Source organism: Vigna umbellata, chromosome 4, assembly GCF_029865625.1.
Source record: "Vigna umbellata cultivar VRB3 chromosome 4, Vumbellata_1.0, whole genome shotgun sequence".
NCBI lineage: Eukaryota > Viridiplantae > Streptophyta > Magnoliopsida > Fabales > Fabaceae > Vigna > Vigna umbellata.
In genome coordinates this window covers 50654102-50718260 of record NC_142168.1, presented here as the reverse complement: position 1 = coordinate 50718260, position 64159 = coordinate 50654102, and the positions used below count along the sequence as shown (strand labels likewise).

At 36.2% G+C, this 64159-nt stretch overlaps 2 protein-coding genes and 1 pseudogene across 5 annotated transcripts in view; all 3 read left to right on the top strand.

The window, feature by feature from the left end:
* Window positions 1-23198: 23198 nt before the first annotated feature.
* Window positions 23199-23642, top strand: LOC148200512 (uncharacterized). Its single transcript, XM_088112971.1, has one exon. The coding sequence runs from the start codon at window positions 23199-23201 to the stop codon at window positions 23640-23642; it is 444 nt and encodes a 147-aa protein (XP_087969097.1).
* A 20302-nt stretch (window positions 23643-43944) lies between these two features.
* Window positions 43945-47230, top strand: LOC148200511 (uncharacterized; annotated as a pseudogene).
* An 11303-nt stretch (window positions 47231-58533) lies between these two features.
* The window catches only part of LOC148200510 (uncharacterized), an 8596-nt gene continuing 2970 nt past the window's right edge, over window positions 58534-64159 (top strand). For 3 of the 4 annotated variants that reach the window (XR_015786320.1, XM_088114502.1, XM_088114501.1), the window contains exons 1-7: window positions 58534-58590; window positions 60791-60874; window positions 61410-61493; window positions 62632-62833; window positions 63001-63098; window positions 63866-63952; window positions 64040-64159. The exon at window positions 64040-64159 is cut by the window's right edge and continues 19 nt beyond it. Coding sequence is in view for 3 of the 4 variants with exons in the window: in XM_088114502.1 (XP_087970628.1) it covers window positions 61438-61493; window positions 62632-62833; window positions 63001-63098; window positions 63866-63952; window positions 64040-64159 (563 nt within the window). In the remaining variant the exon portion in view is untranslated. Of the gene's footprint in view, window positions 58591-60790; window positions 60875-61409; window positions 61494-62415; window positions 62477-62631; window positions 62834-63000; window positions 63099-63865; window positions 63953-64039 lie in introns of those variants that run through there. The other variant, XM_088114503.1, reaches the window with a different exon arrangement.

Sequence of the window (64159 nt, the reverse complement as noted above, 5' to 3'; positions counted from 1 at the left end):
TGAGATACCATGTTGCAATTTCTAAAGAACATAGGGCAAAGTTAATGGCATCAAGTCAACTTGAAGGTGATTTTAAGAACATTTTAGAAGGATTTATGACTATGCGCATAGGTTGTTGAGGTGTAACCCATGATCAATAAATAAGGTTAAAGTACACACTGATAATAGTGACCCAATGTTCCATAGATTTTATGTTTGTCTGAAAGCTTGTAAGGATAGTTTTGTGTTGTAGACCCATTACTAGTTTAGATGAGTGTTTTTTGAAAGGTCAATTTAAAGGAGAGTTGGTTACTACTGTTGCTAGGGATCCAAATGACTAGATGTTACCACTAGTGTATGCAGTAGTTGAAGTGAAGAACAAAGACACATGAATGTGGTTTTTAGAGTTATTTGTAGAAGACCTTGGAGTTAATGAAGTTTCTGGGTCATGCACGCGGATGTTTGACTAGCAAAAGGTACGTGTATTACTTAGATTAGTTTTACTTTATTTTTTGTAATTGATGTAGGACTGATTAGGAAATTGATGTGGACAGGAATTGTTGCCAGCTATCCAAAAAATTTTCTTGGAGTAGAACAAAGATTATGCATGAGGCACTTGTATGCAAACTTCAAAAAAAGGTTTTTTGGAAAAATATTGAAGAATCTAATGTGAAGGGCTGCCACAAGCACGTACCCCCAAGCTTGTGAGAGAGAAATGCTAAATATTAAAGAAGTGAATGTAGAAGCATATAAATACCTTATAGCTATTTTCCCGAAGTACACTTTTTTCCTTACATGCATATTAACGAAGCTTTCAAATACCTTATAAATACCTTTTATTATTTTTGTACAACACGTATTGGTAAAGTCTTGGTTCACAAGTAAAGCAATGTCTGAGATAACAACATGAGTGAAGCTTTCAAAGTGTTATTGTTAATGCTAGAGGAAAACCAATTATCACCATGCTAGAAGAGATTAGACTTTATCTCATGAAACGGTAGGCCTCCAACAGAACCAAGGTGACATCTATGGAATTTTCTATCTGCCCAAAGATTAAAAAAGACTTGTCAAGGAATTTAATTTATCAAGATATTAGATCCCAAGGTAATAATCTATTGATACTCTTCATTTATGTTCGTGTTCATTTATGTATGATCATATTTAGATTATTTTTCATTTATTTCTTAAAATCGGTCTGCACAAAAGATGTTTGAAATTAGACATGTTTGTGTCATTAGGAACAAGTTCACAGTGGACCTAGACAACAAAGAATGTAGCTACAGGAAGTGGTTGATAAGTGGGATCCCTTGTTGTCATGCTATTGTAGCAATGAACTTCTAAAATGTAGACCTAGAAAAATATATTCCAAGTTGGTTAAGAAGATCCACGTGTGAAGAGACATATGCCTCCATCATTTATCCTGTGAATAGGCACCTGCTATGGGAAACAACAAGCTTCCCATATGTACTCCCACCAATTAACAGAAAGTTTCCTTGGAGGCTAAAGAAAAAACGAAGGTTGGAGCAATGGGAGCTAACGAGAGATGAGACCCAAATGAGTCAAGGTGGCCATAGAAAAAAAATGTAGCATCTGCCGTAAAGTTGGACACAACAAAAATCATTGACCCTTACGTCCTAACGTAACAAAACCATCACAACCACCAATAACAGTAAGTCTTCAATCCCCTCTACCATCATACCCACCAATAAAGCCAAGTCCCCATCCCCATTACCAACACAAGCACTACAACCGACTCCCCCATCCCCTCCACCATCACAGCTACTAATAGCACCAACTCCTCCATCCCCTCAACCATACTTGAAGCACCCCATCCAATGTAAGAATCCATACCATAGTTAACTCAACTAATGAAAAAGGAATATTAGATGTTAGGATAAAAGTTGTTTAGTAGTAATTTCATGTACTTTGATTGGGAACATTATTAGGAAAATTTTGATGTAATTTAATTTTGTACTTTGATTTTGTACTTTAATTTTGTACTTTGATTATGCACTTTGATTATGTAATTTGTAACATTTGACTGAGAATTAACTCATTAATGTTATTATATTATAATGTTATTAAGTGAATTATATTACTACTTCTGTTACTATATTCTCTCAAGTATCCTTGGTATGTATCATGTTGATATACATTAGGGAGCACATTGCGATTTTTTTAAATAAAAGGGGGTAAATGGAACAATCCATAACCCAAATCAAATTTCTTTGATTCTTCATTTCTACTTATTAAAACAGACAATGATACATCATGCACTACATCAACCTACAAACACCATCCTAAATGCATGAACCTAAACATTAACCTTAACATTACATCAACAAAAAATAAAACCAAATTGCCCACCTAAACCCATCAACCTAAGCACAACCACAATATTAAAATTTTAGCATACTACCAACACACACAACTACAACTAAAAATTTTATCCTTTTATTCAAAACTTGCACTAAATTTTTCAGATCATAAATCCCTTTCCTTTGCCTGGTAATTGTAGCATCTCTTTCATCAACGTTTTCTTTATAACACCACTTGAAAAAGTTACAGGACATTCCATTTGAAGATCCACCTTGTTACTCACCAAAATAACTTCAAAGTCAATATTAATTGTCAACACATAAATCCAATAGATATAACGTGAAAAGAGGTATTCATAAAACCTTGTAGTGACGACATCCCCAAAATTGTCTGTCATCATTCTTTGCAGTTTTGGCCATTTTTGTCTCCTCCAACCACCACCATGTGAAGAATGAGAATCTCCTTGCCCCATGTATTGGAACAAGAAGAAGAACATCGAGAAGAAGTCATACGTCTTTCGACACAAGGGCTTTGCTCAATTGAGGGAAAAAATACAATGAACTCTATAACCCTCTTCATATACGAACCCTAACAGTCCTCAACTAAACTTTAACTTTAAATTTTAACATTGTCACGTTACTTGGGTTGATCTTGCCACTTATTTTACAACTAGACAATTCATTATTGGTGAAGGTGGATATTACGCCGTTAGTGATTTAAACGTCGTCAGCGAAAATGATCAAATTGAACAATTTTACAAAATAAGAGACCACTTTGAACATCTAAAAAAAAGGTGAGGACCATCTTGAACAAAACTAACTAATACAGAGACCAAAATAGATATTAAGTCTAATTTTTTTTTGATAAATTATGGACCAAAAACATATTCAACTCATTCTAATTTCATATATAAGCTAAGGAATTAAAAATATATTTAACAAAAACAAAAATACAAATTTTTCTTATTTTCATGATGATAGATTGAATTTTCTAAATCCACCTACATATAAAGGGAACACTTTCTCCACCTGCGATATTGTCTATCTTGCCCACCTAAGATTTGGCGACACTTGTCGTCGAACAATGTAGTCCTTGCTACATCAACCATTTCATGATATTTTTACGAGGATGAAGATTGTAAATATGGAAAAATGGTCTATGTTTTTGTTGAAGTTGAATGAAAAAAGAAGGGAAAATCCAAAAAAATAGAGAAGATGATGGAGTGGTTGTGTATTCTCTATTGTATGAAAAATGGATAGGTTGATAATTGAGTTGAAAATTAAGGAGTTGTGATGAGTGTGTCTAAGTGATTGATGAGAAAAAATATCAATGATAATAGAATATGGAGGAAGAAGAATAATACTTTTATATATATTTTTAATTTAATTCTAAGTTCAACATCATCTATTCAAAAATTGAAATTTTATAAATGACGCATAATTTCCATTATTTTTTATATCTATCATCAACCAAATTGAGATGGGCCATTTCTTCTTGTACCTACCTTGTTTTTCTTCATGGAGACCTATAAAACTCTAAATTTCTAAAATATCTTTCATTACATTGAGTTTCTATTGTTCCCCGCGCACCTCCACATTCCAGGTTTTTCTTTCCCATCTCACATTCAAGTTTTCTTATTCCCTTCTCACTAGAAATGCAACACTCCAACTTCTCATCCTTTCACCCGTTGAGGGATGCTTTTTGTACCAGTAGGGACCGGGCATCAAACAGACCGGACGTCCGCATAACCATAATGGTCCAATCACGCTACCTTGCCGCTCGTCATTAGGAGGGGTTGGGCGTGATAGGCCGGACGTCCGTATGTCCATGATTATCCAATTACGCAACCTTGCAGCTTGCCATCCGGATGAACAACAACTCATATGAGGCCGACCGGTCGTATGAGCAAAATTCGGGAGACCGGCCGACCACATCGCTAATTAACCAGGTTAGGATTTAGATTAAGGTAAGTAGTTGCTAAAAGCTATTGGGCTGAATTTGGGCCGTGATTAACTTTTCACTAATCCCAAGCCCATAGCAAAAACTATAAATACAGATCCAGGGTGAGTGGTAGATAGGTTGCATTTACTGCACATTTATTACTGTTCTATCGAAAAACGCCATTGCTCTCAAACTGACTTTGGCATCAGAGAATCTTTCGCAGGTCTCCCACCCGCTCGCAGAGAAGGAAATCGAGAAGTAAGGAGTGAGAACCGAACGACCGAGAGACGAGAAGAGGAGGACGTGGAGGCATTGGATGACTCAGCCCATACAACCGAAACATTTGGCGCCTACCGTGGGGCCGAGTTGTTTTTTAAACCCAATGCTGACCACGAGCAACATGAGCATGGACGATCCAGTTGAGATGATCAGAATGTTACAGTAGAAGATCGATGAGATGCAGCAGCGCCATGAGGACGAGCTCGCGGCCGTTAAGGCCGAGTGTAAGGCGCGAATAGCCCGAGAGATTGCTGGAAAGGGAGGTGAGGAGGAACAGGCACATGAGAAGGGAAAGGCCGCCGTGGAGGATCAGACCGAGCACAATAGCGGACGCGATAAAACTTGGAAGTTGACGCAGTCCGAGGCCGAAGGAAGTAAGGCCAAATCAATACACGCAGAGAGCGCCGCGGGGGAAGCTAACGGATGATGGTGAAGCCTGAGCCCTCGTCCACACTATTACTCCCCTTTCTCCAAACAATCATGGACGTTCAGATATCGGAACAATTTGTTGCGCCACAATTTAAAATGTATGACGGGACCACGGATCCCGAGGCCCACATCAAGGCTTTCTCGAACGCGATGGCGTTCAGGACAGGCAATGACGCCATCTGGTGTCGGGCATTTTCGTTATCATTGGAAGAAGAAGAATTGAATGGTTCAACTCTCTTCCCCTCAATTCTATAGAGAATTTTGTCGGCTTAAAACGCCTGTTCAATCGGCAGTTTGCCGCCAACAACACTCAAGACCTAACCGTTTTCGAGCTGGTCACCCTGAAGCAGGGCAAGGAAGAAACGCTGGGAGCGTTTATGGATCGCTACCAAAAGACCGTGTGACGAGTGAAGGCATTGAGCCCAAAGCTTGCCCTACATTACATCCTCCCCGCCCTCAAGCTAGGACCGTTTAAGGACAGCGTCTGTCGACGTGCCCCCAAAACTATGGAAGAGTTGAGGGAGCGGGCGGCGGACGGAATTAGGGTGGAAGAGATGAAGTTGTCATACAAGAAGAAAAGTTAGGAGCAAAGGGGGGAAAGGGCAAACGGGGGAAAATCGGGCGCCTCGACAGGAAAACCGGGCGGGCTTAGATAGAAGGAACCGCGACGAGGACCCCGCTTCCAGCAATACACTCCCTTAAACGCCCCCAAGAGAAGATCCTCCGGGAGGCGCTAAGCACGGATTTGCTCTCGGAACCCATGAAGCGGCCTACTCCGTCAGGCGCAACAAACACTGCGCATACCAAGAGAACATGGGTCATACTACTGAAGAGTGTGTGACTCTAAAAGACAAAATTGAAGACCTAATCCGGGCGGGGCAACTCAAAATATACGTTTGAGTTGACCGTCCTCAGGCACCCGTAGAGCGACCCAGTCCGCGGCAAGCATACAGACTCGACAGGTCTAGGAACGATCGGACCGATCGCTTGCGCTCAGAGCGGCGACGAAGTAGAAGCCGCAGTAGAAGCCGCAGAGAAGCCGCGATTGTCTTTTGCGATCCTCCGTGCACTCGATGGACAAGCCCCATCGCACGATGTCGCCTATCACGTTTTTGGACGACGACTTCACACCCCAACGTTGACCAAGACGATCTGATGGTGATAACGGCAGAGATCGCCCGGTACGGTGTTAACAAAGTCTTGGTAGATCAGGGGAGTTCGATGAACATCCTCTACTGGAAAACCTTCCAACAGATGGACATATCGGAAGACCTCATCGTTCCCTATAACGGGTAGATAGAAGGCTTCGCAGGTGGGAAGGTAGACACCCGAGGCTATGTGGAGTTGCGCACAAGATTGGGGACTAGGCGGTCCAACGAGGAGAAGAGGGTTCGGTACTTGCTGGTAGAAGCCAACACCTCATACAACGTATTGCTGGGCCGACCGTGCCTCAATGCTTTTGGAGCGATCGTTTCCACTCCCTACCTCACTATGAAGTACTCCTCGGAGAAGGGAATCATATGCACCGTCCGAGCGGATCAGAAGACAGTCAGGGAATGCTACGCCGCCGGACTCAAACTTTACACCCGATAAGGGAAGAGAAAAGCGACCGATTCCGAAGTGGCCATGGTCGACCTTGATCCAAGGACGAACACGGAGGACCGACTGGAACCCATAGGAGAAACACAACCCATCTTAATAGGAAAAGACTCTTCCCAAAAGACTACCATGGCGAGGGGCCTAGAGCCCGAGGTAGAAAAGGAGCTTAGGTCACTCTTGTGGAAAAACCGAGACTTGTTCGTGTGGACAGTGGTTGACATGCCGGGGATCCACCCCTCGGTCATGTCCCATAAATTGGCATTGTCCAAGAAGCCCGCCTGGTGGCACATAAAAAGCGACAAATGGGCGAGGAGAAGAGCAAGGTCGTCGAAGAAGAGGTGGGTAAACTAAAAGAGGTAGGTTTTGTCAGGGAGGTTACCTACACCACATGGCTAGCCAACGTGGTGATGAAAAAAAGGCCAGCGGGAAGTGGCAGATGTGCACCGACTACACCGGCCTGAATAAGGCCTGCCCAAAGGACACACACCCCTTGCCAAGCATTGACGCTTTGGTGGACGGCGGCTCCGGTCATCGGATGTTGAGTTTCCTAGAGGCTTACTCAGGGTACAACCAAATTCCGTTGTACGGGCTAGATCGGGAGAAGACGACCTTCATCACTGAGAGGGCGAACTTCTGTTATGAAGTAATGCCTTTCGGCTTGAAGAACGCCGGGACCACCTATCAGCGATTGATGGATAGGATCTTCAGGGAGCAAATCGGCCGGTGCATGGACGTTTACGTGGACGACATGGTCATCCGCTCGGCGGACGGTAGGGGTCACGTACGGGATCAGAAGTTCGGGATGCGACTGAATCCGGCCAAAGGCACGTTCGGAGTAGCCGTTGGAAAATTCATAGGCTTCATGCTTACATCCAGAGGGATTGAAGCTAATCATGACAAGTGTGAAGCGGTGTTGCAGATGAAAGACCCAACAACTCTTAAGGAGGTCCAAAGACTTGTCGGTCGACTCACGACATTGTCGCGATTCATCCCAAAGCTTGTCGAGAAGGTCAAACCCGTCCTACGAAAGATGAGGAAGGGGGCCGGCTCCGTATGGGATGCCGAGTGTGAGCAGGCATTTTAGGATGTTAAGACCATCCTGCTAAACCCACCAGTGATGAACCGCCCCGTGCCAAGAGAGGATCTACATATCTTTTTAGGCGTATCAGAGTCGGCCATCAGTGTCGTGCTAACGCAAGAGCGGCCCCAGCCAAGGCTCGTATACTTCGTTAGTCGTACCCTTCTGGACGCCGAAACTCGCTACCAGCAAGTGGAGAAGGTGACGCTGGCTTTGCTAAACGCATCTCGAAGGCTCTAGCCGTACTTCCAAAGTCACCAAGTGATCATCAGAACCAATTTCCCCATCTCTAAAATCCTCAGGAAACCCGATCTGGCGGGACATGTTACCAATAAGGAGTATTGGTAAAACCTGAAGATGTGTTTTGATGATGCTGCAACTTATAGATTTTGGATGTAGTAGGAAAATATTTAAAAAAGCAACTTGTAGATTTTGAATGTAGTAGGAAAATGTTAAACATTGTAATTTTTACTAGTATAATCGATTATGGTTAAGCAATAATCGATTATCACAAGTCATACTTGAATAATCGATTATCACTTCATATAATCGATTATCATTTTTTGAAAACTCTGTAATGGACTTCGTGTGTCGATAGTCGGAGCATACTCTCTTCAAGTTAGCAAGGTACTCTGCCTGGTCTTGTGTAAGGAGAAGCTTGCGAATCGTTGGTCGATTGCCGGAGCGGTTCTCTTCAAGTTGGTAGAGTAGTTCTTTTCGTTTTATTCCTGTTCATTTGATTGTAATCTGTTAAACCATTTTTAGTGGAACTGTTAATCACTATTTATAGTGATTAACGACTGGACGTAGATTCTGTTGAATCGAACCAGGATAAAAATATCTGTGTGATTTTTCTATTCTCTACACTCATATTATTTTACGTATATCAACTGTTTGATTAATTTTCTGAAAGAAAATTATTTTTACTAAAAGGACCAAATTATTTTTAATTGTGATCGAACACGCTTTCCGCTATCTGAGTTTTAATTCCGCTGCGCTATACTCTTCGAAAAATACCCCCTTCGATACCAACAATTGGTATCAGAGCTTGCTTTGATAGTTTTTCAAATTTTTTGAAAATGGGCGGTCATAACCAAGTTTATGCCGAGGGTGCTTCTATTGATAGACCTCCTTTGTTTACGGGGGCAAATTATGCGTTTTGGAAAATAAGAATGTAAATATTTTTAGAGTCAATTGACAGAGGCATCTGGGAAGCTGTACAAAATGGTCCTTATATTCCTAAAAATACAGTTGATGGTGTGGAAGTAGAAAAATCATATTTTGACTGGACTGTTAAGGAAAATAGACGAGCCCAATTTGATATTAAGGCTTGGAATATAATTTTATCTGCACTAACCATTGATGATTTTTTCAAAGTATCTGTTTATAAAAGTGCTCAGGAAATGTGGAAATTTTTAAGAGTCACTCATGATGAAGTATTGAATGTGGCTAAGTTGACTTGTTTGAACTCATGGTCTACATCAAACTCCTCAAGCTCAAGCGATTCTAATGAGCAAGAAAATCTATGCTTGATGGCCAACGATAAATCATCTGAAAGCAAAATCTTGAAGGAAAAGAAGGACTATCAAGGTTCCTCTTCAAGCTTCAAATGTTATGGATGTGGTGAAAGAGGCCATGTGAAAGCTTATTGTTCAAGCAACAAAAGAAGTAAAGAAAGAAAAGAAAAGAAAATTCACAAGAAGAAGAAGGTTCGCATTGCTTGGGAGGATAATGCATCAACCACATCTAGTTCAAGTGATTCTGTTGAAGAAGTAAACTTGTGTTTGACAGCTAATTTTGATGATGCTGGAAGCCAAGTAAGTAATTCTAGCTATGAATCTAGTGAATTTGATGTACAAAAGGCTTTTCTTGAATTGCTTGATGAATCTGAGAAATTGAATGCTGCTCATAAAATTTTGAAAAAAAAATTTAAACAATTGCAAATTAAATATGAGAAAGCATTAGATGAAGAAGTAAGTTTGAGAAATAAAATTTGCAAGTTGGAAATGAAAGAGTCTTCAAATGTTGAACATCCTGTTGAATGTCTTTCATGTAAGAGTCATATGCTTAATATTGATATTCTTGAAAATCTTCTTGAAGTTGCAACTGGAAACAATAATGTTGAAATGCCTATAACTGTTAGAAAGGTTTATAAAAAAAAAGTGTTTTTAAAAGTAAGAACAAAATTAAAAGAACCCGTAGGGTATGGGTTGAAAAAGGAACTGTGTCTTATAGAAACCCAAATGTTGTCACATGCTTTTATTGTATGAAAAAGGGGCACACTTCTAACAAATGTAGAATTAAACATTTTGATGTTCCAAATGGAAAATATGCTTGGATTCCTGTTATAAAGTAAATTGTCTCTAACCTCAAAGGACCCAAATGAGATTATGGGGACCAAAACTCTATTGTTTTGTTTTGCAGGTTAATTTTTTCAAAAGGAAAAGAAGACTCTATGGTATCCTGATAGAACCCAAGAACATAAAGGAAGCTCTTCAAGATGATAAGTGGTGCGTTGCTATGCAAGAAGAGCTAAACCAATTTGAAAGGAATGAAGTCTGGGAACTTATTCCAAAGCAAGATAATTATCAAGTCATAGAAATCAAATGGATATTCAGGAATAAGCTTGATGAGGATGGAAATATCACAAAGAACAAAGCAAGGCTAGTTGCAAAGGGCTACTGTCAAGAAGAAGGTATAGACTATGATGAATCATATGCACCGGTAGCCAGGTTAGAAGCAATTAGATTATTACTTGCATATGCATCTTTGATGAAATTTAAACTATATCAAATGGATGTAAAAAGTGCTTTCTTAAATGGTTTTATAAAAGAAGAAGTGTATGTTAGTCAACCTCTTGACTTTGAAGATTTTAAATTCCCTGATCATGTTTACAAGTTGAAAAAGGCCCTTTATGGTCTTAAACAAGCACCTAGGTCTTGGTATGAAAGAGTTAGTACCTTTTTAATTGAAAATGAATTTTCTAGAGGAAAGGTTGATTCAACCTTATTCATTAAGAAAGTAGGAAAACACATTTTAATCGTGCAAGTTTATGTAGATGATATCATTTTTGGGTCAACTGATGATTCTTTGTGTGAAGAGTTTGCAAAAATAATGCAAGGTGAATTTGAGATGTCTATGATGGGTGAGTTAAACTTTTTCTTAGGACTACAGATAAAACAAATGAGTGGTGGAACATTCATCTCCCAAACTAAATACTGTAGAGAAATTCTTAGAAAATTTGGTATGGATAGCTGCAAGGAAGCTAGTACACCCATGTGTACTTCATGTTATTTAGATAAGGATGAAACCATGTTTAGAGGCATGATAGGATCCTTGCTATACTTAACTGCTAGTAGACCAGATATTATGCAGAGTGTTTGTGTTTGTGCTAGATACCAAGCTGATGAGTCGTTATTTCTTGAATTATATTTAGTTTATTGCACTTAAATAAACCAGAGAATTGTGTTTAATTGTTTGTTATTTCCCCGTTTTTTGAATTTTGCTTAATTTGGTCGGAAATTTGTAATTGTGCTAATTTGGGTTTTTTGAGCTGATTAAGTGCATTTTTGAAGTGCAGGAAAATTTCGGAAATACATTTTGGGACATCAGGAAGAATGCCAAATAAATTCAAGACTCTCCACACAGACATTTTAGAATTAATTAAATTGTAATTCAGTAGTTTAGAATTTTTGTATCAACTTTTATATTTTGGGTCAATTTTTGGTAAATTAGATTAGACCCAAAATTAAAAGTTAATGACTTGGCACCCTAGGGTTTATGGTGTGGACCCTACCCTAAAAAAAGGGACACACGGCCTTAAGGGGGAGAGCCAGCCGCCACACATTTTGGCCACACACGGGACATTTTCGGTTTTCTTTTGGTTTTGGGCGGATGGTGTTTTGGAATCTTTCTTGGGGGCTGAACGCTTGAATGGAGACGGGAGAATGAAGGTGCAGTAGCGCACGGTGTAGGCACGATCTGGGGGCTCTCAGTCTGTATTTTCAGAGAAGTTTTCTTGGCTTGCTTTTGAATGTTTCTTGGAGAGTTAGGAAAAAGAGAAAAAAAAAAGACACGGTCATGGTCTGAAAGAAGGAGACACTCACTGACACATCCAGCTACTGGAGGTTCTGCACACTACTCTTTGGTTGGAAGGCAAGGAGTGGAGAAGAAGTTCAGCTGCCACCGAGGAGAGTTCTTGGTTGAGTTTAGTGAGCAAGGTGGCCAGTAGAGAATGGAGTTTAGTTTCAATAGGTTTTGTTTGTCTTACTCTTAATGCTTGAACCAAGAGTGAATTTATTGTTCTAAATATGTGGAAGTAAACGTACCCTTCCCTCTTTGCTGTTAACGTGTTTATGTAGTGCCATTTCCACTAGAATTTGCAATTGAATGCTTTGTTGCATTTTCATTTTATTCCATGAACTCTGTCACTTCTACACGGCTGCACTTAATAATGGTTGTAGTGAAAAGAATATGATAAATGATTAATTGCTTTTAGAGAGGAATAAGTCTTGGAAATGATGAGTGTAGTAAGTTGACAGGGAGTGGTAATGAAAAGCACATCATTGAATTAAAATTTAGAAAAAGGGATCATCTAGAAGTAGGACACATGTCATGATGAATAAAAAAAATGAAAGTGAAGAGTAGACTTGAGTAGGTGTCACGGTTTTAGGAAGGAAGAAGGGAGTGGGGTTCGGCTTTTGAATTTTGCATGGTTCTCATTCATTACTTTAAGGTGATTCACGGCTGGAAGAAAAGAGAATGGTTTTTCTTGTTTGAGAATGAAGAAGTGATTAGATGTGGTAGGTGTACGGTGATAGGTATAAGCAAAGTCTTTTCAATTGCTTTTTGGTAATAGGTGGAGCATGTGGTGATTAAAATAAGATAGATGTGGTAGTGCACCATTCACGTAAGGAAGAGCATTACCATTGTTTTAATATTTTGTTGGATGAACACATGAAAGTGCACGGTCAAGGAGTTTTTTTTAGAAGCATTTGCAAATTTTAAATTCTCTTGATAGATGTTTGGGCCACGGTTAATGGTAGAGAAGTTAATTTTCTTTTATTTCTTTTGCCTTAAAATATTTTATATTATATGTTGAAATGATTTTCTTCTTTCTGGTGGTGAATGTGTAGGATAGCTTACAACATTGTGCATTTAATGTTCTAGTTTAGGTGTTTCATTTGAATATCTTTAATTGTATTCCGTTGTGTTTACTTTTAAGTTTTAATTCAGTTTATTAAAAATCACAAACATTTTCAATTCCCCCCCACTACATGTTGATCTAAGACTGAACCCAAATTGGTCCTTGAGAGACGACCTAGGAGTCACTTCCTAGTACTATACTGCATTCTTTTATGCACAACTTTTGTGAGAGGTGCGACCCTCTCATCAAAATGGCGCCGTTGCCGGGGACCAACGGTTCAGTCTTAGGTCTTTTGTTGTGTTGTGTGATGTGTTTTAGGATGTTTAGTTAGTCTTGTTTGGGTTTACTTCTTTTATCGATTTTTGTGTTTTTAGATTTTTATCATTTTTTGTATTTTGTGCATTTAATTGTTGTTTCTGGAAGTTTCAAATTATGTAAATAATGGTTTTCCCCCATGTTATGTTTCTATATGTTTGGTTTAATCTTTGTTTGAAGTAGAAGTCCAGGTCTGAGACAGGTTTTGCACTACAATAGAGGAGATGACAGATTCTCAAGACTGGATATATGATCTGATCAAGAGTCTTCCCAAATTCCATGGGTTGGCACATGAAGATCCATACAGGCACCTCAAGGAGTTTTGTTTGGTGTGTTTGTCGATGAGGCCTCCTGGTGTTTCAAAGGAGACAGTGTTGATGAAAGTTTTCCAATGTCCCTTCAAGGTGCAGCAAGAGACTGGTTCCTATACCAGTATCCTTTTGATAGTTGGCAGGAAACACAACAGAGATTCCTCAACAAGTTCTTTCCAGCAGCAAAGGTGGTCAGCATTAGGAGGGAGATCACTACCATTGAGCAATTTCAAGAAGAAAGCCTGGCAGATTATTGGGAGAGGTTTAACAGGCTCTGCACAGCCTGTCCAAACCACCAAATTTCAGAGCATTTGCTCTTGATTTACTTTTATGAAGGGCTCCTGGACAATGAAAGGATATTAGTGGATGTAGCTGCTGGTGGATCTTTGATGGACAGAACTCCAACAGAGGCAAAGAAGTTGCTCTGCAAGCTGGCGGGTCAAAATCCAAGTGAGGTAGTAAATGAAAAACTTGAGCAGGTTTACTGTAAACTTGAAATCCCTACTCATGTATCTGAGGTTCAAGTAAATTTTAATGTTTTTGAATTGGTAAAACTTGAACCATTTAAGCCTGCTCTGGATTCTGATATTGATACACATGTGCACACTCATGTTGTGGATTCATTATTCCCTGTAGAGCACATTGACATACCTGATGTTCACTATCCTTGCCCTGACCTTGATTTAAATGATAGCCTTGAGGATGGAGCTGATGACTTGGAGATTGGTAAGAAAATTTTCAATGAGCAAAAACAGGTTTATTCTGAACTTGAGATTCCAGACACTTTACCTGATTTGCTTATGCATTCAAATGCCTGTGATTTGATGCACACTGATTCTATAGGATTCATGACTGATACTGATACAGATTTGATTGACCATTCTAAAATTTTTGATTCAGTATCAGCCATTGAACCTATTGGTCTAAGGGTTGTTTTGAATCGACATGATTGCCGTGATGAAATTTTGAATAATAATAGCCTTGAACTGACCTTTGATTCTGTGGATGATGCATATATCAATATTGATTTTGAGGTGGAAACTGTGCAATCTGATAACTCTATAGAGTTAGGACTGAACTTTGATCTGACACAGTTCTCTGAGAACTTTGAATGTGATTGTGAATCTGGTTCTTGCCCGATCTGTATTGAAATTGATTATGTGTTACAGACAGATTCTAAGCATATAATAGATGCTATTAATTGTGAGTTTGATGACCATGCTGCAGAATTAAATGAGAATACAGGTGCTGACATTAAGGAAATCATGATTAATGAAGGAGACTGTACTGCTACTTCTTCGACTGAGCCAGAGATCTCCATTCCGGTGTCACACACTGAACAACTGCCAGTGGAAGGAAAGCTACTGATGGAACAGTTTGCTGGGAGAAGAAAGAAGAAAGATCTCGTTCTGGATGATATGACAGTACTGCTGAAGTTGTTCCTCCTCAAAACTTGTTTGCTGAATCCTGTGGTGGAAGACATCTCCCTGATAGTCCAAAATTGGAACCTGCCACCATGATCAGGGGAGTTTTCTTTCTCTCTTCTCCCCCTTTCCCTACTTTTATTGCACTTGTCCATGATCTGTTGACTGTTTTGATTTCTGATCTTATGCTTATGACACATTGAGGACACTGTATAGTTTAAGTGTGGTCTATTGGGGGAGATTCTGATTTTTCTTTGTTAATTTTTGTTTTCCGTGTTAAATTTTTTTCTTTTCTAGGTAGTTTTGTTGTGTCTTGTGTACAGTTTTGCATGCTTTTCGTGAATTCTGGATTGTAGTTAGGTTGTCAGTTTTCCTTCACTTCATTGATACTCTGAGATGTTGGATTCCTTGCTTTTCTTTGCTTGGAAGATGATCATGATGTTTGAGAGTTGAATTGATTGTGACACAAATGCCTTGTGTGAGAATTTGAGCCACTTTATGTTCTTTCTTGTGTGTGATATGTCTCTTGATTGCTTGCACATATGCTTTGGCTTGACTCTTGTGGATAATTCTTGATTGATATGCATGTTTGGAAGTGATAAAGGCAGTTTTGTTCTTGAGCCTCTCTAGCCAAATAAGCTTACCTTGTTCTAATCCTTTGATAACCCCTTTTGAGCCTATACTTTCCTCATTTCTCTGTTTTGAAGCTCATACACTAGCCCTAAGTGAAAAACCATGATTACCTTAACCTTAGGGAATTTTGGAGCTTTGGAAGTGTCTTGGGAACAAGTGTGGTCTCCCTAGGGATTCTGATAAATTGGCTAGTTGGTTCCTCTTCTTGTTTTGTTTTTAGAAATATGATTTATATCTTGTCTCTTATAGTTGTGTGCTAAAGAGAGAAAAGAAAAGAGATAGGATGAAAAAAAAAAGTACAAAAAAATGAGAAAAATAAAAAAATTTGTGAATAATGGAGTCAAGAAGAGGATTGAATTAAAGGTTGTGGGTGTGTTTGAATGTGTTTACACTTGTTCCCCATTGCTCCTCTGTTCCTTATGGTTTGTAGCTTCTTATCCAGATATATTCCCCCTTGTCCTTGGCCCCATTACAACCATGAAAAGACCTTTTGATTTGAACATGCGTATGTGCTTGAGTGTTGATATTAGAGGCTTGCCAAGTCTATTTGTGATTGCTTTCTTCAGTGCATTGAGTGACATTGATTTACCTTAAACACTTGAGAGAAACACTGATTGTGTGCATCTGTGAGGCTCTGTTGCTTTTGATTCATCTCTTGAACTGATTGAGTGCTTTCCTTGTACCGAATTGTTTGGATGATTCTTTGAGTATCTGCTTTCGTTGACTCTGTGTTGGATTCTGCCTATACCTTTTACTGTCCAGATTTCATGAGAATTGTGCAACTGTGTTCCTGTTTTGGAGTCTTTGTTGTCTGTCTGTCGAGTCTGTGTCAGCTCCCTGATGTTTGAGTAATTCCCTGGTTTTCGTCTTGGTTTTGCCCAGGAGTGCAAAACAGTAAGTGTGGTCTATTTTGATGAGTCGTTATTTCTTGAATTATATTTAGTTTATTGCACTTAAATAAACCAGGGAATTGTGTTTAATTGTTTGTTATTTCCCCGTTTTTCGAATTTTGCTTAATTTGGTCGGAAATTTGTAATTGTGCTAATTTGGGTTTTCTGAGTTGATTAACTGCATTTTTGAAGTGCAGGAAAATTTCGGAAATACATTTTGGGACATCAGGAAGAATGCCAAATAAATTCAAGACTCTCCACACAGACATTTTAGAATTAATTAAATTGTAATTCAGTAGTTTAGAATTTTTGTTTCAACTTTTATATTTTGGGTCAATTTTTGGTAAATTAGATTAGACCCAAAATTAAAAGTTAATGACTTGGCACCCTAGGGTTTTATGGTGTGGACCTTACCCTAAAAAAAGGGACACACGGCCTTAAGGGGGAGAGCCAGCCGCCACACATTTTGGCCACACACGGGACATTCTCGGTTTTCTTTTGGTTTTGGGCGGATGCTGTTTTGGAATCTTTCTTGGGGGCTGAACGCTTGAATGGAGACGGGAGAATGAAGGTGCAGTAGCGCACGGTGTAGGCACGATCTGGGGGCTCTCAGTCTGTATTTTCAGAGAAGTTTTCTTGGCTTGCTTTTGAATGTTTCTTTGAGAGTTAGGAAAAAGAGAAAAAAAAAAAAGACACGGTCATGGCCTGAAAGAAGGAGACACTCACGGACACATCCAGCTACTGGAGGTTCTGCACACTACTCTTTTGGTTGGAAGGCAAGGAGTGGAGAAGAAGTTCAGCTGCCACCGAGGAGAGTTCTTGGTTGAGTTTAGTGAGCAAGGTGGCCAGTAGAGAATGGAGTTTAGCTTCAATAGGTTTTGTTTGTCTTACTCTTAATGCTTGAACCAAGAGTGAATTTATTGTTCTAAATATGTGGAAGTAAACGTACCCTTCCCTCTTTGCTGTTAACGTGTTTATGTAGTGCCATTTCCACTAGAATTTGCAATTGAATGCTTTGTTGCATTTTCATTTTATTCCATGAACTCTGTCACTTCTACACGGCTGCACTTAATAATGGTTGTAGTGAAAAGAATATGATAAATGATTAATTGCTTTTAGAGAGGAATAAGTCTTGGAAATGATGAGTGTAGTAAGTTGACAGGGAGTGGTAATGAAAAGCACATCATTGAATTAAAATTTAGAAAAAGGGATCATCTAGAAGTAGGACACATGTCATGATGAATAAAAAAATGAAAGTGAAGAGTAGACTTGAGTAGGTGTCACGGTTTTAGGAAGGAAGAAGGGAGTGGGGTTTCGGCTTTTGAATTTTGCATGGTTCTCATTCATTACTTTAAGGTGATTCACGGCTGGAAGAAAAGAGAATGGTTTTTCTTGTTTGAGAATGAAGAAGTGATTAGATGTGGTAGGTGTACGGTGATAGGTATAAGCAAAGTCTTTTCAATTGCTTTTTGGTAATAGGTGGAGCATGTGGTGATTAAAATAAGATAGATGTGGTAGTGCACCATTCACGTAAGGAAGAGCATTACCATTGTTTTAATATTTTGTTGGATGAACACATGAAAGTGCACGGTCAAGGAGTTTTTTTTAGAAGCATTTGAAAATTTTAAATTCTCTTGATAGATGTTTGGGCCACGGTTAATGGTAGAGAAGTTAATTTTCTTTTATTTCTTTTGCCTTAAAATATTTTATATTATATGTTGAAATGATTTTCTTCTTTTTGGTGGTGAATGTGTAGGATAGCTTACAACATTGTGCATTTAATGTTCTAGTTTAGGTGTTTCATTTGAATATCTTTAATTGTATTCCGTTGTGTTTACTTTTAAGTTTTAATTCAGTTTATTAAAAATCACAAACATTTTCAATTCCCCCCACTACGTGTTGATCTAAGACTGAACCCAAATTGGTCCTTGAGAGACGACCTAGGAGTCACTTCCTAGTACTATACTGCATTCTTTTATGCACAACTTTTGTGAGAGGTGCGACCCTCTCATCACAAGCCAATCCTAAAGAATCTCATTTGACTAAAGTTAAGAGAATTCTAAAATATCTTAAGGGAACTACTTCATTTGGACTTTGGTATCCCTCTGATGCCTCACCTAGTTTAATAGGATACTATGATGCAGATTATGGTGGCTGTAAAATTGATAGAAAAAGTACTAGTGGAATCTGTCATTTCTTGGGATGTTCTTTAGTGTCATGGCACTCAAAGAAACAAGCATGTGTAGCTCTTTGTCTACCACCGAAGCTGAATATATTGCAGCTGGAAACTGTTGTGCTCAAATTTTGTGGATGAAACAACAATTGGAAGACTTTGATATCTTCCTTGACAAAATTCCTCTAAAATATGACAATACTAGTGCGATAAATTTGACCAAAAACCCCATAATGCATTCAAGAACTAAGTATATAGAAATTAGGCACCATTTCTTAAGAGATCATATTCAAAAGGGGATTGTCAAATTGAATATGTTGATACCTTAAATCAATTAGCTGATATCTTTACGAAACCTAAAGATAGATTTTTTGAGCTTAGAAGAGAGTTAGGAGTGTTAGACATTTCTTAGAATCAAAATCTATGAAAATTTTTCATGTTTCGTAAACTTAACGCTTCATAATCGATTATCACTAAATTATAATCGATTATTCATGCATAAAATTCAATTCTGGAAAATTTTGAGCAGATAATCGATTATCATTATGCATAATCGATTATTATGCAATTATGGGCAGCAATTATTGAACTGATAATCGATTATCACGAGCCATAATCGATTATCGCGCTGACAGTTTCAAAAATAGAGCCGTTGGAGCATCCCATAACGGCTATAAACGGCCATAAATGGCTAGTTTTTCCATTTTTCTTATAAATAGCCCCCCATAATCGATTATTAGACACTCCTTTGCACCCAAATACTACTGAAATCAAATCTAGAGCTCAAATCTTCTTCATTTCTCTTCACCTTCTCAAAATCTCATTTTCACATTCTTCCTCCATGGCTGACTCAAGAAGGCACCGTCGCAGAACAGCTGGAGCCTCCTCTTCTTCTCAACCACGTCTTGCAAACATAGATGGATGGATTTCAGATCAAGGGAAACATGCAGACTTTGTTAATTCTTGGCAAGAAAGGAAGATCATGGCGGTAAAGTTTATTCGTCTTGACTTTTTCCGCTTCTATGGTTTTCAATTTCCAAACACTTTTGCTGAGCAGGGGTTAACGCATTTGTTAGAACAAAAAGGATGCATTTATCCTGATCTTATAAGAGTCTTCTACTTCAACTTGCGCTATCGAGATGGGATAATATCTACTAAGGTCAAGGGAGTACGCATCATTTTAGATGATGACGTATGGACCAATGTTGCTCAACTTCCCATCTGGGATGATGTTGTCAAAGTCCATTTAGGACTTGAAGATTTCAACAGGATGATGACTTTTCAATCCTTCCTGCGTCATCCTGAACGGCAAACCCATAGAAGGCAATTACTGGTTGGAGGTTTTAAAGTTGAAGAAAGGATGATCCACTACTTGATTGTCTGGATTTTATGTCCTAGAGCAACCAACCATGCTCAATGCTCTGAGCAGGATTTACTTCTGTTGTATGGGATTCTAAATCACATACACATCGACTGGCCTGCTCTCATTGCTGACACAATGGTAAAAGCCAAGAAATCCCATTCATATCAATTTCCCTATGCTCTTCTTATTTCTAGGATTTTAGAATTCAAAGGTGTCCCTGTTGAAGGAGAACTCGTTCAAACTATTGAAGTTGTGGGATCAGAAATTGGAGATACTACCTTTCGTCAAATGGGATTCATTACTAGAGGCAGAGTCCTTATTCACAAAGATGATGAACATCCTGATGTAGATAAAGATGATGACATGGACACTCATATGGCTGACCCAGTAAGTGCTGCTGCTCCGTCTGATGCTGGACCATCCAACATACCCTCCTCTTCCTCAACTTCTATGGAAGAACATTTTGCAAGGTTATCTAAACAGTTGGAGGATATGAGTCTTGCACAAAAGACTCACTTTGAGGAGATTTATGAGTGGCAGCGATCTGTTGATGAGTACATGGTTGATCAATTTCTTGATCTTGATGTTCGCCTATCTAACATCGAGGGTCATCTTAATATTCCACCTCCTGAACGTTCTCCTAGTCCTGAATTCTAGGTTTTAGGCCTCTAAGTTTGATTGTTATGTTATTTTCTTTATGGTATTTAGTTTCTTAATCTTTATGAATTTCATGTAATTCCTTTCTGTTCTTAATATAATGAGCTTTTATTTTGTGCTTATATTCTATTTTTGAGGGGGAGCTCATATTAAGGGGGAGGTTATTACATTATTCTTTTTGCTTATGATCAAAAAGGGGAGAAGAAGTATAAGGGGAGGATTAAAAAAAATAATAGTTTTTAATTGTACAGGTACTGCTAACTCTGTGGTTGTCCATTAGTTTATATATGTTGCAGGTAAACCTGAGTTGCTTTTAAAAAGAGAGTTTTTGATCATCATCAAAAAGGGGGAGATTGTTACCAATAAGGAGTATTGGTAGAACCTGAAGATGTGTTTTGATGATGCTGCAACTTATAGATTTTGGATGTAGTAAGAAAATATTTAAAAAAGCAACTTGTAGATTTTGAATGTAGTAGGAAAATGTTAAACATTGTAATTTTTACTAGTATAATCGATTATGGTTAAGCAATAATCGATTATCACAAGTCATACTTGAATAATCGATTATCACTTCATATAATCGATTATCATTTTTTGAAAACTCTGTAAGGGACTTGAATAATCGATTATCACTTACAATAATCGATTATTCATGGCAGTTGGGAGCTGACCTTTGGCATTCAGTGTACTTGGCTATATAATTTGATTTGGAAAAATCAGAAGGCAACGTTTTTTTGAACTGAGAAAGCTTAGAACACTGTGTGTCAGAGGAACGTTCTTAGAGAGCTTTTTGTTCATTGTTCCCTTGCTTGGTCTTGTGAAAGGAGAAGCTCGCGTATCGTGTGTCGATAGTCGGAGCAGACTCTCTTCAAGTTAGCAAGGTACTCTGCCTGGTCTTGTGTAAGGAGAAGCTTGCGAATCGTTGGTCGATTGCCGGAGCGGTTCTCTTCAAGTTGGTAGAGTAGTTCTTTTCGTTTTATTCCTGTTCATTTGATTGTAATCTGTTAAACCATTTTTAGTGAATTGTTAATCACTATTTATAGTGATTAACGACTGGACGTAGATTCTGTTGAATCGAACCAGGATAAAAATATCTGTGTGATTTTTCTATTCTCTACACTCATATTATTTTACGTATATCAACTGTTTGATTAATTTTCTGAAAGAAAATTATTTTTACTAAAAGGACCAAATTATTTTTAATTGTGATCGAACACGCTTTCCGCTCTCTGAGTTTTAATTCCGCTGCGCTATACTCTTCGAAAAATACCCCCTTCGATACCAACAGGACACATGGTGGCTTGGGCGGTAGTGCTGTCGGAGTTCGGCCTACGATATGAACCAAGGGGGTCGATCAAGGGCTAACACTTAGCTAATTTTGCGGCAGAATTGCCCCACACAAACCAAGATGAGTGAAGCCTGTATGTGGATGGGGCATGCGGTAGATCGATCAGTGGGGCGAGCGTAGTGTTGGAAGGCCTGAACGGACTCCTGTTGGAGCATTCTTTGATATTCAAATTCAAGGTCTCCAATAATCAAGCTGAGTACGAAGCCCTAGTCGCCGGCCAAGAATTGGCAAGAGACATGGGGGCTCGGAGGATCGTATGCCGGACAGATTCCCAATTGGTCGTGGGCTAGATGAACGGCGATTTCCAAGTGAAGGAGGAACAGTTGCTGCAGTACTTCCATCGAGCAACAGAACTGGCGAAGTCGTTCGGAAAGGTCGACATCCAACACATCCCACAGGAAGATAATACCCGGGCGGATATGCTATCCAAGCTTAGCGCAGGAAAAGAGAAGGGGCAGTTAACGACTGTCGTACGACAAGTGCTACTGCAACCCTCGGTCGAGTGCCTGACGGTGTCGGACGACGAAAGGGACTGGCGCTCGGAAATTTGGGAGATAATGTGCCGACAGGATGACGGACGACCCGTCAAATCGGGCGAAGCAAAGAGGATCGCCCACTACCTCCTGGTGGGGGACTACCTATACAGAAGAGGGTTCTCCACCCCTCCTCAAGTGCTTGGGAAAGAAGGAGGAACGCTATGTGATGGACGAACTCCACAAAGACATCTGTGGTTTTCACATCGGATGGAGGGCTTTAAAAGCCCGGGTACTGAGAGTGGGGTACTACTGGCCGACCTTGGAAGCGGACACAAAGACGTTCGTCCAGAAATGCCTCATTTGCTAAGCACACGCTAACAATACCCACTTGCCGCCTCACACCTCGCATACGATAGCGTCGCCATGGCCGTTCGCCCAATGGGGCATGGACATTATTGGACCATTGCCCATAGGCTGGGCCCAGAAGAAGTTCCTCCTAGTAGCCGTTGACTATTTCACTAAGTGGGTGGAAGCCGAGCCTGTAGCAACCATAACGGCCTCCCAGGTTCAGAAATTATGTTGGAAGTTGGTGTGTCGTTTTGGTCTCCCTAAGACAATCATCACGGATAACGGCCGGCAGTTCATCGATAAAAAACTGGCCGAATTTTTCAAAAACTTGGGGATTAAGCACGTCACCAGTTCGATGGAGCACCCACAGACGAACGATCAGTTCGAGATAATGAATAAAATCGTGGTCGCCGAGCTGAAGCGGTGATTGGGAGAAAGGAAGGGAGCTTGCGACGACGAGCTACCAGAAGTCCTGTGGGCTTACCGATGCATGCCCCATGGAACGACCGGAGAAACCCGTTTTAACCTGACGTACGACACTGACACCATGTTGCCAGTCGAACTAGGGGAGCCCTCGTTACGACGTCAAGTAGAGGACCTACAACTGAACGACCAAGAGCTGCGAATCGAGCTGGATTCTCTGGACGAGCGTAGAGACCAGGTGACATTAAGAGTTGAAGCATGCAAACACATGGTGGAAAGAAAGTATAACTCCAAGGTGCGACCAAGGAGCTTTCAGGAGGGCGATTTGGTATGGAGAAAGGTTGGAGAGGCTCGCCGAGTGACCACTCACGGCAAATTGGCGGCAAAATGGGAGGGACCTTTCCGGGTGGTAGAAGCACTGGGAAATGGAGCGTACAGACTGCAACACGCGGACGGACGACCAATTCCAAACACTTGGAACACCACACATTTAAGATTTTATTTCAGTTGAATTATTCTTAAAAAATGTATACTCATTTTTCAACGATTAATACAATGACAGGACGTCAGTCTTCTCTCACGACTAATCTCAATAAACACGAGGAAAGCACATCCAAAAAGCCCAAGTTTGTGAACGGAGAGTTCCCTTGGGAACCACTGTCAACTTGGCCGGACGGTGAGCGGAGAGTTCTTTCCGAAGAACCACTGCCGTCCGAGCATCCAAAAAGCCCAAGTTGATGAACGGAGAGTTCCCTCGGGAACCGCTGTCAACTTGGCCGGACGGTGAACAGAGAGTTCTTTCTGAAGAACTACTGTCGTCCGAGCATCCAAAAAGTCCAAGTTGATGAATGGAGAGTTCCTACGAGAACCACTATCAACTTGGCAGGACGATGAACAGAGAGTTCTTTCCGAAGAACCACTATCGTCCGAGCATCCAAAGAGTCCAAGTTGATGAACTGAGAGTTCCCCCGGGAACCACTGTCAACTTGGCCAAACGGTGAACGGAGAGTTCTTTCCGTAGAACCACTGCCGTCCGAGCATCCAAAAAGTCCAAGTTGATAAACGGAGAAAACCCTAGGAACTACTGTTAACTTGGACGAACGATAAATGGAGCAAGAAGCGAAAATAAATCTAACAACGCGGAAATAAAAACAACCGGATGAATGAAAAGAGATTGTATTCATTAGCAAAGGCACCAATAAACGCCAACATTAACAAAAGGACGACCCGGCCAACATCTTGACAATTCATAATGTTGGACGGGCGGCCTCAAGAATACATCAAAAAATCTAAACAAAAAACCCTAAAAGCAAAAAGGAAAAGGTGATTAATTATCGCCGTCATCCGCCTCTTCATCTTCATCTTCGACCTCCACCACCTCGTTAGCTCCCGCGGCACCGGAGGGCCCTTCAGTCTCCGGCCCCTCGTCATCAGCCATGGTGTTGAGATCGGCCAAGACGCCATCAAAGATGTCTTTTTCAATGTCTAAACCCAAGGCAAAGGGTTCATGTATACCAGCAAGGACGGACGCCTGACAAAGGGCTTTGTTAAAACCCTCCTCATGCTCAAAGACGATACCCGCCTCTAATTCGGATATCTTCTCCCTTGCCTTGGCGAGATCATCGGTAAGAGCTTGGTTTGACTTGAGGAGCTTGGTCTCAGAGCTTCTTTGACGAGCGACCTTCGCCTTTAGTTGGCTGCATTCCTCCAGGAGCCGTTCATGATCGCTCTGGGCGACGGCCAGGCGGTCGCTCGCATCACCTGACTCCCTCTTGGCCTTCTCTAGGTCGGCCTCCAGTAGTTCGATCCTCTTGTCATAGTCATCGTGGGTCAGGATCAACTGTTCCATGTCCGATTGGAGGGAGGTAGAGTTCTTCTTCTCGGCCAAGAGCTCAGCACGGACGTCATCCACCCCCCAACGATCGGCGAACTCTTTCAAATACCAAGCGAGGGAGGCCGCCCAGGTAGACATCTCCAACATGGCGTTAGTTAACTCCGCCTCAGAGAGCGGCTCGATCAGAGCTCACCAAGAAGAGCTCATATGAAATTTTGTCCGGTCACTCATGTTGAATGTCGGACTAAATATCCCGCCCAGTAGTGGCGCCGAGGGGACTTTCTCCTTGCCCTCGCGGGCTTTCTTTGGGACCCTCGCCTACAGGGTCTTTCCTTTTTCGCACTAGGGGGGAATCAGAGGCGGTGGCCGCCTTAGAAGACGGATCCACAAACACGACCGCAAGGCTCGGAATGGGATCTACAACAGGCGCCCGGTCTGCGGGAATAGGCCCCTGGTCGCTTCGACGAGGGGGGCCGATTGTGGCTGCGCCACAAGTACCAGGGGCAGCCCACCAGTTGAAGAGGACCACCTCACGAGGGGAGGGCGAGGAGCGTTCGGTGCCTCCTTTGCCTGGGCCGATGATGAACTAGCCCCTGTTAGAATCGCTGCAACGGAATTATTAGCGTGGAACAAACCAAGAGGGGGGTGAATTGGTTATATACTTTTATTGTGCCTTTTATTATTTTTCTCTTAATTTTTCTTACTGGGCGAATGATTAAATATAAATGACAGAGTAAGGGAAAGAGAAAAATTACACAGGTGATTTTATCCTGGTTCAGATCACTAGGATCCTACGTCCAGTCGCTTATCTCAAACAAGATAAACCTTTTTCACTAACACAAAACACTTACAAATATTAGTCACAAAGAAAAACAATTTGTAAGAGTTTAGAAATACCACCTCTCTTGAAACCATAAGAGACGAACTTACACTTCCTTTGAATCTTCACAAAGGATGACCACCTCCTTCGAATGCTTCACGAAGGATGATTCTCTTCCAGGCACTTCCTCGGACACACCAAGGATGAACAAGCTATTCCTCTAATCACCGTAGAAGCACTTCAGGACTTTGCAGATGATAACAGTTGAAAAACTGTTATTTTCATGCTTAAAATTGATACTAAAAGCAACCTTTATACTTAGAAACTAGCTTGAAATCATGATTTTCTTCATATTTTCAGAAATAAGAGAGCTGGACAGGTTTATGCTTGATTTCAGTGTTTTTGTGCAGGTTTTAAGGTGAATTTAGTGAAAGAAGTGAAGAAGAAGAGAGATGGAATCAGAAAAGACGTCAAAAAGTGCAAAAGGAGAAGCCGCAACTGCCGCTCAGCGGCAGTTTACCGCTGAGCGGCACTCAGGAGTTCACGGGAGGACCGCTGAGGGGAAGAAACGACTCACGCACTTACCGCTGAGCGGTAGTTTACCGCTGAGCGGCACTATTTTTGGGCTTGGGCCTAATTTTCTGTAATTTACGAATAGTATATAAGCTTTAGGGTTTCCTAGGGTTTGTATCTTTGGCAGAAACGAAGCAAACACTCTCTCTTCCACCCTTTTGAAGGAGGATCTTGGATGCTCAGGCTACCTGTTCACCTTTCTAGGATTTTATCTTTCATTCTTTCATTATTGTTCATCTAGGTTCACCATGAATATGGTGAACTAAACCTTGTATGTTTGTTGGGGAATCAATGTAATCTTTTGAAGCTCTCATATATGGAATTTGTGCTTGCATCTTAATCTAAGACTTATGCTTTCTTTCATCATTAGTTAGGGTTTTTCCTCTTTGCTCAATGCTTGCTTTGTTTAACTCATTCAATGCATGATTATTGGTTTTGTCGATACGGGAACGTACGGGGAAGTCTAGATCCGGGGAATTTCTCCCAATAGTATATTGGTTGCCTTAAGCTCCTGTGCTAAAAAAACTAATTATTAGGAATGCTAGGAATCGTATGAACTCGTAATTAGGGAGAAGCCTTCTTGAAAGGTAATTTAGAGAGTGGCATTAACAATGATGACTTGAATGTTGAATTCCTAAAATATATGAGAGTGGATAAGATGAAATTGACCCCCAACAACATATTCATCAATATATTTCATTGAAAGTGTCTGTCTTTTGTTTTAGCCATTGATCAACCTCATGCATACATGTTTATTTTCGTCTTTTGCATAGTAAAATCCAATTATTTTGTTCTTAAGTCTTAGCTAATCAACAAATCTCATAACTAAACTAGGCCGTGAGTCCTTTGGGAGAACGATACTTGGTCTTACCGAGTTTATTACTTGAAATGATTCGGTCATACTTGCCGATTGTTAAACAAGTTTGTGACATCATATTTTGGTGATCATAAATTTGTGCATCAGCAGACAAGAGTTTCCTTAGCTTCAACAATCTCACAGAGTTCTCAAAGAGTTCAGAGATCTTTTGCACAAGGGAAGAGTTATTTTTGAGATAAAGAGTGAGCCATTTTATAGACTCAGCCTAATACCCTTCCATTCTTCGAAAATGGGCCATCTAACGCATTTAATCGATTAACATAAATATTAATCGATTAATAATGAGTACAACGGCTAGTTTTTCAAATCTGAAACCCCCAACGGCTAGTTTTTCAAATCTGAAACCCCCAACGGCTAGTGTTAATTGATTATTCTCAGGAATAATCGATTAACTAATCGATTATTATTAGCTTTAATCGATTATTACAGGGGCAATTGGGTTTTCAGTGCCAGCCTCGTTTTAATCGATTAAAACTGGGTTTAATCGATTAAAACAGCTTGTGGATGATTCTCAACAGTAAATAAATCAAATATAAATTACAAGAATCAACCCTAATACATATTTGAGCACTATTACATCAACTTTGATTATTATAAAAGCTTTATAAAATACAGAGATCTTCAATTTGTCTTTATGGATCTTGACTTGTGCAAATCTGTTCATCATCAAAACTTCATCTTTGATTTTTGCTAACATTCTCCCCCTTTTTGATGATGATAAAAAATTCTTCTGAGTTTAAAGCTTTTTAATAATCTGAAACAACCACAACTTATGGAAGAAAAAGTGCATTAGTGAATAAACACAAATAAGCAAATAAGCTTAAATAAGCTTTATAAACACTTTCTCCCCCTTTTTGATCATAATTAAAAATGTGTGTTTGATGTTCTCCCCCTAAGATAATACTCCCCCTTAATAAAAGCATGTATGCATATGAGCTAAAAATATTTCAAATTTAAAGATTCATTCAAACATACACAATAGGATATTTAAAGTAAATAATTTTAGGATGAAGAACTTATAAAACATTGTTTAAACATACATTGAACTATATAAGATAGGAATTTTAAAGCACACAAAAATATGGCTAGTTTTTCAAAATTGCAAAACTGGAACGCATTTAAAAATTCAATCCTAAGATATTTCTAAAGATTCTTAGATCTCTTCTAATGTTTACCCCTTTAGATATGCCTCCAACTTCGTAATGATAATCCTCTAGGTTGTTTCCACATTTTGTTTAGATCTTCATCTTGAGGATTGTCATCATTCTTCGCTTCATTTGTTGTCTTCTACAAATCTTCATCATTGCCTGCATCTAATTCAACTGACTCAAGAGGTTTTGCCTCAAGGTCTACAATTTCATCAAAGACAACATGCACACATTCTTCTATTTCAAATGTTTTCCGATTGAAAACTATATATGCTTTGTATATTAGAAGATATAAAAAAAAATAGTTTCATCGGCCTTGGAATAAAATTTTCTTAAATTTTGTTTTAAAGAAATTCTAAATATTAAACAATAGGTACTCAACTACTTGTATGGGTCCTTTGGGTTAGATTTAGAAAAAAGAAATCATTTTACAACCTAAACATATCTACCACTTGGAACATCATAATCCTTAATTTTACATTTATTTGAAGTATGACCCTTTTTCATACAATAAAAGCATGATACAAAGTTTGTGTTCCTATAAGTTGTTCCTTTTTCTACCCATGTTCTACCGGTTTTATTATTATGTTTATTTTTAATTTTAGGAACATACTTATTTTTAACAACCTTATTTTCGTTATTTTTACTACATTCTCCTAAGGTTGTGTGTTCTAGTAGTTTCTTAAAATTTTCACAAGAAGCACATTCATCACTACTAGTAAATTTACCCTTTTCAAAAAATAAAACTTTATTTTTCAAATCTTTATTTTCTTCAAAAATATTTTCAAAATTTAATTTTAAATTTTTATTTTCTTCAAGAATATTTTCAAAATTTAATTTTAAATTTTTGAAATCCTTTTTCAATTTCTTATGAGCTTTATCTAATTTTTCAGATTCTACTATTAAAGCAGCATAAGTTTCATGCAATTCATCTTCACTAATTTGACTATAATTATCAGAATCGCTAGATGTACTTACTTAGCTTCCAGCGTCGTCATTCACCACTAAACAAATGTTTGCTTCTTCATCAGATTCGCTCAAATCGGAAATTGTTTCGTTGTCATCTTCCCATGCAATGTAGGCCTTCTTTTTCTTGAAGAATCTTTTCTCCTTTTTGTCTTCACTCTTCTTTTGATTTGGGCAGTCTGCTTTTAGGTGCCCCCTTTCTCCGCAACCATAACATTTATAGTGTGAGGAAGATCCTTGATTTTCTTTCTTTTCGAATTTTAATATTCCTTTGTCTTTTGATTTAATGAACCTGTTGAGCCTTTTTATCATGAGTCTCAAATTTTCTTCTTCGTCTAAGTCTTCATCTTCCGATTTACCTTTGCTTCTTTCAACCTCCGACTTTAATGCCAAACTTTTCTTGTTGTTTTTGGCTTTTGCTTCTTCTTCATCAAGTCTTCCAAGATCTAGTTCATGTTCCCTCAACTTTCCAAAGAGTGCCGCCATAGTCATGGTGTTGAGGTTCTGTGACTCCGAGATTGCAGTCACCTTTGGTTGCCACGACCTGTCTAAAGACTTCAAGATTTTAATGTTAAGTTCATCGGTATCAAATGACTTACCCAGTCCAATGAGATGATTGACAATGTTGGTGAAGCGTTTTTTAGCGTCTAAAATTGTTTCTCCTTGCTTCATCCGAAACATTTCATACTCTTGGATTAAGGAGTTCTTCCTTGCCCTCTTTACATCATCTGTTCCTTCATGCGTCACTCTGAGTACGTGATAACGGTTGAAAAACCGTTATTTTTATGCTTAAATTTGATACCAAAAGCAACCTTTAAGACTTAGAAACTAGCTTGAATTCATATTTTTTCTTTAGTTTTGAGAATAAGAGAGTTGAAAGTGAATTTAATGGTTTTGTGCAAGATTCCCTTGATTTTGTAGGCTAATTGAATGATTTGAAAGAAGAATTGAAATACCGAATGATTGGAGTGCTGAAAAGTCAACCAGAAACCAGAAAAGTCAACCAGTCAACCAGAAAAGTCAACCAGTCAACCAGAATGCTGAAAAACCAACCAGAACGCAGAGAAAGTCTGACCGAGTGGCGTTGAGCGGAAAAATACCGCTGAGCGGCACTTTTCGGGTGCCGAAATCACCGCTGAGGGGCAAAACAGCAGCTGGGGGGCAAAATGGATCATGCGCTAGTACCGCTCAGCGGTAATATACCGCTGAGCGGCATTCTAAGTGGGCTTGGACCGGTTTTCTTTTGTTTTTATGGGCTTGGACTTGTTTTATGTTATTTTTATGCCCTATTTAAGGACTTGCACGTCCTAGGGTTTGTATCTTTGGCTGGGAGGAAGTAGAAACACACTTTTCACCCCTTGGGGGTAGATTGGGAGATGGTGACGGCTCTCCTCTTCTCTTTCTCGGGTTTTTCTATCTCTTTCATTCTTTCATTATTGTTCATCTAGGTTCACCATGAATATGGTGAACTAAACTCTGTATGTTTGTTGGGGAATCAATGTAATCTTTTGAAGCTCTCATATATGGAATTTGTTTTTACATCTTTTATTTAAGATCTATGCTTTCTTTCATCATTAGTTAGGGTTTTTCCTCTTTGCGTAATGCTTGCATTGTTTAACTCATTCGATGCATGATTATTGGTTTTGTCGATACGGGCGCGTACGAGGAAGTCTAGATCCGGGGAATTTCTCCCAATATCATATTGGTTGTCGTTAAGCTCCTGCACTTATGAACTAATCATTAGGAATGCTAGGAATTGTATGAACTCGTGATTGGTGAGAAGCCTTCTTGAAAGGTACTTTAGAGAGTGACATTAACAATGATGATTTGAATGTTGAATTCCTAAAATATATGAGAGTGGATAAGATGAAATTGACCCCCAACAACATATTCATACATATATTTCATTGAAAGTGTTTATCATTTGCTTTTGCCATTGATCAAAACTTCATGCATACATATTTAATTTTCGTCTTTTGCATATAAAATCCAAATATTTCGTTTTTAAGTCTTAGCTAATCAAGAAACCACACAACTAAACTAGGCCGTGAGTCCTTTGGGAAGAACGATACTTGGTCTTACCAAGTTTATTACTTGAACGATTCGGTCACACTTGCCGATTGAAAAACAAGTTTGTGACATCATAATTTGGTGTTCATAAATTTGTCCATCAGTACGTCCCACATTTCTTGAGCAGTTTTGCAGACAGAGACCCTGTAGAACTCATCAACAGTCAATGCTGATGCAATGATATTCCGGGCTTTTACGTCATTCTGAAATCTTTTCTTTTCTTCAGTGGTCCATTGACCACTGGGCTTTGGTTCCTGTGTATTGTTAGTAGGAACAGAAGAGCCAGACGCAATAACATCCCAAATTTCACAATCAATAGATTCAATAAATATTTGCATTCTTACCTTCCAGAATGCATAGTTCTCACCTGTGAATAGTGGGGGTCTATTGATTGATGCACCCTCTGCAAAGGTTTGATGTGATCCTGCCATTTGAATGACTATCAAAGCAAGCTCTGATGCCAATTGTTAGAATCGCTGCAACGGAATTATTAGCGTGGAACAAACCAAGAGGGGGGGTGAATTGGTTATATACTTTTATTGTGCCTTTTATTATTTTTCTCTTAATTTTTCTTACTGGGCGAATGATTAAATATAAATGACAGAGTAAGGGAAAGAGAAAAATTACACAGGTGATTTTATCCTGGTTCAGATCACTAGGATCCTACGTCTAGTCGCTTATCTCAAACAAGATAAACCTTTTTCACTAACACAAAACACTTACAAATATTAGTCACAAAGAAAAACAATTTGTAAGAGTTTAGAAATACCACCTCTCTTGAAACCACAAGAGACGAACTTACACTTCCTTTGAATCTTCACAAAGGATGACCACCTCCTTCGAATGCTTCACGAAGGATGATTCTCTTCCAGGCACTTCCTCGGAAACACCAAGGATGAACAAGCTATTCCTCTATCACCGTAGAAGCACTTCAGGACTTTGCAGACAAGAGTTTCCTTAGCTTCAACAATCTCACAGAGTTCTCAAAGAGTTCAGAGATCTTTTGCACAAGGGAAGAGTTATTTTTGAGATAAAGAGTGAGCCATTTTATAGACTCAGCCTAATACCCTTCCATTCTTCGAAAATGGGCCATCTAACGCATTTAATCGATTAACATAAATATTAATCGATTAATAATGAGTACAACGGCTAGTTTTTCAAATCTGAAACCCCCAACGGCTAGTTTTTCAAATCTGAAACCCCCAACGGCTAGTGTTAATTGATTATTCTCAGGAATAATCGATTAACTAATCGATTATTATTAGCTTTAATCGATTATTACAGGGGCAATTGGGTTTTCAGTGCCAGCCTCGTTTTAATCGATTAAAACTGGGTTTAATCGATTAAAACAGCTTGTGGATGATTCTCAACAGTAAATAAATCAAATATAAATTACAAGAATCAACCCTAATACATATTTGAGCACTATTACATCAACTTTGATTATTATAAAAGCTTTATAAAATACAGAGATCTTCAATTTGTCTTTATGGATCTTGACTTGTGTAAATCTGTTCATCATCAAAACTTCATCTTTGATTTTTGCTAACAGCCCCGGCTCACTTCCTGGAGGCCATGAAGTTGGTTTGGCGGGGTGCAGGAGCAGTCATCAGATCTGGAAAAAACAAGAAAACTCAGATACGTTAAGGTCGACATACTAAAGAAAAATGAATTCAACATAATAATACCATACCAAACGCCTTTCGTTCTCAATCCTCATGACGAAGGCATTCGACTAAGTGACGGGCGAAAATTCGGCGGGGAAGAGCGTTAATGGTGTGCACAGCCTCTAAGTCAGCCGGACCCAACACCCCGACAGGGAACACTTTTATTTTCTGGGGTACCCTTGTCCAGTAAAAAGGGAACAAGGGATTCCCCGCAGACTCATGGAATTCATGACGACCGGCAGCATCGATGATAATCTTGAAGTAGTGATGCTTGAAGTTCTTGAATGAGTCGGAGTAAGGACGGAAGAGTGTCCTATCCCAAATAGAAGTTAGGGACACCCAACCGCCTTGAGGGGGCGGACGGACCTCGAAGTAGTGGAAGAAGACCCGGATTGTCGGGGTAACACCCACGGCCACACACATGGCTAGAAATGCTTGCATGGCCACCCAGGAGTTGGGGTGCAGCTATGCCGGGGCTACGTTGGCTTCTCGAAGGACGGCCATCTGAAACTCCGTAAATGACACCGGGACAAAGAGTTGAGCAAAAACATTGGCATACATATAGAAGAAGTCGTCCGGGCTCGACCTCTTCCCATAATAAACTCTTTCATTCCTCAAACTAACCCTGCCCGGACCAACCTAGAATCCTCCACGTCCCGGATGACATGAAGACGGTTGACCCTCCAGGCTAGTAACTCGCGGGTGCCTGATAACAGTTGAAAAACTGTTATTTTAATGCTTAAAATTGATACTAAAAGCAACCTTTAACACTTAGAAACTAGCTTGAAATCATGGTTTTGGTTATATTTTTAGAAATAAGAGAGCTGGACAGGTTTATGCTTGATTTCAGTGTTTTTATGCAGGTTTTAAGGTGAATTTGGTGAAAGAAGTGAAGAAGGATAGAGATGGAATCAGAAAAGACATCGAAAAGTGCAAAAGGAGAAGCCACAACTGCCGCTCAGCGGCAGTTTACCGTTGAGCGGCACTCAGGCAGTCACGTTGGCTCCGCTGAGGGGTGAAAAGGTCGCTGAGGGAAGAAAAACAACTCACGCACTTACCGTTGAGCGGTAGTTTACTGCTGAGCGACACTATTTTGGGCTTGGGCCTAATTTTCTGTAATTTTAGAATAGTATATAAGCTTTAGGACGTCCTAGGGTTTGTATCTTTGGCTGAGACGAAACAAACACTCTCTTTTCCACCCCTTGAAGGAAGATCTTGGATGCTCAGGCTACCTCCTCCTCTTTCTAGGGTTCTATCTTTCATTCTTTCATTATTGTTCATCTAGTTTCACCATGAATATGGTGAACTAAACATTGTATTGTTGTTGGGGAATCAATGTAGTCTTGTGAAACTCTCAAATATGGAATTTGTTTTAACGTCTTATATTAAGATATATGGTTTCTTTCATCTTTAGTTAGGGTTTTTCCTCTTTGCTTATTGCTTGCTTTGTTTAACTCATTCATTGCCATGATTATTGATTTTGTCGATACGGGAACGTACGGGGAAGTCTAGATCCGGGGAATTTCTCCCAATAGCATATTGGTTGCCTTTTAGCTCCTGCACTTCAGAACTAATTATTAGGAATGCTAGGAATTATATGAACTCGTAATTAAGGATAGACCTTCTTGCAAGGTGATTTAGAGAGTGACATTAGCAATTGATGATAAGAATGATGAATTCCTAAAAGTATATGAGAGTGGATAAGATGAAATTGATAACCCCAACAATATACTCATCCATCTAATTCATTGAAGTGTTTGTATTCTGTTTTTCTCCATTGATCAAATTCATGCATACATATTTAATTATTGTCTCTTGCATTAAAACCTACAATCAATTTGTTCTTAAGTCTTAAATAATCAACAAATCATATAGCTAAACTAGGCCGTGAGTCCTTTGGGAGAACGATACTTGGTCTTACCGAGTTTATTACTTGATACGATTCGGTCACACTTGCCGATTGTTAAACAAGTTTGTGGCGCCGTTTTTCGGTGTTCATAAATTTGTCATCAGTGTCGTATGTTGAAGCAAATAGACTGGCACCATAAGGAGCCCAGTCATATTCTGTCACCAGGGTACCATCACCGTCCGACTCATATGGGGAGTCGTCTATGCGAATGCCGCCCTTGAGCAGGAAGATGGGGACTCCGTAATCCGACCGCCCGCCGCGTCTGGAGAACGAGGCTCCAGTCCGGAAGACCGGACGGTCTCCTCCAGAAAGGACGACAACACCGAACTTGGAGAAGCACCTCGCTCACCATCGCCCCTCGCCGAACTCCCCCGATCCTGCTCGACGACTCAGAAGAAGAATCAATATGGACAACAGCCATTTATTACCTGAGGGAAAAAGAATACCAAGCTTGAATGAAAATGGAGAAAGTGAAAATGACAGCACCCCCTCTCCCTATTTATAGAAAAATTTCTGTAACCGTCAAGCACATCTGCACCGTCCAAGGCCAGCACGATCAACGCTCCAGATGCGAGGCCGCTTCAACTTTCGCCACTGCAAACGCGACACGTGTATTTCCCGTCCAAATCCAAATTCGAAAAGTCGAGATCCCAAAGCCCATGAGATTCGGCCCAATACCAGTCCACTGAACCTCGCTACCCCACAATCAGGGCAGACACCACGCTCAAAGCCCTACATACACTGCATATACTAGGGCTTGGGGGGCTTGTGTACCAGTAGGGACCAGGCATCAAACAGACCGGACGTCCGCATAACCATAATGGTCCAATCACGCTACCTTGCCGCTCTTCATCAGGAGGGGTCGGGCGTGATAGGCCGGACGTCCGTATGTCCATGATCATCCAATTATGCAACCTTGCCGCTTGTCATCCGGATGAACAACAACTCATATGAGGTCGGCTGATCATATCGTCAATTAACCAGATTGCCTATATGGGTCGGCCGGTCGTAAGACCAAAATTCGGGAGACCAGCCGACCACATCGCTAATTAACCAGGTTAGGATTTAGATTAAGGTAAGTAGTTGTTAAAAGCTATTGGGCTGAATTTGGGTCGTGATTAACTTTTCACTAATCTCATGCCCATAGCAAAAACTATAAATACAAATACAGGGTGAGTGGTAGATAGGTTGCATTTACTGCACATTTATTACTGTTCTATCGAAAAACGCCATTACTCTCAAATTGACTTTGACATCGGAGAATCTTTCGCAGGTCTCCCACCCGCATGCAGAGAAGGAAATCGAGAAGTAAGGAGTGAGAACCAGACGACCGAGAGACGAGAAGAGGAGGACGTGGAGACATTGTACGACTTAGCCCATACAACCAAAACACTTTTGGTGTTTAACATGAGAGAAGGTTTTGTGCAGATTTTTATTAATGTGAATTATACATTTCTAAATATATACTCAGATTCAAAAATATATTTTAGATGGTATAATATTACTCAATATATATTATTTACAACTTTCTGAATTTCATAATTTAAAATATATTTTTAAATTTGGAAATTTATCCTAAATTGTATAATTCGGTATTATTATTATTATTATTATTATATTATGATATTATGATGATTTTTATTATTAATATTAATATTATTATATTATTGTTAATGACAATAATATAATATCTTTACTAATACATATTAATATTTTTTGTTTGTTGTCTAAGTTTATTATATTTATTAATAAAAATTATTTAAAATAATTTAAATATCTTAATGACAATATCATAATTCACTTATTAAACATATATTTAATGTTATTAAGAGTAATTTAAATATAATGTATTTTATATAATACCTTCCGGACTAGATGATCAAGAATGTGTTTTCGGATTCAAAAATATATTCCGAATTATAAAGTCCAAAACACAATAAGAAAAACATACTGTAAATTATATAATCTTTAGTATCCTTCTAAATCTATATAAATATATGTTAGGTTGTATAATCTTAAATATATATTTATTACTATTTTTAAATTGTATAATCTGAAATATATTTTCTTGATCTTAAAATAGATTTTAGACTGTGAAATATAGAAAGAATCACTTTTAGTGAGAGTAATTTTGGATTATAATGTTTTCAGATTGTAAGTAGAAAAAAAAAGTCCTTATTTACTTTTATGAATAAATTTATCAAAATTTCAATATAAATTTTTGAATTTTAAATATTTAATTTTAATAGTAGAGAAACATAGAAAGTATTTTAGTTTCTATAAAAATATCTACAACAAGAAATCAATATCAAGGTTAATAAAACCCAAATCTCGAAAATCACAAAAAAACACTTACAAATTCTACCTTACACTTTTCATCCTTATAGGCTAAAAAAGTAACCTTTATTATAAATATTTCATTAATTTTTATTTTTACTTATAAACGAAACCCATAATTGATTAAACAAATGGAATCGATTAAAACTAAATAAAATACAATAAAAGATTAATTTTTTTAATCTAACAAAATCAATAATTAAAATATAAAAATATAAATAATAATTCAATATTTAAAAATATATTTTATTATCATCATAAAATTAAAATTAAAATAATTAATAAAATAAAATTGATATTTTGCTAGTACATGTTTTATATTAAAATAAAATAAAATAAATTTATTTACATTCTTACAATTTATTATAATATATTTTATACTCAAATATAATATTTTATTCACTGAAATTTTATAATCACTTTTTATCTTAATTTAAAATTTATTTTACTTTTAATTTATAATTTTGAGAATTTATATTTTACATTAAATTATTTTAAAAAAAATTTATAAATAATTTTCTAAATATATTAACATATAACCAAATTTTTTTATTACATCATTCTTGATACTTTCCACTCATTTCTCTTCGACAATTAATTAGTTTGCACATAGATTAAATATCATACTAACTATATTATAATGTAAAAATTATTATTTTTATTTGATTAAAAGAAAAAAAATAAATATAAATAACGATCAAAAGAAAAAACAAACTAATTCCACTTAACCTCAAAATTAAATTAAGAAAATGTAACAACAAGTTAAGAAATTACATAAAAAACAATCCTAAAAATTTAATACATGAAACCTAAAAATAACATAAAAGGAAAAAATATAGACAAATGACGTGAAAGAGAATAGATATGACAAAATAAGGTTATTGGGAGGTTCCTAAGATCTCCTAATGTATTTCTCTAAGATTTATTATATAGAAATTGAATTATGCTTTATTTTGGACTTTTTAGTTGTAATTTTCTTCTTATAACGTAATATCCTCCAACGACAATTATTTTCTAAATAAATCTAATATCTTTATAATATATTTGATTTTTATGGAGATTTAAAAATATTCAAAAAGATTTTGTCATATTTCAAAAGATTTCAAAATTATTATGTTTTGATGTTTGTTATATAATTAAATAAGATATTTATTTCAAAATATCAAATAAAATATCTAAAGTATTTGTCTCAAACTATCTTTTATCATAAAGATTATTGAATTATCAAAGTTCTTTTTGTGAAAAAGAAAATAGAGAAATTCACAAAGTTCAATTTTTGTTGGACATTCCTTCTTCATGGCTTAATCAAAATTAAGTTTGGTTAAGCTAAATTAGTTTTTCAGTAGTCATATTTTTCTTCACTTTTTTATTTTTTTCTTACCTTCTTCATTCAATGTTTGACTTGATTTTTTGTAGTTTAAATAATTTATGACCTTAAACCTAACTTCAATTGCATCAATACAACTCAAAATAATAAAACAACATTTATTCAGCTAAAAAATTATTTTTAACCTCTCAAGTTCATTTAGTTATCTTAGAATAAATCATGATTAAAACAAAATTTTAAACACAAAAATCAATTAAGAAATCAATATTAAAAGTTAAATGAAGGTATAAATATGCATTCATCAACTTGACCTTCGGTCAGAACCGACTCAACCAACATTTGACCTATATAGCTTGGTCGAAGCCCGTTTGATTGAATTTCACTCAGAGTTAACTCAATTTTATTTTTAATTTTGACCACAATTCACTCATCCTGAATCGATCAGGTCAAATTTCTGCCTAGGCTGACTTAGTCAAATTTCCATTGACACCATCCCAGCTAATTTTGATCGAGACAAACTCAATCGAATTTTGATTGAGCCCTACTTGACTGAGTTTCGGTCTGGATCGACTCGGCCAAATTCTTGCCAGGGTCGACACTGTCGAATTTCAGTCTGGGTCTACTTTGTTGAATTTTGATTAGAGCTAACTCGGTCGAATTTGGGTCGGGGCTAACGTTACCAAATTTTGGTTAGGGTCGACTAGATCGAATTTCGATCGTGGTCGAATCGTTCAAATTTTGGTTGGGGCTAACACGATAGACTTTCAATCAGGCTTAACTCCCTAAAATTTTTGTCGGACTCGACTTCGCCAAATTTTTGTTGGACATTGTTAGCAATAAGGGAAGAATTGAAGATATGAATTTCTAAATGATGACAAAAAGAAGGTCCAAGAATCCAAAACACTGCAAATATGTTAGAGGACTTGTTGTTTACTTTTAAGCTTTTATAATAAGTCCTTTATGGTTATATGTTGAACTTAGAAGAATACACAACTAGTTGCATAAGATTACATAGGTAAGAGTTTAATTTCAAAAATGCTCTAGAATAATCAACCATCATAACTAATAATCTATTACTCCAGTTAATCACACTTGGTAAACGATTATCATAAAGAGAAAATAATTTTTGAAATAGCTTCAGATTATTCCCACTTATGATAATCGATCTTCAATGATAATTGTGAAAAGACTCTTCAACTTTTTAACCTAATTTTCAAATATTGTGTCTATATATTTTGCTTAAACCAAATTTCGAACAAACTATTCATTTTAGAGGTTTAGTATGGTGTTGTAAAGAAACTCTTTGTGCTTTTGAAAAGTGGCTTATAAAGCCTAGTGTTGGTAGAAGTGAGAGCTTTCACTTAGTGTGTCTAAGTGATTGTGTACATCTGTTGTGACTAGGAAAAGTTGTACATCCTTTGTGTGTCAAAGAAAGTGTTGTTCGTGCCTTCAAAAGAGCTGCTTTCTAAGCTTTACTCTACTATTTGTTATTGTAAGTTTTTCTATTTTTAGTGATTAGTTAATCCTTTTTAGAGAGATTAAGAACTGGATGTAGGGTCTTTTCCCTACATTATTTATCCTTATTGTTCTTTTTTAAACGAATAAATTTGTTATGAAATCAATCCATAAAAAGAGAAAATTTTAAAAGGGCACAATTTTTATTAAGTAAATCAATTCACCCCTCTCTTGGTTTTTGTCCTCATGTGAACATTCAGTTGTGCGATTCGAACACTTGATTCGGTGTGGAATTTTGGTCAAGGCTGACTTGGTGGAATTTCAGTCGAGACTGACTCGGTCAAAATTTTGTTGGGACATTCTCAGCTGAATTTCGGCGGGTGATGACTTGAGCTAACCTTTGGATATGGAAGACCAAGATTGACCTTCGATTGGGGATGATTAGGGTTGGCCCTCAACTCACTAGTAAAAAAACTGGATTTAAAATCACACAATATGCCTCATTTTTAGCCGAACCAAAGCCTATTAGAACACGGTGGCACATTCGTAAATTAGACAAACTTTTATGACTCGGTTCATAGTGAGCCGAGGCTTATAAAACATATTGCCTCGGTTAATTGGGGACCCGAGGCAATATGTCTTGTCCATCACTGACACATCTGATTTATGGAACGTTGAAGTCTTTTCTGTGCAAACCATACGACATCAGTTAAGTAAGAGCTGGTGTAAAAAGTTGTTTATGTTTCGGTTAGGTGGTAAACTGAGGTGTATAAGATTTTTTTCTGGGAGTTTTGGCATCGGTTATTGGGTTAACTGAAGCATATAGTGGTTTATTGCCTCGTTTATTGGATTAACCGAGGTAGTAGAGGCTGCTTTACATTACTTCCAGGGATGTAAAAACATTTTACCTTACTGTTGTTCCTCTTTCTTCTCCCTGCAAAACTGGTTTTTCTTCTTCCCTAGTCGCACCTTCATTGCTCTATGCAGCAAAGCATCCTCTCATGCGCGTTGGTGCCTCCGTTTCGCCATCTACGTTGTTGCATTTCTGTGTTGCGTTCGTGCCTCCATTCCAGTCAACGCCGTCGCTACTCCGCCACCCTGCACCGCTGGACTTCAACGCTTTCTCCACGGCGTTCATCCCTTCACTTTGTTCTTCGTGGTAAGTTTTTTTTAAAACCGCTCCCTTTGAAGAAAACTTTTTAAAATGACAACTTTCGCAAGACCGAAAAGCTAACTCCTTGACGGTGGGTGACATACATAAACTATTGAATAAAATAAATCTCTGTCATGCTTTTCTGCAATGAAGAAAAGAAAGAGAAAAATAAATAAGAAATTGTTATATGTATATATAGAGTGAGTTAGCATGATGATATATTAATTATATAATTGGTTTAATAGGTTCGGAGGTCCTTATATTTGTGGGTTCGTTTCAATTGGGTCCTCCAATTTTGAAAGTGATCAATTTGGTCCCTGATTTAACAAAATTGAGTCAATAATACCCTTTCCGTTAAATGTAATGGACGGCGTTAACTTTTTAAACATGTATCATGTTGAGGCATCCTTTTATTTGCAGGTTGGACAGTTTTATTTGAAGGATGCTTCAACATACCACATGTTTAAAACGTTAATGTCGTCCATTGCATTTAACGGAAAGGGTATTATTGACTCAATTTTGTTAAATTAGGGACCAAATTGATCACTTCCAAAATTAGAGGACCCAATTGAAACGAACCCACAAATATAGGGACCTCCGAACCTATTAAACCTATATAATTATGACTTGTGTTATTCTGATATTTTTCGTGAGGCCTGCACACGGTTGTTATCATTGAAGCTTAACTGCGCTTAAGTTTTTGTGTATCTTTTCTTTGATAAAGGTATCCCTAAGTTTTCCTCAGAAGCAATTATGAGCTTTGGATAAATTGTGTATAGCAGGACCATTTAGTGGGTCTAATTCTGTATCATTTGTCAGAAAAAGAAAAGGGTACAGAAGTGAGTTATTTTAGAATGATGTTGATGATTTGCATTTTCATGTGTGATATATGATTTGCTCCCTTTGAAGAAAACTAATTTCCTCTTTCTCTGCAATAAGTTTGTTGTTCAAATGTTGGTTCAATTGTCTATATGCGATTTTAGTAGCATAAGTTTGATTCGGTTCTCTGCTATTTCAAAAAGTAATTCTAGATTAAGCTTAATTATTTGAACTTAATTTCCTCACCTTTTGATTTGCTTGGTTTGATGGTGATAATGGGTGAAGAGAATTTGGAAGAAAAGGTTTGGCTGAGAAGAGAAAATGGAAAAGAAAAGAAAGATATTATGTGAAGCACTATTGGTAGAGTGGAAATGAGATATACTGAAACTTTTTATTAAAATGATGTTGTTCTAAGGTTTAATTTTATTTTTGGTGTCCTTTTATTTTATAGAAAAACAAGAAAAAATAAATTATTTCAAAAATAACTTTAAGAGAGTAATGAGGGAATTATTGATTTATGAAGAAATTAGTCAACCAAATGCTAATATTGTTACAAATAAATTACTAATGCATGAAATTAAAGTTTGAAGAGGAGTTGCTTGGAGCCATTCTGTGCACAATGAATGATGATCAAGATTGTGGAAAGAAATTTAGAGTTGTCACTAGATTTGACTACTTTAAAGAAGTCAAACTCAAATATAAGAATTTATAATAATTTAGTCACACTTTTCTACCAATCAAACTAGGACATTTTCTTCTTGCACCTCCATATAAATAAAGTTTTCATTCTATTTTTTGAATTATACAGTGAGTCTTAATTTTTGAGTTCTGCAATTTTGAAGTCATTTTTAAAATGAGATTTTTTATATATATAAATAAAAGTGTAGAAAGAAACTGTCTCTTTAATTGAAATAAAAAATAAAACCCATGTGAGTGGCAGCTGGACTTTGTATTAAATCAGCCAAATTCGAGCTCTCCTTCTTGTCCACACTTCTTTTATGGAGAGTATTGAATTGTGTGATTGTCCTCCAAATGTCCCAAAATATTATTCAACAATTTCCCTGCAGTTAATAATGCAAATAATTAGCCTAAGAAAACTAACTAATGTGTGCTTTGTTTTTGTGTAGATATTATATTTTTGTGGTGAGATATTATATGCGAACATTTGGTGAGATATTATTCTCAATAGTTGACCGACTTTGACGCTCCCAGGTTCATATTCTTAAAATTTTCCTTTTAATATGAACATGTAATTATTTGTTTGCTTCAATATATTGTTTACGTGAATATATTGTATGTTGCATATGTAATTATTTGTGTGTTTGAATATATATATTGTTGTTGTGCATTAGCCTTAGTTTGCTGTTTGAGATTCAATACAAAAATTATTGACTATCTCCCTTTTTTTTAACAAATGTACTTTTACAAATGAATAGAAAGGAGATAGTAATAATAATTTACAAGTATTTAATCTTGAATTGTCCGGTTGGATAGTTTAAGAAGTGTAATAACTTTTTCATAGTTTATTAATACTTATCAATTTTAATATATGTGTCTTAAATTTCATGAAATCTTGCAGTTGTGTTTTGTATTGATCTTTGGGTGCATATTTGATTGTGATTTATAATCACTTTCATTTCGTGTAACCTGAACACCAATGCGAAATGCTGACAAAATTTCGTGAAATTTTAGATATGTTGTTTAAAATTGATATGTTTAATAAACTAAAAAAAGTGAATCTTCTTGAATGGGATAGGGTCACACCTTGAATACAAACACTATTAAAGTGATCATTCAAGATTATTGAATTGTGTAAACAATTTTAGTAAACATGCGTACGGATCGAGGGTGAATTAATTTACCACGCATCAGCACTGAGTACGAGAGAGTGGTAGAAGAATTTATAGAGTTTGCGCAACGTAATGCGAGTACAAGTGGTTATGATGAAGTCAAGTTTAGATGTCCTTGTGTGAACTGTTTGAATGGGAGGAAGTTGAATGCAACCGATATTAGGGAACATCTTATCTATGATGGTTTCATACGAAGTTATACAACATGGATATGGCCCAACGAGGCAACAAACTTTCCAACATCCAACTGAAAATGTATATGATTCCACCATGGATATGGAAGATCGACCGGAAGAAGACAACTTAGAGGACATGATCCGCGATGTTGGCGCAGAAGCTTTTGCCTAAGCATATGTGTATGAATCAACTAAGTTTGCATGGTTGTCAACGGTGTTAAGGCTCATGAATTTAAAGGCGAGCAATGGATGGACTGATAAGAATTTTACAGAATTATTTTCGTTGTTGAATGAAATGCTGCCAGATGAAAATACATTACCCACTCGTAATTATGATGCAAAAAAAATTCTTTGTCCGATGGGTATGGAGTATAAATGGATACATGTATGTCCAAATGATTGCATATTGTATAGGAATGAGTATAATGTTTTGACAAAGTGTCCAAAATGTGGGTTATCACGATACAAGGAAAAGAACAACGGTAAAGATAGTGGTCACACAGAAAAGAATGGTTATGCTTTGAAAGTAGTTTGGTGCCTTCCACTGGTGGCCAGACTTAAGCGTTTGTTCGCAAATCCCAAAGACGCTAAAAACCTAAGATGGCATGCAGATGAGAGAACAACTGATGGGTTGCTTCGTCATCTAGCTGATTCAAAACAATGGAAAAATATTGATCAAGAATTCCCCCAATTTGGTCAAGAGTGTAGAAATCTTAGGTTTGGCTTAGCTACTGATGGAATGAATCCTTTTGGTAATTTAAGTACAAATTACAGTTGTTGGCCCATTATATTGATAATTTACAACTTATCTCCTGGATTGTGCATGAAAAGAAAGTACATAATGTTGTCAATGTTCATATCTGGTCCAAAGCAGCCTGGAAATGACATAGATGTTTATCTCAGGCCACTAGTTGAAGACTTGAAGTTGTTGTGGGTTAATGGGGTTGAAATATTTGATGCCTTTGCTTCAGAAACTTTCATGATGCATGCCATGTTATTTTGCACCATTAATGACTTTCCAGCTTACGGTAATTTGTCGGGGTATAATGTGAAGGGTGATAAAGCATGTCCTATATGTGAAGAAAACACTGTAACTCATCAATTAAAACACGGAAGGAAGACAATGTATATGCGTCATCGGCAATTTTTACAATCTAATCATCCATATTGAAGGTTAAAGAAAACATTCAATGGAGTACAAGAGAAAGACAATGCACCCATTCCACTTACTGGACTTGAAGTTGTTGAAAAAGTTAATCGAGTACATCATGTATTTAGGAAAACATCCAAGAAGTCTTCTGTAACGACCCCTTGGAAGAAGAAATCAATATTCTTTGATGTTCCATATTGGTCAAAGTTAGATGTTAGACATTGCATAGATGTGATGCATGTAGAGAAGAATGTTTGTGATAGCTTGATTGGTACACTACTAAACATTCAGGGAAAAACAAAAGATGGAGTGAATGCGCGTTTGGATTTGGTTGACATGAAGATCCGAGAAGAGTTGGCACCAAGAGAGATTGGTAAACCTACTTATTTTCCCCCTGCATGTTACACAATGTCCAGACAAGAGAATATAAGTTTTCGTCTTTGTTTAAAGAGTATCAAGGTACCACAAGGATACTCTTCAAATATCCAGAGCTTAGTGTCAATGCTGGACTTAAAGCTTGTTGGACTGAATTCTCACGATTGCCACGTCTTAATGCAACAATTGTTACCGGTGACAATTCGTGGAATTTTGTCCAAAAAAGTTAGGCAGACCATAACTCGATTGTGCTCATTTTTCTCGTCAATTTGTAGTAAAGTTATCGATCCTACAAAGTTAGATGAACTTCAAAGCGAAATTATCATCATCTTGTGTCAGCTAGAAATGTTTATTCCTCCATCCTTTTTTGACATCATGGTGCATTTACTTGTTCATTTGGCCAGAGAAATAAATTTGTGTGAACCAGTATACTTAAGATTGATGTACCCTATTGAGCGTTATATGAAGATTTTGAAAGGATACGTCAAAAATCAATATCGTCCAGAAGGTTCAATGATTGAAAGATATATTGCTGAAGAAAGTATTGAGTTTTGCTCTGATTATATGAGTAAAGAAAATCCGATAGGAGTTCCTCGGACATCATGGTTGAATAGATATTCTACAAGTAAAAACATCTGAGGTGTGAATGTGGTGACAAAAAGTTGTGAAGAATTAATGCAAGCACATCTGTACATATTAAACAACACAGATGAAGTGATCCCATTTTTGGAAGCACACAAAGCCGTTGTAAGGGACAAGTATCCAAGACAATCATTGAAATGGCAGTTGATGGAGCATAATAGAACATTCTTGTCTTAGTTCAAATCTGAAGTTTTGAAAGAATGACGGTCCTTTGAGACTTTGTTGTGGCTAGCAAATGGTTTGAAGTTTGACGTTGTATGTTGTACAGGCTACGAAATTAATAATTTCACATTCTATACAATGACTTTGGATGATAAAAGCACAATACAAAATAGTGGCGTCAGTCTAGAAGCTGAGTCGCTACAATTTTCCACATCCAAAGATCAAAATCCTGTAATTGGATCCATGAGATATTATGGTAGAATTGAACAGATATGGGAGGTTGATTACACTAAGTTTTCCGTTGCACTCTTCAAATGTAAGTGGGTCAACAATAAGAGTGGTGTCAAAATAGATGAATCTGGTATGACACTTGTTGATTTTCGAAAGGTTAGTTATGGAGACGAACCGTTTATCATGGCATATCAAGCAAGTCAGGCTTTTGATGTCAAAGATCCTACGTCTGACCATTGGTATGTTGCTCTTCAAGGAAAAAGACAAATTGAAGATAAAGAAGAGAATCTAAATAATCTTCATATTATTGACAACCATCCATTTAAAACGACAATAAATTTGTTTGGTGATGTATCTGATCCCCTGGTAAATACTCGTACTATATACTTCTCAATTTTAATATTTACTTCTAATTGGCGTCATAACATAACCATTTTTTCATGTAACAGCAGATAGGTCAAGAGGGAAGTCCTACCCCGAAGAAGACTCATTTATCTGAGGACGACCTTCTTGGTGCGTTAGACGAACTTGCTAAAATCATTTCAGATGCGCCGTTGATTGTACATTGGGATTCTACTACATTTGGAAGAGAAGCTCAGATCCCATTGTACTTGTATCAACAAGATGTTAGGGAGCTTGCGTCAGTGAGAGAAGAAATTAATATTACACTCATTCAATTGTGGATGATGTAAGTTTATGAAAACCTTTTTATATAATTCTTTTTTATGAAGTCACTTATATCAGATTATTTCTTCATTTTAGGTATATGTTTGATGTTAGTAACAAGAAGGCGTTCAACGATGTATATGAGTTCATTGACCCCTCTATGACTCATGAAAGAAATAAATTTGATGATATCCAAACATACATCACCACCTGCTTTGGAATGGGGAAGGAGATATATTTTCTTCCTTATATACTTGGGTAAGTGAAGTTTGTTAACTTTAAAGTTTCATTTATTAATTTTGGTATATGACAATTAAGTTATTACCAATTTCAAGTGTCATTGGCAGCTACTTGTGATCTCCATACCGGAGAACACTGCTGTTTGGTTTTGTTCATTGCACAAGTCTCCTCCCAACCTCTTAGACATGTAGTAGATTGGTAAGAACCTCAATGTTTCAACTTTCTTTGTTATATAAATGTATGCTAAATCAATTTTTTTTAATAGTTCCCTTGCAACACATATGATGTTATCTGGGAGATCTATTGCTGTTAACACTCGGCAAGTGTACCGAATCGTATCAAGTAATAATAAAATAGTAAGACCAAGTATCGTTTCCCAAAGGACTCACGGCCTAAATAGTTAAGTGATTTGTTGATTAAATTAGTAAAAGAAATCATTGTGTTTGAATTGTGGAAAATAAACATGAATGCAAGTGTTTGATTAATTGGATTGAAAGAAGCAAAACAGATTGATGTAAATATGGAATGATGATGTTGTTGGGGTTTCCGATTTATCCTATCCACTCTCATGTATTCAAGAATTCATCTTTCTTCATTAATGTTAATGTTACTTTCTAATTTACCTTAAACCCGATGTCTCGGTGAAGAAAGCCTACACCTAATCACTAGTTTAAATTGTCTTGTCTCCCTATCAATTATTCATGCATTACATTCGCACAGAAGCTTAAAGGCAACCAATCCTCCTATCCCTATGTCTAGGTAATATTTCTCTTGGGAGAATTTCCTCAGTTCTAGATGTACCTATATGTGTCCATATAAATAACATCCATGATCATGCAATTGAATAGAAGAAAAACCCTAACAATTAATGAAGCAAAGCAAATAAAATCAAGAATCAATTCAATACATGAGAGTTTCAAAGGATTACATCGGTTCCCCAACAACAATAAAGGTTTAGTTCACTATAGACATGGTGAAACTAGATGAAAAACAATGAAAGAATGAAAGATAAAACCCTAGAATTTGAAGAAAGGAGCTTCCAAAATCCGCCTCCAAGGGGTGAAAAGCAATGAAAGAATGAAAGATAAAACCCTAGGTCGACTAAACCCTAATATAGTTTATTAAGAATTACAGAAAATAGGCCCAAGCCCAATTAAATAGCGCTCAACGACACTTTTGACACTTAGCGGCACTTTTGGCGCTCAACGGTAAATGCGTTTCTTCAGAATGACACTCAGCTGAACTTTTGGCCCTCAACGGTGACTGCAGTGCTTCAGAACGTCGCTCAACGGTAAAAATTATGCTGAGCAGTGAATGCGACTCTTCTTTTTGTGCAATTTTAGTTCCTTTCCTGAGTCCAGCTCCTTACTACTTCAACTTCTTTCATCTAATTCATTTTAATTCCTGCCAAAACAAGAAAAATCAAGCATAAAAGCCATCTAACTCTCTATTTTCCAAAACTTAAGAAAAAGCATGAGTTAAAGCAAATTTCTAAGTCAGCAAGGGTGTTTTTAATATCAAAATTAAGTATAAAAATATCAGTTTTTCAACCGTTATCACAACCCCAAACTTGAAACTTTGCTTGTCCTCAAGCAAAACAAAATATGGCTTAAATAACATAGTCAAACTACAATGGTCTAGCACATCAAAAAAAACATTTTTATCTAGACAAGTAAATCAGTCATGTTTGCTCATCATAGAAAGATCAATCAAGATAGATGATGTCAAAGCCAATCAAGCTTCAATTATGGTGCTCACATAACAAAGAATACACAACAGATGCAACAACCTTATGAGTGATCAACAAGCAAACCTAAAACCCATCCAACTCTCTTATTTCCAAAACTTAAGCAAAAGCATGATTTCAAGCTAGTTTCTAAGTCATAAAGGTTGTTTTTAATGTCAAAATTAAGTATAAAAATAACGGTTTTTCAACCGTTATCAACTGCTACAGCTAAAAAGCTTGCATGGGTTGCCCTTAAGGTTTGGTATTGTAGTCTATACTTTGTTACATTTGGTTCCATTCAAATGGTGTTACTTAACATTTTATAATTATGATGATATATTGTATTGTAATAGACAAACGGAGTCATATGAATATGGTTACTACGTCATGTTTTGGATGATGACCATTATTCGTGCACATTACACCAGAGGATGGAAAACGGTAATATTTAGGTTTGAATTTTATTTTCTCGATAGTTTAGATTTCATATACACTAATTGAAATCATTGTGTTTTATGTAGAGATTCAATAGGACTGCTCCAATTCCAGGGAAGTCACTTCAACTCGTGAGGAAAGCACTGGCTAAATATGTAATTCAATTATATAATAGTATGTAGTAGATATTAGGATATAGTAAGTTCTAAGTTTATGTTTCTAAGTTGTTTTATGCTTTTCTACATTATTATTAGTTTAACTTTGTACATTGCATCGATTTATGCTTCAAACTTGATTTATGATTACATTGGATTGATTTATGCTTATAAGAAGTTGATTTATGATTCCATTGAATGTATTTATGTTTTAATATAATTTTCATTCAAAATATACGTTTCTAGATTATTCTAGACTATTCTGGCTGTAAATATATATGCATGTATGTTTCTATAGTTGGAAATGTAGCAAAAACAGACCTCATTTAAAAAAACAGGGGAATATGCCTCGGCTGAGGTCACAACCGAAGTAGAAAAGCCCCCTATGGCCTCGGTTAAGGTCACACCCGAAGCAGAAAGGCTGACGGATGAAAAAACAAACAAAAAAAGACTCTACTGCCTCGGTTAAGGTTACAACCGAGGTAGTAGAGGGGGACATACTGCCTCGGTTCAGAGGGAACCGAGGCATAAAGTCCTACGAAAAAAATAAAAAAAATCAAAACATCTACTCACTAGTGCAGTAAAGGGAAACGACAACTACACTGGTTCTACAACCGAGGCATATACAGGCGAGGTAAAAAGTCTATCACTTTTTGCCTCGGGTTTGAACCAAGGCAAAAAAGTGTATGCTTTTGCCTAAGTTCAAATGAAACCGAGTTCTTTACCAGGCAGCAGAGGGGGTCTTATGCCACAGTTTAAAGTTTAACCGAGGCATTTTTTTTAATTTTACTCAGGAAGGCCTTTTTTAGATTCACTCCTCTCTCTCATCTCATCTCATCACCTTCCCTTCTTTGCATTAACCTTCTCACACCATTCTCAACAACTGAAGCACTCACCAACAACTTCCTCTGCGACCAATCCTTCACAACCAATCCAACCTTCAAAACCTCTGTCACCAAAACTGCGTTTCTCGGCTGGTCCGAGTGTATTGGCCATGTTGCCATTGGCAACCCCAGGGATATGCTCTCTAAGCACGAGTTCTATCCACAAGAACTCATAAACCCTCCTGTTGAAGGGTGGCTCAGAATTTCCAATTGGGGTGCCCAATCCCTCACAATCAGCCCTTTGCCTTCCACTCTCTCCTCAAGAAACAAACAAGATAAAATTCAAGAAAAACGCAGACCGAGTTCATAACTAGCAACTTATGCTGGCAACAAAAAAGTACAACAATAACCCTTAGCAACTTGAGGTGATAGGTGTAGAACAGAGAACAGAGAAATCTTTGAGCCAAGATCCGGTTCTTTGAGCCCTTTAAGCAAAGAACTGGTGATCGAAACCTGTAGAAGAGAAATCCAAAAAACCCTCAACTGATAACGCCGGAGTCCCTTGTGGCGACCTTAGAGATTGTGCTGTTGTAGTAGGAAACTCGCCGTCCAATCTCGCCGGAGAGAATCACAGCTCCTCGATCTCCTCTGTATATGAATCACTCTACATAATCCAATAAAACATCACTCTCACAAATATTTTTTGCATAATCGAGTAAGTGAATAATCTTGTCCTGGTTAGTCACAGAGATGCAAGCAAACTGAGCATCAGAGTAGAACCTTGAACCTCGTCATCACAATCCTCTTGAATCAAAATTGCACGCTAGTCAGTCTCTGAAAATCGCCAAGGGCAACAACAGCGCGCCGGACGGACCGGGTGCTAGGCCAACAGCTCCACCACTGGCACGGGTCGCACCATATGATCTGAGAAACCCAAAAAAAAAGGAGAGAAAGGGGATAACAGCTGAAGAAATGTAGATCTGGGAAAGGGGATAAAAACACTAAAATTGAGGAAGGGGATCTGGATTATAACCCTAGGCAGAGGCACGACGGCAGAGGCACGACGATAGAGGCAGAGGCGCTACGAGTGAGGCGGAGGCGATTGCATGGCGATGAAGATGTTGACAGCAGCGACGAGGCAGAGGCTAGAGGCGACAACAATGGCTCGCGAGGTGGCGGAAATGGCCTGCGCGGCAATGGTTATGGCCCGCAAGGATGACGAAGCAGCAATGGCCTCAAGGAAGATGAAGAATGGCTCTTGCACAAGGAAGAAGAAGGAGATCGCAAGAAAGAAGAAGAAGAATAGCAGAGGAAGCAGAAAGGGTCTTTTAAGCATAAACATTCACTATTATTATAAACGTGCCACCGCGTTTTTATATGCTTTGGTTTTGATAAAATCGAAACCTATATAGCGCGTTAGAAAGCTGATTTCTTACTAGTGACTGCTTCGGTTAAGGGTGAACCGAGGACAAATCCTACCTTTTTATGCCTCGGTTCACACCCCTTTTTGTCTCGCCTAGATATGTCTCGGTTCGGGAACCACTGTCTATGGACAAAAATAACCGTTGTCGTTTCTCTTGACTACACTAGTGACTGGGAACCTTAAACATATCTTGATTTTGAATTTATAAAATCCAAAAACTATCCAATCTAAATCCAATTAAATGGATTGAGATTTAGAATCTCAAAATCCAAATCTAATTAAATGAATTGGATTTAAAATCCAAAAATATAAATTTGAATTTGAAATAATACATTTAAATGGACTTTTAACGATATGAATTCATGTTATTATGAATTAGATCTCACATGGATCATTTGTCCATCTTACCCTAATCTAATCAATTTTGTTTTAAGATTATCTAAAGAAGAGATTTTGGATATGATCATTTTAAAAGTTACACACAAAAAAAATTTGAGTGAAAACACAATCAAAAGAAGAAAACTAGTTGCCATAAAATTTGTAACGTTACTCCCATTTTTCATTTTCTTGACTCTCCCTGAAACCTTTTCCTTCTTTCTCTATAATTTTCTTTCTTTAAGTTTTTATTTGATTAAATTTTCAAATAAAATAAGTTTTTATTTACTCTAAAAATTTCTTCTTCTATCTTTTCAAATAAAAGATTTCACCGTAGGTTTTGATATTGTATAAATTTGGAAACAAATTAGTATTTGTGAAATTGTCCAACAAGTATATATGTATACTTTAATACTTGAGATGATGGGGAACCATTAACATTATTCCTATTACTTGTGTGATTAAGTCTTACCAAAGTCTTTTCATCTGATTCTATTAGAAAACTGAAATATAGCAGTAGGGTTAGCTCCTTTCAGAACTTCAATTCGTTTTAGCTACTTTCTTTTCTTATAAATATTTATAGTAAAATTTATTCACTCAACACCAAAATACTTATTAGATATGCATTTATCATATAAACATTTGTGCATAAGTTAACTATGTTATTAACATAAAACAAGATTAAAGTGTTTTATTTGAATATAAATTTATGTTATCGTATGGCGAACTATAAATAGTTTATGAACTTATTTATAAATTATTTCAAACATTTACGTTACATTAAGTTATCAAGAAGAAGATAAATTACTATCAGGCCAATGTTTTAAAACTATACCTCAAAAGAAAGTAATGTGAAGTCTAACTATAGTATCTGATATAATGTATGATTTCTTCTTAAAACTAATTAATATTTATGGCATTAACCAACATATGTATAGATTGTACTCTAAAACTTCATGATATATATTACATTGACCTAATAGTAATTTATCTTTGAAATAACTTGTAAACAATTCATAAACTATTATTGGTCAATTCCACAAATGTTAATTTATTTTAAAATGATTTTTTTTATGTGATTTCAAAACCAAATTTTCATATTGAGTGAAAAAATTTCAATGTAAATAAATATTATATTTTCGGAGTCGAATGTACTATAAGAAGATAATTTTCATGGACTTTCTTAGTCTTCTATGTGTTATGTGAGTTTCTTTTTGTTATATTTTTTATGTTCGTTCTCCATAAATAAATGGTAGTATGTCTGTAAAAGATACTTTGACACCCAAGTTAAAAGATGGTGCTTCACATAGTAATTGATGTTGTATAAAAAAAGAACTTAAATCATTTACTTTGATGTGTATACTACTTATAAGATGGTTATAAATACTATGAATTAATAACATCTAGTAGAATATGACAGACAAGTTTATGACCGAGTGGTAAAAGCTTGGCTTGTGATTAGGTAGCTTAAATCGTGTGTAGTACATAAATCCTCTGGTCTTCTCATGATTTAAAGACGTGTAAAAAATTTTTAGTAAAATAATTATAGTTGACCTTACTGACAACCGATATTTAGTGATTGTCTTGTACCACAAAACAAATGCAGAAAAAAATTACATATTTATTAATAACATTACTGACAACCTTACTGGTACAAATATTTTTATGTTGAGTGAATAAATTTCACTGTGGACAAGAAAATATTTAGAATGAATTGAAGAAATCAAATCTACTAGTATATTTTATTGTTAACAAAGTTAGTTCAAATGACTTCTAAACAAAGTTAATTAGGAAGTTACTGGAAAAAGTTGTGAAGTGCCATATCACCTAATCCAAGTAACAAATTCATGTGATACAACTTATATATTTGTTGACCAGTTTCACAAATGTAAATTTATTTAAAATAAATTTTTATATGGTTTCAAAACCAATGAAAATATCTAAACTAAATTTCCATATTGAGTGAATAAATTTCACAATAAATGTTTATAAGAAAAAAAGTATTTAGAATGAATTAAGCTTCTCAAATAAATAAAAATATACTATTTTAGTTATTGGTTGAGAAGACTTCTATGAAAATTAATTGCACAAGTCATAAAAAAAATACTCAGAAAATCTGGTATCACCTTACTCAAGTATCAACTTATACATAAGGATATGCTAATTTATTTTAAATTAAATATTTATATGGTTTCAGATCCAACAAAATATCTACAAATCTCACATCACCTATTAATACATTCAAAAATTAATGTATTACATGATTAAAAAAAAGATCAATACACACATTAGTAATGAAACTCAAATGAACAAAATAACTAATAAAATGTATTTGATTTCGAGAGTACACGTGAAAAAGAAGGTTGAATACTAAAAAAAATATAAACATATATTTTAAAGAAATTATTTAAATATACCTTTAAAATAAAAGTATTTTTAACATACAAGATATTTGTTTCGGCCTTTAATATTTTAATATTTTTTAGTCATGGGAGATGTATGGAAAATTTGATTTTTAATTTTTCTTCCATATGAAATTTAAATTATGTAATATCCCAATTACATAGTATAAAGGAACTGTCACATGTAGATTAGTTAACAAACAAGAATATAAAATTAATTTACAGTCATTTAATATAATTATAAAAACAAATTTTATATATAAGGTATTAAGATCAAAACTATATGTATCTAGCTAGTTTAGAAAAAACTAAATATATGTTGTCCTTTTATTCAAAGTTTGCTCTACAAAAATTCTATTACCGTCTACTCATACTTACTCAAATGATCATAGCCGAAACACACGAGCAATAAAAACACCTAAATACATAAGAAAACAAAACAGGGTAAGCTAATGTAAACATAATTATCATATAATAATTAAGATTCCAACCTAGATCACATTCCAAGCCAAATAATCAAACACCCTATAAGCATGCAATAAACTTAGATTCGACTCATCCGGATATCGTATGAATATCGAACTATGGTAGTTCATGCACTTATAGTGGTGAAACAGCTAGCCCACCCCAAACTACCACACAAGGTTAGTTCGTTAACAAATGCTCCCCTCGACTAGGATCTCCTACTATCATCTTTCTCTACTTGAGAATGAATGACCATTAGAGTGTCAAGATAAACTACTAGTACTTAGTTTCTTACATTCATGCTAACACATTGATAACCATCATTAAGAATTATCCTTAAAACTCTCATAAACCTCACATCCATTTAACCACATATTCCAAAACATATCACTAAGTATCATATACATTACACCATATAAATCCAAGCACAAATAAGAAATAGAAAACAAATCAATCAAACAACTTCAACTCATTCGTCCAGCTAACAACCTTTGCCCAGTAAGAGTCAAAACAACAAGCCTCTCAAACTAAGCAAGCTGGCTCGCTTAGCCTCTGCAACTCTCTGCTAAAAACCCCAAATACTCGCCCAACGAGATTCTTCACTTGTCCAACAAGTTCCAAACAGCAAGCTCTCCAAGCTAAGCGAGCTGGCTCGCCCAACCCCTAGAACCCAATTAGTGCCAGAACTTCCTTAAACTCGCCCAACGAGCCATTGTTGCTCGCCTAGCCTCACTACACAATTTTACAGCACCAAAACTGCCTAAACATCACCTCTAGACTACACATGACCTATTATAACCATTTTTACCAACTTTTAACACTCCTAAATTGAATTCTAAACTACCATAGACCCAAACAAATGTGTATAACCTATCTTATACTAGTTTAACACTATTATGCAACAAGATTTCAACTTAAAACAACTAAATCCTCAACTTATAGGTCAAAATCGAATTCCACAAGTTATAGCTAACTTTTAACCAATTTAAGGACCCCAACAAGTAAAAATATGACTCGATAACATACCACAAACCCTCCTCTTTGACACATAACTCCTAGTTCAAAATTTCACTAGTTCAAACCCCCACCCAAAATACACTGAAGCCACTTTGCTAACATGCTAAAACAACTACCACTCCATTCTAACACACATATAAGCTACTTCTCATCCCAAACAAATTACAAATGACCAAAATAACTGTCCTAAACCACACATTCTTACATTAGACCAATATTTTAGAAAATCACCTCTCAAACCTCCATTTTAGACCAAAATTGACCTATAACTCTACTCACACCATTACTCCTAGCATTTCAACCCAAATTATACCAACACAAACATATCAACTGCATTCACAAGGTTACTCCAAGTTCACACAAATATCCAAGCATGATATCATTCATTGTTCTCAATCAAACACAATTAACACTAAAACAATCATTTTAGACATAGCCAACAAATTACAATAACATACATACTAGTGGTCACAATTTCATACATTATAATCCAATTTAAAGGTAAACACTAGCTTTTCTTACCTTACACTAAAGCTACTAAGCTCTATAAATGTCGAAATCCTTGCTTAGAATTCAAGAAATTCTAGAGACGCCTATAAAACACAGAAAAGTGATCAAAGAGAGTCCTTAGAACTCTTGATCAACAAGAAACTAAGAAATAGATGTACATAACACATGCGACCAAAAAGTCCTAGACATGATCTCAAATTAAGAGCAAAAAGGAAAAAAATAGTCAAAACTTACTTGCTCTATATTAGAAATTGATCGGTAGATGTTGGAGAACGCACTATAATGATCTAATAGGCACTTCTTGATCGTTAAATAAATGATTCAGGGATTATAATTCTTAGAGAGAAGGTAGAAAAACTAAAGAAACGAATTTTAAGGGATGATTTGTTTTAAGTAATGAGACGAGTTTAAAAAATTTTATTTATATTATTGAATTATTTTAAAACTAAAAATACTTAATCTTATTATTTTAAAACACCAATCAACTCTAATACTGTAATTTCTCGGTTCTTGCAAATTATATTTTATTTATCTTGGAGAGTTATTTTGGGTTTAAATTTTTTAATGTTTTTAGATAGATCTTTTAAAAAAATATGAAATATATAAATTCTAAATTTATTATAAAATATTAGCATAGGTACTGTCAGCACTTATATATACATATTTTTTAAATATTTATAAATTTTTTAAATATTAAAAATATTAATTAAAGGGATAAAATTGATAAAATAAAATTTGTATATAATTATTGATGTAATTATAGATAGAATAATTTTATTTATTGAAATAAAAATATTATATGTAATATTGTGTAAATATTTTTAAAATTTTAAAAAAATAATTACTAAAATAATAAAAGAGTAAATAAATAATTCTTTTATAATGAATAGTTATTTGAATTAAAAAAAATAGTTACAATAGATTTATTTATTATAATTGGTTATTTAAATTTTAAAAATAATAATTAAGAGAGTAAAATTATAAAAGGAATCACCAAAAAAATATATCCTATTTATATAGATATAAAGTTATTGATAATCAATATTTTTTTAAGACATTGTTTTTTAGTTTTTTAAAATATTAGAGAGAATTTTAGTATGATGGTAAATGCACACCCGATAAATAGAAAATAAAAAAATCATCACTTGAAAGTATTATAATATTTTATAGCAAAATTTAATATATTTCATCTGTCTCCTTATTGTAAAGTTCTCTCATTTATAATATAATTAAATACAGTCATGAAAGAACCCAAAGAATAAAAAATGGATAGAAGAAAAAAAGTATAACTTTTATTTTTAAAAAATGTTTTGTATATAACAGTTTTCAATTAAAAAATTGGTATATAATTTTTAATTTTACAAAGTTTATGTAAAACAATAATATATTCATTTGTATTCATTCGGGTACTTTCAGTATAATTATGGAAACCTGTTACCAAATATAATAAAGTTCTGTATGATAACAATTCTTTGAGAGAAGAAGGAAGGAAAGCTGAAGCTATTAACAGAGCAACATCTCTGCAATGTCCGATGATGCGACTGTCCCCTCCGGCCGGTTCTTTATTCTTCACCATTCAACTCGCTCCCGACTCAGCGCTAAAGTCGGTCACTGCTTGTTCATCTGGGTTTCATACTTGTGTCGCATGGTGGTCGCAATCGGTTCATCTTGGTTCCTATGGTATTTGTTTTCACTCATTGAAAACCATATTTCTGTTTCTCTTTTCTCAATATATGAACTGAATCAGACCATACCTATGATGAGTTTGGAAGAAGTAATTTACTGTTAGGGTTTATATTAACTCACTCAAGTTCATAAGATCATGATTGGATTGCTCAACTCAGAATAGTTCATAAAATTGGTAAGAAATTTAGAGCATGCACATAAAAGCTGTAGTTTAATAATAATAGTAATTATGAAAGGTCTATTGGTCTGACCTAATAGGTGTTATTTGTAATTTATGAAAACAAATTATCTAAATTTGATACTGTAAAGACAACTTATACAAAGGTGTTTCCATTTCTGGTAAAAATATTATTTTTTTGGAAATTAGAGTGTTTGCATTTGTGTAAATGTTTGAAACGATTTATAAGTAGGTTAATAAACTATTTTCAGTTTATCTCCTCATAATGAGTTATCAAGACAACTTACACTTAAACTTACATCCCAAGTGTAACACCTTATTTTTAATTTATTTTCAATAATAGAAATAACTTGTTGCAAATGCTTGCATCATAAACACCTATAAGCACTTTGGTGGTGTTTGAATTAAATTCAGTCTTAAATATTTATAATGGAAGAAACCTGTTAAAACGAATTGAGTTTGTCCAATAAAGTCTACTTGTAAACTTCACTTGTTGACAAATTTAAATCAAAAGTCTGATGTAAAAGCTAACAGCACAAGTTATAAGAGAAATGTTTAGAAGTCCCACATTGCATACATCAAGTCTTTCAGTGCAACTTATATGTATGTGGGGGCAACTTCTTTGGTTAATACGAATCTGTTTTAAGATGGAATATTACTTACTCTAGTAGGATTGCCCAGTTTACCAGATATCACTCCCCTGTGGGGATGTGTGTTGTAAAGTCCCATACTGTCTGCTACCTTTGATAGTCCTCCTTAAATAAAACATAGGTTTCAAAACCAGCTAAATATTGTGGTTGAAAGTCTAATTCAAAGGAAGCAGTAGTTTAAAAGAATTCATGCACCTTTGATAGTCGTCCTTAAGACATAGGTTTCAAACTAGCTAAATGTTGTTGTTGAAAGTTTGATTCAAAGGAAGCTGTAGTTTAAAAGAATGAAAAAATGATACTTTGACGCAAATTTTTTACATTCATTTGACACTATCCTTCTTTACTTTTTACTCTATTTTATTTTCTTAAAAGTGTAAAAAATACTCTTTTATGAACATTTTATTCTTATAATGTTTGTCAAATGAATGGAAATGTGTATCATCCTACCATTACTTTGAAAGAATTCACACATTTGGGAGAAGCCAATGGAACACCTGATGTGTTGTCTAAATGTGATTTGGATTTGGAAATTTCCTTAATTTTTTTTATCAGATTTTCTTTCTTTAGCTTTATCAGCTAATACTGTTGGCATTACTTTCTTTTGAAGTAGCTAGTGTACTTCTGGGAAATTGAATTACATAGATTGTATTCATGGTAAGACATTTGATAATGGGTACTGAAACAAATGTTTGATTGTTAGAAAGTTGAAGCGGATGTTCTTGTAATCTTTCATATTCTTGTAAAAAGTTACTCCAAATAGCTTTATTCTTTCTTGTTAGACTGCTTATGTACATCTCTGGTTTGTTGATATATGCTGGATTTATCAAAAGAGGAAATTAATGTAAGTGTCTTAGGGATAACGTGTAATATTTTTCCTTTAATGTGTTATATTATTGCCATTTACAATTTTAAATTAAAGCACTTAAAAATATTCATCTTATTTTATTAAAATCTTACCAAAAAGTAAATCCTTCTCAAAAACAGACTATTGAATGCTGGATAATACTTATTGATAAAAACAAATTATATACACCAGCGACATGCTGTTTTTGTCTTATAGAAGGTTATATAATATAAATTCATTAAGTTTTTTAATTGATTTAGCAAGTTCCAAAGCATATGTTCAAACAAGAGGAGGATATGTGGTTTAACTCTGTTGTTACTTCAAAACTTAATCATGAATGTTATTATCAAAATGTAGTGTAAATGTCATCTAGTATGTTTAAACAGTATGAGACTAGACTATTTGAGTCCTAACAGTTGTTTCATGTTTCTCTTGGTGCATTAATGTTTTGATTGAATGATCGTGTGGGTCACGTACTCTTCGTATTGTTTATATCCTGTCATTGTGCCATCTGTTTTGCAGTATGCAAAACTCATGCCATCATGCTTCACATATTCAAATGCTCAAAGCTTGTGGGAAACATGTGCAACTCCAATTCTTAAACAGGTAATCTCATTGTAGATTAATTCTTACCGTCATTGTTGGTTTCAATTTAAATTACTCATAATGTGTTATCTAAAATGGTCACATTTGGATGTATAGTCTAAAAGGCTCAGTGGTTGAATTGTGTGCTATGCACGAGTCAAACCGATATGAAATGTCAATTAACCTCAGTTGCAGGATTTTAACAAGATTAAACATGTTTGTTAATTGTTTCTGCCACATTATCTTTTTTATTCTGAACTAATATATTGGTTAAACAAAACTTGTAGTACAGAGTTCATTTTTGTGTAGTGTCCATGGATCATGCTAAAATTGTCAACAACATATAGGTGTACATACCAAGCAAATAGTTCATTCCTATAAATAGTCATTTTATACATTCAATATCAAGTTCATCCATACTTTTCAATTTGTTTTGTTTTCTATTAACATTAGTTCAAGTTTTCCCTCTAATCATTCCATTCTACCCGCTGCTTGTGTGTCGAACCTCGGTGGCTTTGAACATTAAATCTATCATGTGTTGTCTGTGATTTTACAGGTGAAGAGTGATTTTACCAGATATTGCTATGGAGATGAGCAGCATTTGGATGAGACATGAAAACAAATATTCTTATATGACCATGTATGTTATTTGAATTAGTGAATAGTCAATTAGGTGCTTTTATTTTTTGTATATTATTACTCCATTTTCATACTTTTAGGAAATACATAAAACATAAAAGTAACATTTATTTCTCTCTGTTCTCTGCTTGTGTTTGAAATGAAACACAACACAGTACTTGAACCAATTTGCTACTTAAATTTAGGGTGATTTGGTTCTGAACATGGTCAAAACTGAATCCTTCTTAATACATAATGATATATTTGTCATTAACCAACCATAAAATAAACTTAAACTATTATGGGATTGCATGTGAATCTTTTTTCATACTACAGACTCTTAACAATCTTCATCCACACTGGCAGCATTAGCTAGACCATTAGATTGCCACTGCATGAACTTGTTGATAATGGAATTTAAACATTCTTCTAAAGTAGCCTGTGATATGTTCTTCAGTTTTGAGACATCATTTTGTCTGTCTTGCTTCACTGTTGAGGAATACGAATAGAAGTTCTCCTGTTCTACAATTGATCCTTGTCGAAGTATGATTGTCAAATTTGCATTAGTTAACCAATCAATTGTACTATTACTCATTAGTAATTTTTCTAATTTTAATTTAAACAAAAAATTAGTAAATTAGTAGAATAGGATGCATAACTTATTTTGCTGGTTCATCTCTTCCCTTGTGCACACACTATCACCTCTCTCTGTATTGTTAGCTCTTTTAATCACGTTATGTTCCCTGGTCTTTTTTTATTCATTTGTTACTATTTATTTAATTTAAAACTCCATTTATGTTCATTTGGAGGTATATCATGGACTTTACCTCATCTTAAGCTTATAACTTCTATTCTTATCCTTAGCATTTATACCTCTTTTTCAAGCTTCTTTTTGTGTTGTCTCAGCATTTGAGATTCTACTAAATACTTTTGTATTGTCTCAGGCTTTTTTGGGATCACAGTCTGTGTTGGTTTTGGAATCTAAAGCTATGGCTAATTTCCATTGTAATTCACTTGGCATTTAGTAGACTACTTTTAGTAAATTAGAATAACATCTTCAGAAAATTGTTCAGATTTAGCTTTAATACATTTATAGGTTGATAAAAAAAATCAATATATTCATTGCCGCAATTAATAAAGTTTTTTTTAACTATATATAGAGAGAGACGGAAGGACACTCTCAAAATTCCAAACCAGCCGTCCTTCCTTTGCTACTCCCTTCAACTCAGCATTCAAAGAGAGAATTCCTTTCTCCTACTCAAAATGGACGTGAGATTATCTTCTGCTCAGACTAAGAACTCCGAGGATGTTGTGGCCAGTCCTCCCCTTCAAATTGGTGGAACTGGAAAATCTTGTCATCAAGTATTTTATTAATTCTCTTTTTTACTTATGTGATGTCTAATTTTTGATGTTGCATGTTGGAGTGTGGTGATTTTTTTTTTATTACACTTTGTTGTTCAGTTTGTTTCTTGATTTTGTGGTACATTTGGATGATAACACATTTGTTTTGTTGGTTTTCGACTGTGAAGTGCCGGCAAAAGAAGGAGAATTTTGCTGCAACCTGCAAGAACTTAAAGAAAGGGAAGAATTGTCCAATTAAGTACTGCCACAAGTGCCTCTTGACTAGGTCAGTTCAGCATTAGAAACCTTGAGTTTTTTTTTTTATTTTTTATTTTAGATGTTTGTATTTTTCATAGAAGTGTGATATGCTTGGCACCACTGTTGAGGAAGAAATCTCAAGTAGGTTACTGCTATATTCCTTCCTATCATATGCAGCATAGCAAAGATATATATGAAGATATGGGAACAGTGGAAGGGCATAGAGGAGCTCAAGGTCTTGTTTTTGGTCATGTTTATGGGAAAACCTTTTTTAATTTGCAACACCATACAAAGATCCATTGTTTTGCAAGAGTATACAAAGAAATATCAAAAATATATTGTCTTGTACCAGGTCGCTGGTATCCCTCATGAGATACTATATCTTGTGAGAACAGGGTAGGACCATGAAACAGTTGTTGTCTATAGTGGTTCTGCTTACCTTGAGTAAGATTGTTTATTATGCTGGATACCTGTGTCCTTGTAAGGAAAAAAGACAACACATTTTGGTGGTTTTTGTGTGTTTCAACTATAGATGCAAAGCAATGGAATTTGGGACACACGTCCAATGCAAGGAACAACTTAAATTTTCCTAAAAACTATGACTAATATTGTTTTTGTAAATGTGAAATGTTCCAAATTTGGGGTCCAAACATTCTATACATTTAGAAGGAATTAGGCTCTGATTGTCAGCTGAGATATCCTTGGTACAAAATGAAAGAATCGGAAGTATAACAATACAATACTTGTATATATGTATATGTTTTCTCCAATGACGATTTTCCTGTGGTAAATTAGGTATGGAGAGAACGCTGAAGAGGTTGAACAGTTGGCTAATTGGACATGTCCGAAGTGTCGAGGCATTTGCAACTGTAGTCTTTGCCAGTGGGTTTCTTTTTGATGTTTTCTATTTGCTTTTTGAGTTGGTAGTGTATCCATGAGTTCATTCTGATAAAGGAGTTATGTTTGTAGAAAGCGACGAGGTGAACAGCCTACTGGTCCCCTGTATCGTAGTGCCAAGGAATCTGGCTTTAAGTCAGTTGCAGAAATGCTTGCAATGAAGAAGAATTTAGAAACATCAAATCCATTAAA

Excerpts from the sequence above, each read along its gene's own strand:
- LOC148200512 (XM_088112971.1), top strand. The coding sequence starts at position 23,199 with ATGCCCCATGGAACGACCGGAGAAACCCGTTTTAACCTGACGTACGAC.